Source organism: Neoarius graeffei, chromosome 18 (assembly GCF_027579695.1).
Source record: "Neoarius graeffei isolate fNeoGra1 chromosome 18, fNeoGra1.pri, whole genome shotgun sequence".
NCBI classification, from domain to species: Eukaryota; Metazoa; Chordata; class Actinopteri; order Siluriformes; family Ariidae; genus Neoarius; species Neoarius graeffei.
Genome location: NC_083586.1, coordinates 59,881,541 through 59,939,813, shown reverse-complemented (window position 1 = coordinate 59,939,813; position 58,273 = coordinate 59,881,541). Strand labels below are relative to the sequence as shown.

At 41.7% G+C, this 58,273-nt stretch overlaps 1 protein-coding gene across 2 annotated transcripts; it reads right to left on the bottom strand.

Moving 5' to 3' along the window:
• Window positions 1–20,235: 20,235 nt before the first annotated feature.
• On the bottom strand, window positions 20,236–57,092 carry jag1a (jagged canonical Notch ligand 1a). Of its 2 annotated transcripts, none has more exons than XM_060899093.1 (26): window positions 56,509–57,092; window positions 55,107–55,415; window positions 48,644–48,701; window positions 45,465–45,722; window positions 44,899–44,959; window positions 42,911–43,041; window positions 42,681–42,800; window positions 40,502–40,615; window positions 39,453–39,566; window positions 39,178–39,291; window positions 38,075–38,121; window positions 35,558–35,731; window positions 32,344–32,494; window positions 30,910–31,074; window positions 30,573–30,686; window positions 30,083–30,196; window positions 29,377–29,490; window positions 29,145–29,261; window positions 28,641–28,668; window positions 28,210–28,295; window positions 27,278–27,391; window positions 27,071–27,180; window positions 25,114–25,332; window positions 24,158–24,289; window positions 23,501–23,654; window positions 20,236–23,277 (listed from the first exon to the last, which is right to left on the bottom strand). In XM_060899093.1, exons 1-26 carry the CDS (start codon window positions 56,578–56,580, stop codon window positions 22,811–22,813), a joined length of 3,657 nt encoding a protein of 1,218 aa, XP_060755076.1. In that variant the 5' UTR covers window positions 56,581–57,092; the 3' UTR covers window positions 20,236–22,810. The 2 variants fall into 2 exon arrangements, with proteins under 2 accessions (XP_060755076.1, XP_060755077.1); XM_060899094.1 differs by having other exon boundaries at window positions 23,501–23,651.
• Window positions 57,093–58,273: the final 1,181 nt, after the last annotated feature.

The window sequence follows — 58,273 nt, the reverse complement described above, 5'->3', positions numbered from 1 at the left end:
TGACCTGGCGACTTGTCCAGGGTGTACCCCGCCTTTCGCCCGTAGTCAGCTGGGATAGGCTCCAGCTTGCCTGCGACCCTGTAAAAGGATAAAGTGGCTAGAGATAATGAGATGAGATAAGATGAGAGATATAACCACTAAAGTGATGAAAATAGAGAGGACTATTTTTTGTCAGCGAGGCCGCCATAACTTCATCATGCGTGATGTCATTTTCCGCGAGCACAGCAGAGGTGTACAAGTGCATGCTGTACTAGACTACAGTATAATATTATGGTCTGGCGTGACTTCTCGGTCAATTTGTTTGGATTTCTCTACAAAATTTATGGCAATACAGGATTAGAAAAGGAATCAGTATAAAGTAGTGGATAGTTTATTGCCTGTTTATTTAAAAAACAATATTGACCTGCTTATCTTCTATGCGTTTGATGCGTGACACGGTATGCTGTCTTGCTGCCGGTGTTTTGTGGTGAAACAAAGTCAGGATTGCATCTAGCTTCAGTGGTCGTTTCTGCCTCGTGTCTCGCTTCTTCCCAGTAATTTTTTCACACAAATCCACCACAAATCCTCAATCTTGTGTAAAATGCTCACTGGACAATTTGCTGCTTTTTCCAGGAGTAAAGTTTTCTCGCTTTACTTGATGAAGCCACTCGGACAAACGTCTCGGATCCAGGACAGAACGAAGAAGACGTGTGGAATCCTATGTCACGCAGCGCCACACTCGTTTTCGTCTCCTAATACATCCACACAATGTATCTGGCTAATCCAGTATGGCCACGCCCAAGGAAATGGCCCAATGGACCGATGTTACAACTTTAACATGTTTTTTTAAGCTAAAATCCACTTATTTTTTTCGTCTAGAACATCTTGTATTAATGTATAATGATGACATTTCACCCCGTAATTTCAACATTTCCTGGTTAATTGCTTTAAAGTTAATGTTAGCTTGCTAGTCGGCCATCTTAGCTAAGATATTGTAGTTGTAGCTGGATAAGGAAGGAATGCTCCACATGCACAGATATAGTGTTTACAGTATTGTGCAAAAGTCTTAGGCACATGTAAAGAAATGCCATTGACCAAAAATGGCTGAAAAAATAATGAAATTAAATGTTTCAGCGTTAAAAAACAAACAAACAAACAAACAAACAAACAAACAAACTAATCAGTAAGCCATAATAGAGGAAACAAAGTCAATATTTGGTGTGAGACGACCCTTTGCTTTAAAAAAAAATCTATCATATATATATACACACACGCTACCGTTGAAAATTTTAGGGTCAGTTAGAAATATCCTCATTTTTGAGAGAAAACAATTGTTTTGTCCATTAAAATAACATCAAATTGATCAAAAATGCTGTCCAGACATTGTTAATGTTGTAAATGACTATAAATGGTAGCTGGAAATGTCTGTTAATGAATGGAATATCTGCATAAACGTAGAGACGCTCATTATCAGCAACAATTAGTCTGGCGTTCCAATGGAATGCTGTGTTCACTAACGCAAGTCCCATCCATCCATCCATCCATCCATCCATCCATTATCTGTAACCACTTATCCTGTACAGGGTCGCAGGCGACCTGGAGCCTATCCCAGCTGACTATGGGTGAGAGGCGGGGTACACCCTGGACAAGTCGCCAAATCATCACAGGGCTGACACATAGACACAAACAACCATTCACATTCACACCTACGGTCAATTTAGAGCCACCAATTATCCTAACCTGCATGTCTTTGGACTGTGAGGGAAACTGGAGCACCCGGAGGAAACCCACACAGACTCCACACAGAAAGGCCCCCGTCAGCTACTGGGCTCGAACCCAGAACATTCTTGCTGTGAGGCAACAGTGCTAACCACTACACTGCCTTGCCACCTAATGCAAATCTGTCACTTTAAAAGGTTAATCGATCATTAGAGAACTCTTCTGCAATTATTTTAGTACAGACGAAAACAGTTGCACTGATTACAGAAGCAATAAAACTGGGCTTCTTCAGACGAGTTGAGTATCTGGTGTATCAGCAAATGTGGGTTCGACGACTGACTCAAAATGGCCAGAAACAAAGAACTTTCTCATAAAACTCGTCAGTCTATTCTTGTTCTGAGAAATGAAGGCTATTCCATGCGAGAAATTGCCAAGAAACTGAATATCTCCTCCAATGCTTTGTACTACTCCCTTCACAGAGCAGCACAAACTGGCTCTAACTGCAATAGAAAGAGGAGTGGAAGGCCCCGATGCACAACTGTACAAGAGGATAAATTCTTTAGTGTGTGTACTTTGAGAAACAAACGCCTCACAGGTCCTCAACTGGCAGCTTCATTAAATGGGACCCGCAAAAGACCAGTCTCAACATCTACAGTGAAGAGGTGACTCCAGGAAGCCGGGCTTCTTGGGAGAGTTGCAAAGAAAAAGCCCTATCTGAGAATGGCCAATAAAAAGAAAAGATTGAGATGAGCAAAACAACACAGACACTGGACACAGGAAGATGGAAAAAAAAGTGTTACAGACAGACAAATCCAAGCTTGAGGTGTTCGAATCACAAAGAAGAACATTTGTGAGACGCAGACCAAATGAAAAGATGCTGCAGGAGTGCTTGATGCCATCTGTCAAGCATGGGGGAGGCAATATGATGGTCTGGGGCTGCTTTGGTGGTGGTAAAGTGGGAGATTTGGCGATCACTCCATTTTGCAACACCATGTCATACCCTGTGGGCAGTGCTTGATAGGAGCCAATTTTGTCCTACAACAGGTCAAAGTCAAAGTCCTTCCCACGCCTTACAGTACCTGGTATTCCTAGGCAGTCTCCCACTCAAGTACTAACCAGGCCCAACCTGTATGTGGCGCATCGGGCGGCGCTGATCTCTGTTTCCATAGCCCTCGGCCTCTCGCCTATTACATAGCTAGGGTTACAGTGGGGGGCTAGTCCTCTGGTAACCACAAGAGTTTAACTCCCCATGCACATCTGTATTGCAGCATGCCTTGCCAGATGGCAATAGGTACCATTTTTTGATGGTCTTTGGTATGACCCGACCGTGAGTAGAACTCACGATCTCCCGATCGAGAGGCAGACACGCTACCACTAGGCCACTAGTCGGTGTCCTACAACAGGACAGTGACCCAAAGCACACCTCCAAACTATGCAAGGACTGTTTAGAAAAGAAGCAGACAGCTGGCATTCTGTCTATAATGGAGTAGCCAGAACAGTCACCAGATCTCAGCCCTACTGGGCTGTTATGGGAGCAGCTTTACCGAATAGTATGTAAGAAGTTCCCATCAAGCCAATCCAACTTGTGGGAGGTGCTCCAGGAAGCATGGGGTGAAATTTCATCAGATTACCCCAACAAATTGATATCTAGAATGCCCAAGGTCTGCCAAGCTGTAACTGCTGCAAGTGGAGGATTCTTTGACAAAAGTAAAATAAAAAAAATATATATATATTATTTCAAATAAAAATCATTGGCAAAGTTAGAAATAATGACTATTTCTTATTCATTTTGAAATACTTTCTATTCAAACTCATTTCATGTTTTTTTTCCCCCATGGAAAACAAGGAAATTTCTAACTGACCATAAACTTTTGAACAATAGTGTATATATATTAGTCTCAGGTCCAATGAGTGCAGTTTGATAAGAAAATGAGCTGTAGGTTTTACTGAGCATCTTGCAGAACCAGCCACAGTTCTTCTGGACATTTTCTGTCACACTCGCTTCTTCATTTTGCCCCAAAACCCAGCAGCCTTCATTATGTTTTCTTTTTTAATCTGAAAAGTGGGCTCTTCTTTTGTAATATGCTGCTCAGACATATTACAAACTTTTTTTTCTGTAACATTTAATTTTGTGCTGGGAAAAAACACCAAACATTTGGAAGTCTCATCTCATCTCATTATCTCTAGGCTGCTTTATCCTTCTACATGGTCACAGGCAAGCTGGATCCTATCCCAGCTGACTACGTGTGAAAGGCGGGGTACACCCTGGACAAGTCGCCAGGTCATCACAGGGCTGACACATAGACACAGACAACCATTCACACCTACGGTCAATTTAGAGTCACCAGTTAACCTAACCTGCATGTCTTTGGACTGTGGGGGAAACCAGAGCACCCGGAGGAAACCCACGCGGACACGGGGAGAACATGCAAACTCCGCACAGAAAGGCCCTCGCCGGCCACGGGGCTCGAACCCGGACTTTCTTGCCGTGAGGCGACAGTGCTAACCACTACACCACCGTGCCGCCCATTTGGAAGCCATAAAATAGAAATCTATAAGAAAGTTTGTATGGAAAAAAAATATATCTATAGGGTGCCTAAGACTTTTGCACAGTACTGTATGTGAGTTTATGCGTTTTTAGCTAACTGCTAAACTTTGAGAGTTAGCTATAATGAATTCGGTAGCGGTTTCCCAAACATTGGCTCGTTAAGTAGCTAACTAACAAGCAAAGTATATTCTGTAAGGCAAACATGTGGGAAAGCTATATATTTGTAGATAATATGGATTTATGTGGGGCGGCACGGTGGTGTGGTGGTTAGCGCTGTCGCCTCACAGCAAGAAGGTCCGGGTTCGAGCCCCGTGGCCGGTGAGGGCCTTTCTGTGCGGAGTTTGCATGTTCTCCCCGTGTCCGCGTGGGTTTCCTCCGGGTGCTCCGGTTTCCCCCACAGTCCAAAGACATGCAGGTTAGGTTAACTGGTGACTCTAAATTGACCGTAGGTGTGAATGTGAGTGTGAATGGTTGTCTGTGTCTATGTGTCAGCCCTGTGATGACCTGGTGACTTGTCCAGGGTGTACCCCGCCTTTCGCCCGTAGTCAGCTGGGATAGGCTCCAGCTTGCCTGCGACCCTGTAGAACAGGATAAAGCGGCTAGAGATAATGAGATGAGATGAGATGAGATGGATTTATGTGTTGCAGATAGATGAATATTCGGTTATCGTTTCTGAACATTAGCTACATAACATGCTAGAATATAGTGTCAAAGCTCAGATTAGCATGTTAGTGACCTGGTTTAGCTATCATGCTGTAGTTAGCTGGCTAAACAGACAACAAATGACAAGCACACGGACAATGTAGCTAGGTGAGTTTTTGTGTTTTTAGCTAACTGCTAAACTTGGAGAGTTAGCTATAATGAATTCGGTGGCGGTTTTCCAAACATTGGCTAGTTAAGTAGCTAGCTAACAAGTGTCTTAGCACGGCATATTCTGTACAGCAGGGGTGTGGAAAAGCTATATACACTGCAACCTCGATATAACGAACTCTTTTACTTTTACGTTAATTATAACGAATTATTTGGACGTCCCCTAAGGAGTTCGTTATAGCAGGGTTGCAGTGTACGTATATCTCTAACATGGATTTGATTCAGATGTGTTGTAGATAGAGGAACATTCGCTATATTACTAGCTAGAATATAGAGTGCCAAAGCTAATGTTAGCTAACTGTTTTAGCTATCATACTATAGTTAACTGGCTAAACAGACAACAAGCATGTGCTATTGTAGCGAGGTGGCTTTATGCGTTTCTAGCTAACTGATAAACTCGACAAATGACATGACGAATAACAGGTTTGGTTGTGTTTTCTGAACATTAGCTAAGTGACAGATAAGAGATTCTGTAAAGCAAGGGTGTAGAAAAGCCGGAAACGCTCACCGGCCACTTTATTAGGAACGCCCATACATCCACCTGCGGTTTGATGCAGTTATCTAACCAAGAGCTTCAGTTAATGTTCAAACATGAGAACGGGAAAAATTGTGATCTCATAGTGAAGTGTGACTTTCATTTCACTGTGGGATGGGTGTTGGTTTGAGCCAGATGGAGCATGAAGGTTTGAGTATTTCAGAAACCGCTCCTGACCTCCTCCTGGGGTTTTCACACACAACAAATAATCTCTAGAGTTTACACAGCACGGCACGGTGGTGTAGTGGTTAGCACGGTCGCCTCACAGCAAGAAGGTTCTGGGTTTGAGGCCAGCGGCCGGCGGGGGCCTTTCTGTGTGGAGCTTGCATGTTCTCCCCGTGTCTGCGTGGGTTTCCTCTGGGTGCTCTGGTTTTCCCCCACAGTTCAAAGACATGCGGTTAGGTTAATATGGGACTGCCTTGGGCTGAGGTGCCCTTGAGCGAGGCACCGAACTCCCAACTGCTCCCTGGGCGCTGTTAGCATGGCTGCCCACTGCTCTGGGAATGTGTGTGCATGTGTGTGTTCACTGCTTCAGATGGGTTAAATGCAGAGAGGAATTTCATAAGTGTGTGATGAATAAAGTTGTGCTTTCTTTCTTTCTTACACAGAATGGTGCTAAAAACAAAAAAACATTGAGTTGAGTGAGTGAGTGACAGTTCTGTGGGTGGAAACAAACGCCTTGTTGATGAGAGTTCAGAGGAAAATGGACAGATTCGTGGTTCGAGATTTTTTTTTTTTTTTGCCAGGAAGGTTATAGTAATTCATAGCAACTCTTTACAACCATGGTGAGCAGAAAAGCATCTCAGCAGAAAAGAAACAGCAGAAGACCACATTGTGTTCCACTCCTGCAGCCAAGAACAAGTTCCTATCAAAGTGGCCGGTGAGTGTGTATCTGTGTAGATCTGTAATATGGATTTCTGTGTTATATGTAGAGGGGCCACCAAACAGAACTCAGCTGCAGGTCTGGGATAAGCACATTTCCCCTCACGGTTTGACGAGCTCCGTGCAGCGCAGGTGAAAACACAGCGATTTGATTTTTCACTCTGCATGGAAGTGAACTTCTGGGCCACGACAGCCTTTGACGGCGAACAAAAGGATATTTTTCCTCTCTTCTTATTGTTGCTCCGTCTCTCCCTGTTTTTCCCCTCCTTCCATTCTCTCTCTCTCTGAATTGTGTTTTTAATGGCTCCTCTTAAAGGTTCTCAGTTTTCAGAGTGATTAAAAGTGGCGCGCTACGAAGGCGGTGTGTGTTCCTGCTCTCTGATCTCATCCCGCTCTCACAGCGCTCAATGGAGGGATACAGTACTGTTGTGGTTACCAGTTTATGTGGTTTTGTGTGTGTGTGTGTGTGTGTGTAGGGGGATTCTTACTGAGCCTGTGCTTGTGTGTTCTGTCTTGGCTTACGCAGCCAAGTTAAAGTGTGTGTGTGTGTATCAGGTTTAGATATTGCACCGACACACTGATGCAAAGTGTGGGAAAGTGGGTCTCGGTCATCTGTAATTAGAGCGTAATGTTTGCGGCGCTGGCCGAAGTTGTGAGAACGGCCATTGTTTTTTTTTTTTTGGTATTTTTTATTTTTATTTTTTTAATTTACAACCTTTTCTGTCTTTCTCTCTTTTCCCATCCGTCTCTCTCACTGTCTTTCTCTCTCGTTCCCTCATTCTGGATAAGTCCCAGCCTAAAGGAAAATTGACATCATTCCTTTATGTAAGGGCACTTTGCAGTACCCTCACCCCCCCACCCTTACACACACACACACACACACACAGCCTGAGTCATGGTGCAGTTTTAACTTTGAAAAACACAGAGAACACCCTCCTCTCCTTTGACAGGGCGCGGCCAGAGAAACAATTCTACAGGAATGAGCCTCAAGAGGTCTTGGTGTGTGTGTGTGTGTGTGTGTGTGTGTGTGTGTGTGTGGGAGAGAGAGTTAGCTAGATCATATACGGGCTTCTATATGCAATTTGTAAACCTGTTTAATTTTTAAACCTTTGCAACCTTTCCTCACCTGTGTCCAGCTCACAAGCATTCAGGTGTTGTTGTGTTTACTGGAACCACACAAGGTCACACCTGAGGGACTCGTGACTTGTGCGGCCCTCAGGTTTAAATGCTTACGCGCAAATATGTGAGAGATAATTTGTAACACTGCCCATGTCTCAAAAACAACCAGGAAAAGTTTCACACACATTGTTTGTATCAATATTTATGGGGACCAGATGACTAACTGACTTGCGAAGTCCTCAAATTTAATTATGCTTGTTGCTCAGGGTTAATTTATAATGTCGCCCCATTTGTAAAACTGTAAAACCTTTCCTGGCCTAATTTGGGCACATGTGACAAACTTAACTTGTGAGGTCTTCAAGTTCACATTTTGTTCATATCTGTGAGGACTAATTTGTAAAAATTGCCTTATTTGTAAAACCCTTGAGCTCAAATCAGGCCAGTATGAGTTTCCCACACATTCTTGGAACCACATGATGATCTGACTTCTTTTAAGATAACTGTCCTCATATACACAAATATGTGAGGGCTACTTTGCAAAATTGCCCAATTTCTAAAACTTAAACCAAATTGAACTCACACACATTCTTGTATTATTGTGTTTATGAGGACCGGACTACAAAATGACTTATGAGGACTTTGGATTTATACACTACCGTTCAAAAGTTTGGGGTCACTTTGAAATTTCCTTATTTTTGAAAGAAAAGCACTGTTCTTTTCAACGAAGATCACTTTAAACTAATCAGAAATCCACTCTATACATTGCTAATGTGGTAAATGACTATTCTAGCTGCAAACGTCTGGTTTTTGGTGCAATATCTCCATAGGTGTATAGAGGCCCATTTCCAGCAACTCTCACTCCAGTGTTCTAATGGTACAACGTGTTTGCTCATTGCCTCAGAAGGCTAATGGATGATTAGAAAACCCTTGTACAATCATGTTAGCACAGCTGAAAACAGTTTAGCTCTTTAGAGAAGCTATAAAACTGACTTTCCTTTGAGCAGATTGAGTTTCTGGAGCATCACATTTGTGGGGTCGATTAAATGCTCAAAATGGCCAGAAAAATGGCTCGACTATATTTTCTATTCATTTTACAACTTATGGTGGTAAATAAAAGTGTGACTTTTCATGGAAAACACAAAATTGTCTGGGTGACCCCAAACTTTTGAACGGTAGTGTATGTAATATGGCCTTATATGCAGTTAACTATATAAACATACTCAATATTAAACAGATATATATCCTTACAAAGATGTGATTTATGGGGACCATGTGACTTGTGGACTCCTTCTTTCTGCATGTCATATGTGGGCTTTAATTTATAAAATTCACTGGACCAGGAAATGTTTCATTCATCGAAACAATTCATTGTTGTACTGTTGCGTTGAATGCATCACAAATCGATGTGATGTGAAGTCCTCAGAGTTCACATTATGCTCATATGGGAAATTTTGCAAAATTATCCAGGTTTTAAAACTTTGAAATCCTTTCCAGCTTGATTTTTTGCTCACACACATTCTTGTATTATTGTGTTTATCGGGACAACACGACAAACTGCCTTATAAGGACCTTATTTATACATACATATATACAGTATAAGAAACCTACTTTGTAAACTTCCCCAATTTATAAATGCCTGAACTCATACGAAGAAAGATACATCACACCTATTTTTGTATTACTGTGTTTATGGGGACTACACCAAATTGAACTGTGAAGTCCTCAGATTCATTTGCTAAACGTGTGTGCACACAAATGTACGTTTTAGTACCTCATTTTACTTTATTCGAGAGAAAACGTGAACTCTTGAACTGGCATCATTCAGACACACATTGAATGGTTCCGTGTGGGCCAAAACCAAAATGAGCTAACTACAGTCTCCCCTATTCCCTTATGAGGACCGGGAATTTTGTCGCCACAATGTCTTTTATTGCCATGAGGTTGGTATGTGAACAGGATGCTGCCCTCATAAGATGATGAATACAAATCCATACACACTCAACACAGTCCCATGCACTGAATACTGATCCTGTGCATCTAAAACGAAGCATACTTATACCACGCACGCACACACACCTATGAAAAATATCTCTTTACATGAGGGTTTTCATAACATTTCACGGCCCTGACTGTAGCTCTGCTCAGGGTCGTGTCTAGTTTCCGTGACAAATTCGTTAATGTAATGGAGCCATTAATGTCCGAGAGGGAGGTACCCTCACACACACACACACACACACACACACACCATTTCACTGCAGGTCTGGTGCATTAAATATCATTGGTATCAAATTTTATATGATTTTTCCTTAAAAACTTCATGCGAACAGAATCTGATCTCAGCTTGCGTAATATTTTGAGCCACAAGGACGTAGATTTGAATTTTTTTTTTCAAAATTCGATATCAGTTTAGTATGCACAGCATTAAAACCAAGTTCAATTTGTAGTTAAATAACCAGATGTTTTATCTTTGATCATTTCTGTTGTTTACGTCTGACGATTTGCATCATCGTCGTCTAGGCACATGATTGACATAATACATGTCTGTGTCACACCTTTTTGTTTTTGTTGCAAGATGAACGGAGTCACACAGACAGTTCTTTCTTTGATTCTTTCTCCATCACCAAAACGTAATGAACTGAATCTACAATGTTTTGCATCACGAAAAATTTGAATTCTATGATAAATCTCATTATCTTAAGCTAGAATTCCATTTGTTTGAGTTCAACTTACAGAATTTCTAACATGAAAAAAAAATCTGATTTACAAACTTAAAAACCAAATTGTAGTACAAGAAAGATCAACTCATATCAGGTTAAAGCAGATACGCAGAACCTTTATTTTTAAATAAATTTCTGAGTGGATAGTATCTCCATCCTTGACTCTTGTATGCTGCATAAATGGGAATAAAAAATATATATTTTTGAGAGTTTAAATTGACTGCAAAGTTGGCATTGGAGCCGCCCCGCTGAGCCAGCCAGCCCTGAGTGCATGACGTCACAGCGGGAACCGGTTTTAAGGCCGAGGCCTTTGACAGCTATAGACCAAAGTCATATCAATAAAAATTTATGGTGAAAGTAAGAAATACCGTTACCGACTTGCTCAACTAAGACTGATTTGACTTCATTGATTGTGGATTGACTCTCATTAAAACAGGATAGGTGTTATAACTTATCCTACATGCATGCATTTTCACTGATAAAACATAAAAGGCTAATTAAATAATCAGAGACAATCACATCCATTCATCCATTATCTGTAGCTGCTTATCCTGTTCTACAGGGTCGCAGGCAAGCTGGAGCCTATCCCAGCTGACTACGGGTGAAAGGCGGGGTACACCCTGGACAAGTCGCCAGGTCATCACAGGGCTGACACATAGACACAGACAACCATTCACACTCACATTCACACCTACGGTCAATTTAGAGCCACCAGTTAACCTAACCTGCATGTCTTTGGACTGTGGGGGAAACCGGAGCACCCGGAGGAAACCCACGCGGACAACATGCAAACTCCGCACAGAAAGGCCCTCACCGGCCCCGGGGCTCGAACCCAGGACCTTCTTGCTGTGAGGCGACAGCGCTAACCACTACACCACCGTGCTGTGCTGCCCAAGTTACATGTATTAATCTAAATGCAGGTAAACAATGAGTGTTGTTGTTTTTGTTGTTTTGTATCCAAATGAGAGTCGCATCTTACCTGTCTGTGTTCTCACTTCTTGAAGGCCAACCTTGTGCCCGATTGTTTTGAAACAATCTGACTTTCAGTTGTTCGTTCAGTTCTCCGTTCATTCGCTTCTTCCACGTAAGGGCGAGATATTGCTGCTGAGGTGAGCATATCCAGTGGAGAAATCAGACGGCTGCTCCACTCATTCTCCATTTTCTCCATACTGAGTACTCCACCATTACTGCTTGGCTCAGGCAATTACTAAAACCCGGGACTGGATGTCACTGGTTTTAGCAACAACCGCGGGGAGGTCACTGCCCGAGCGACAATATGTCCCGTCCTGTTCTGTCCCAGGTTTTAGGAACAACCCTCAGCTCACACTCCGGGAGAACTGGTGCAACTGAACTTACTTTCCTTTTTTTTTTAAATTCCTTTTCTTGTAGTTTTCTTTTCCTTTAACTGTTGGTACTGCACCCTCTTTCAATACAGGCTTATAGCCAACACTCCTCAACAGATCAGAGGTCTCGTACGAATCTTCAGTAAAATGTGCAGAGCAGAGGAGAGACCACTTCATAGGCGCCCAATGTGCCCGTGAACTTCTTGCCAAAACACATCCAAATCTTTGCAGTTTGAACATTCTTGGGCCATGAATGCAACGTAAATCCACCTTCTGTCATGTTGCTGCACCGGCCAGCAACACATCTGGTTGGCATGGCGATAAATTAGCTCAAAATGGAGGATCGGAGTTGCAGTCAGCTCTGTGTTTTAGTATAGCGGAAATGGCGATGAGACCGATAGACTTCCTGCTGTGACGTTACAGATTTCAAGGTCATTCACTCAGACCGCTACCTATATGAATAATTTTAATCGTAAAAATTACTATATTAGATTTATTATTAACACTTAAAATTATTCCTGTGCCATTCTTGAGGTCTCAAGGCATTTACAAACAAAATGTGAGGCCATGGCTCTGTGTATCTCCTTTAAATATTCTAAGGCTACTGTCACACTACAGCTCATGATGGGTTTCCGAAAACTTGGCGATTAAAAATTGGTAGCATCGCTAGGAATCGTGCAGTGCATTACAAATGTTCTCCAAGCTTCGCAAGTTGTTTTTTGCTGTGTCTCCGTCTCATAAGTGGTGAAAAATTCGTGAACAATTTCAGTGCATGCGTTGAAATTTGTTGCTGATATTTTAATCAGCAAACTAAGTGGCGAATACTCGCAGATGGGTTTGGGAATACTTCCCAAAGCTCGAGGAGGCATCACCAACAAAACGCCTCATTTTCATCAATAATCATCGTAAAGCATTGTGAGCTGGAGTGTAACCGTAGCCTTAGTGAACGTTAAATGGGTTCACGACATTGTATTTGGCATTGAAGCAACATAAATACAAACACAAAGTACTACGTTTAACTGAGTGAATATTTCCCACTTGTTATACCTCATACAAAACTAGTGACTCTATAAATTTATTTTTCATCTCGCTAATCACCGTTTTAGTACGCGCCCCAAAAACGGAACCAGAAACGTGTTTTTTTCAACAAACTATCAAAAAAAAAGTCTTGTATGCACTTTACGCAAAAATACTCAACATGCACACAGTACTGTGCAAAAGTCTTAGCCAAGCTGTTTTTTTTCATACAAACTTTGTTATAGATTTCTATTTTATGACTTTTACATTTTTAAGTAAAAAAATTAGAGCTCCAAACATTCGTTTTCCAGCTCAAAATTAATGGCTTTTTTCGTGGTATAGCAGATATATTCCATTCAGCTAGCATGATAGTGAACGAGTCGAAGACGAGTCGCTGAATGGAATATATCTGATAGACCATGAAAAAAAGACACAGTATTATTATTATTATTATTTATACATACACATTCCTTTGGGGTGTTGAGTGCGTCTTTCTCTTTCAAAATTGTCTCAAAATCTTCCGTATTTAATGAAGAAAACCTGACGGCCATGTTTGTTTATAAATTGTCACAGTCAGTCGCTCACCAGCGTAGAAGTTTTACGTCTCCGACGTGTGACATGTTGTCTTGACAACCATGCAATATCGTAAACCATAATTATTCAATGCTCATTCTCCATTGGGTAGAGTGACATAATACATGTAGGATAAGCGATATGCTAACAATATTGCATGCTATCAAACCAAATGAATGAAACCTGCTAGAAGGGAATAGAGCACATGTTTTTATTCCATCGAAAAAGTGTCCTGTGTGATTAATATTCCATAAGAGAGCGCTTTTCAGATTAAAAAAGAAAACATAATGAAGGCTACTGGGTTTTGGGGCAAAATGAAGACGCAAGTGTGACAGTCAAAGTGTCCAGAAGAACTGTGGCTGGTTCTGGAAGATGCTCAGTAAAACCTACTGATCATTTCCGCATAAAACTGCACTCACTGGACCTGAGACTACTATTTTTTTTTTTTTAAAGCAAAGGGTCGTCTCACACCAAATATTGACTTTGTTTCATTTATTATGGCTTACTGATTACTGTTTATAGTATTTTTTCATGTTGAAAGATTTCATTTCATTATTCTTTAAGCCGTTTTTGGTCCACAGCACTGTACTTCTTTACATGTGCCTAAGACTTTTACACAGTGCTGTATATCAGTATAAAATTTCCCAGTTATCAGTGTGACAGTTATGTCATGCTTACTGGGGAATATCGCATTTCTTTCGCTTTGTTATTGTTTAATATGAAACAAAGCCAAGTTTTTTTTTCTTCCTTCCAGAATAAACTAAATAGCAGAGCACGTCCCGTGTTTGACTGGATCTGTACCGAGAATGTGCTCATTACACACTGATGTGGTTCTTGAGGGAAAATGGGAGCTAGAAGACGTCCTTTGTGTGACAACTCGGGAAACGCATTTAGGAAATCCGTCTCACGGCCTCGAGTCCGAAACGTTCCCACGACATCAGCGAGACAGCGACGAAATCTTCCATAACCGCTCTCACATGCTCACTAAACTGAGCCAAGCGCACACACAGAGAGAGAGAGAGAGAGAGAGAGAGAGAAAGAGAGAGGGGCCTGTTACATTGGGGAATTGGTCAACAACCTGACCCACGGAAGCCATTACAGATCTGAATTAAGTCATACGCTAACACTGGGCCTCCTCAGGGGCACTGAAAAGGGGGAGCACGCAACGATTCAGGGGCAGCGCCTTCAGGGAGAGACCATGGGGGGGCTGTGGGGGGCGGGGAGTGAGTGGGTGGGGGGTTTGGGGGTGGGGTTTGGTTTAGTTGGTTTCTGGCAGCAGGAGGTGAAGCAATCATTCGTGACGTGAAGTGAGCAGAGCAACAAAAGTTGAGCAAAGTTTAACTTTATGCAAACGAGCCTTTTTGCCAATGACCAATAGACTCGAGGGACAGCGATGTGTGACGCTCCACCTTCCCCTCGCCCCTGTTCGGAAACAGTATCTGCGCTTCCAGATATTCTTTCCTCAAGTGTTTGATTTCACCCAAAAACAAACAGAACAATGTCGGTGTTTTTTTTTTTTTAAATGGTCAAAACACACTGTGTGGCCAAAAGTATGTGGACACCTGACGATCACACCTGCATGTGGTTCTTCCCGTAAACTGTCACTACAAAGTTTGAAGCACACAATTGTGTAAATTACATTACATTAATGGCACTTGTTCTTATCCAGAGTGACATACAGTATACCCAGAGCAGCCTGGGGAGCAGTTGGGGGTTAGGTACCTTGCTCAAGGGCACTTCAGCCTTTCCTGCTGGTCCAGGGACTCTAACCAGCAACCTTTTGGTCCCAAAGCTGCTTCTCTAACTATTAGGCCATGGCTTCCTGCATGTATCACGTCTTTGTGGCATTATAGTTTCCTTTCACTGGAACAAAGAGGTCCAAACTTGTTCCAGCATGAAGATGCCCCTTGTAAATACATGGTGGAGTGAAAGATCACAGAACCCTGACTGAACTCATCTCTGGGATGAACTCAAACTGGAGCCTGTTTTTTTTTTTCTCTTCTGAACATCAGTACCTGATCTCAGTAATGCTAGTGTATAATGTACCTGAATGGGCGTGACCATAGACACCTGCATCACTTGATGCCTTCTGATAACATACTTTCAACTTTGTCTTGTAAGAATTGGCCAGTGGCAAGTTTTACATTACATTACAGGCATTTAGCAGACACTGTTATCCAGAGTGTACAACGTACCCCGCTCAGCTCTTGCTCAAGGGCACGCCAACCATACCTGCTGGTCCAGGGAATCAAACCAACGACCTTTTGGTCTCAAAGCTGCTTCTCTAACCATTAGGCCATATACACACACAAGTATCTTGCTTTTATCATTACATTACCCTTTCTGCTGTTTAAAGGGACTGGCTCATTTTTCAGAATCCTCTTCGCCATGTAGCAAGTCGCAATTTTTGATCCTTGCGATATTCCAAAAACAATCCACAACCATCCAACGACATAAATCCTAAGTTTATGGATCTTAAATTGATAAAATGTCAAGTTTTACATGACAAAGCATCTATATTTTACATTCTTTCAACTGATCTATTCTGATTTCATATGGTTATTCTGCTGGAATGGACCGGAAACAGGTTTGGACCTCTCAGGGGTGTTGGTGAAGGAAAGAAAATATTAGATATGTTTTGTTCAAAGTTTCCATACGACACATAGATGAAGAAAAAGTTCAAGACGGGTTTCGAAGGATCACCAACGGTGCATTTGCAGAGATTGTGCTGCAGTGAGAGATAAAAGAATTGCAGTCATGCGACTTCAAAGCAAAACCAACAAACTGGATTCTGGGACATGGGAGTCGGCCTCTAAGTTTTAAACACCCACATACTGTTTAGTATAAATACACAGGTGATTATAGAAAATTGTGTGCGGATTGGCTGAGAGATTCGGACTATTTCTCAATAATCACCTCGAGCGACTTGGCAAAATGGCGGCCGATCGCTTCATCACCATAAGTGAGAAAGAATTACACATTATACAACCCCGATTCCAAAAAAGTTGGGACAAAGTACAAATTGTAAATAAAAACAATGCAATAATTTACATCTCAAAAACTGATATTGTATTCACAATAGAGCATAGACAACATATCAAATGTCGAAAGTGAGACATTTTGAAATTTCATGCCAAATATTGGCTCATTTGAAATTTTATGACAGCAACACATCTCAAAAAAGTTGGGACAGGGGCAATAAGAGGCTGGAAAAGTTAAAAGGTACAAAAAAGGAATAGCTGGAGGACCAAATTGCAACTCATTAGGTCAATTGGCAATAGGTCATTAACATGACTGGGTATAAAAAGAGCATCTTGGAGTGGCAGCGGCTCTCAGAAGTAAAGATGGGAAGAGGATCACCAATCCCCCTAATTCTGCTCCGACAAATAGTGGAGCAATATCAGAAAGGAGTTCGACAGTGTAAAATTGCAAAGAGTTTGAACATATCATCATCTACAGTGCATAATATCGTCAAAAGATTCAGAGAATCTGGAAGAATCTTTGTGCGTAAGGGTCAAGGCCGGAAAACCATACTGGGTGCCTGTGATCTTCGGGCCCTTAGACGGCACTGCATCACATACAGGCATGCTTCTGTATTGGAAATCACAAAATGGGCTCAGGAATATTTCCAGAGAACATTATCTGTGAACACAATTCACCGTGCCATCCACCGTTGCCAGCTAAAACTCTATAGTTCAAAGAAGAAGCCATATCTAAACATGATCCAGAAGCGCAGACGTCTTCTCTGGGCCAAGGCTCATTTAAAATGGACTGTGGCAAAGTGGAAAACTGTTCTGTGGTCAGACGAATCAAAATTTGAAGTTCTTTATGGAAATCAGGGACGCCGTGTCATTCGGACTAAAGAGGAGAAGGACGACCCAAGTTATCAGCAGCACTCAGTTCAGAAGCCTGCATCTCTGATGGTATGGGGTTGCATTAGTGCATGTGGCATGGGCAGCTTACACATCTGGAAAGACACCATCAATGCTGAAAGGTATATCCAGGTTCTAGAGCAACATATGCTCCCATCCACACAACGTCTCTTTCAGGGAAGACCTTGCATTTTCCAACATGACAATGCCAAACCACATATTGCATCAATTACAGCATCATGGCTGCGTAGAAGAAGGGTCCGGGTACTGAACTGGCCAGCCTGCAGTCCAGATCTTTCACCCATAGAAAACATTTGGCGCATCATAAAACGGAAGATACGACAAAAAAGACCTAAGACAGTTGATCAACTAGAATCCTATATTAGACAAGAATGGGTTAACATTCCTATCCCTAAACCTGAGCAACTTGTCTCCTCACTCCCCAGACGTTTACAGACTGTTGTAAAGAGAAAAGGGGATGTCTCACAGTGGGAAACATGGCCTTGTCCCAACTTTTTTGAGATGTGTTGTCATGAAATTTAAAATCACCTAATTTTTCTCTTTAAATGATACATTTTCTCAGTTTAAACATTTGATATGTCATCTATGTTCTATTCTGAATAAAATATGGAATTTTGAAACTTCCACATCATTGCATTCCGTTTTTATTTACAATTTGTATTTTGTCCCAACTTTTTTGGAATCGGGGTTGTAAAAGAAAAGTACTTTTAGGAACAACATTAAAATGCTACAAAGTTTGGTCTAAAACTATTCAAAGGGAAGGTGGAAATGTGGTTTATTTTAATTTCATAACAAAAGTATTTTATATGACTGAGCAGATAAGTGACAAGTCTGTGCCATGCCGTTATTACATTTACATGAAGATTTTGAAGTTTGAAATAATTTTTTTTAACTAAATCACCTGTGTATTTATACTAAAATACAATAATCAGGCTCCGTGAATAACAACTAAGAGGAATTCTTGGTGAATAACTTAAATATCATCACGTGATATTGCTACGTTATCATCACCTGTTAACATTTTCAAGTTGCTGACTTGTTTATTCTGGTAAAAGTGTGTGTCAAATGAATAAATAAATGCATGTTTAATGCTAGGCTGCCTTTCAGATTTTCCAATTGTAGGTCATAAAAAGAATTTATGACACCCAATTATTTTTGTTTAGTGACCGAAAGCTACTGAATTTGAGTCACAGACTTCCAATTTTATTAGGTTTTTTGTTTAAATAGAACAATTAATGAATTTATCTCCACGTGGCCCTAAATTCTCTGCCATTTTTCCCTGCTTCACCATGAACCAATACAAGATACTACGTCATGCATCACATCACACCACACCACACCACACATGGTGGGCTTTCCCCATTCGTGCAAGGCATTGTGGGATACAAATTTGAAACAGGAGAGAAAAAAGGAGGACGCGAGTGTGCGAATGAAACGTGAAAGACCGACTACAGTAATGGAAAGAAAGCAAGAAGAAAAAGACGTTATGTTATATACGAAGGAAAGGAAACGCAGGACCAAACTAATAAGTATCGGCGCTCAGCGAGCACCTCGGTGTGACCAGCTGTTCGTTTAGCAACAGAATGATGGAACTGTCAGTGCACGCTCAAAGGGAAACCTGTAGATGGCAGTAATGTGACACTGTGGACGCCAGCTGCCGTAAAACCCAAAAGAAGGTAAACCTGCTCATGCGCACACGGACTTCCTCTGTCTGCTTGACTGCGCGAAGCGAGCGATTTCATGCACATTATTTGCTTTAATCCCCTCAAATTAAATAATTTCCCAGCCACAGAATGGCCTGATATTTTGTGAGATATTACAGAAATAAAACATCTATCACAATGACCACATTTCAGACGGAACTAAATTTCACCGATTTTATCAAACTGAAAAGCCGTCTAGCTTTAATTTACAACTCTTGGATAAAAGTTTGTTAGCTGAAATGTTGATTATATCCCGTTTCACTTTAAAAACACATTATTGTAGAAGATCACAGATCCAATAATGACTATAGATCGGTTAATTCATGTTAGTGTTGTAGTGAAGACCACCTCAACCGAGACCAGAGTGCATCAAAGACCAAAAGACTTTTAGGGGTTGAGATCAAGTAAAGACTAAAGCGGGGGGGGGCACGGTGGTGTAGTGGTTAGCACTGTCGCCTCACAGCAAGAAGGTCCTGGGTTCGAGCCCCGGGGCCGGCGAGGGCCTTTCTGTGTGGAGTTTGCATGTTCTCCCCGTGTCCGCGTGGGTTTCCTCCGGGTGCTCCGGTTTCCCCCACAGTCCAAAGACATGCAGGTTAGGTTAACTGGTGACTCTAAATTGACCGTAGGTGTGAATGTGAGTGTGAATGGTTGTCTGTGTCTATGTGTCAGCCCTGTGATGACCTGGCGACTTGTCCAGGGTGTACCCTGCCTTTCACCCGTAGTCAGCTGGGATAGGCTCCAGCTTGCCTGCGACCCTGTAGAAGGATAAAGCGGCTAGAGATAATGAGATGAGATGAGACTAAAGCAGGGCGAGACCGAGTCAAGACCAGAACCAGACCAGTGTATGTGAAGGTGGTGTGGCGGAGGGGTGACTGCTGTTAACAGGAAGAAAAATTTCAAATTAGCAATGAGTCACGTTACTGGTCACATTTAAAGCAGGAAGTTTTACATCCAGTCACAATGTTAACAAATAAAATCACAATACACAGGAGATTTGGTGAAATCGACACAGTTGTGGTTGTGACAAGTCTCAAAATAAAATTAAAAAACAAACAAAACAAAAATGAAATTAAAAAAAAAAAAAAAAAGTCCTCTATATCTGAGACTGAGACAAGGCCGAGTAAAAACGCAGTCGATTTCGAGACGAGACCTTAAAAAAGTGGTCTTGAGACCGATCTCGAGTCCTACAACACTAACTCGTGCTTCCTCACGAATGTTTTGACCTTTAACCTTTTATTCGTAAAGCTTCATGATTTTAACATTTGCACTTAGTTTTACAAGTCAATATGATTAATCTCAAAATAAAAAAAAAAAAAAACTACACAACACACACCGGGTTCTTACAAAGAATTTAATAAATATTACTTTCAAATGACACAGAAAAGACAAAAGACAAGACTTTTTGCAAAAAAAAAAAAGTTCAAGTTTAACACTAAAGTAAAACTGAAACTTGTCTCGTTTTTTTGTTCAGAGTCCTACAAACAAACAAAAACAAACAAAAAAAAACTTGTACGATGTCCTGGCCAGCATCACTCAGAGGAAAGAGTTCACTTTGACGGTCCTGCCCTTTTTTCGGTCCTAAAATTAAAAAAACAACACTTTACAAAAAACAAAAATTTTTCAAAATCATAGTTTTGACTTTTCCAAGTGAAAAAGTGAAGCTCTTTAGGAAAACGTTACGCTCTCCTCCTCGTTTCCTCAGTCGTTTGGGGAAAACACAAACAAAACTAAAAAATCCGCTGGCTGCGAGCTTTAATTTCACCTCACTACAGAAATACTGCTACGGGAAATGTTGGGTTACATGAACACGGTGACAGAACATTCTAGATTTATGACAGAATACAGAAATACACGGCTGCAGAAAGGTCTATTTCACTCAGGTTTGTCTTTGTCGTAAGACGCGTTAAGTCACGTTTCTTTCTTTATCACCATTTTGGAACGTTCCAGAAATAAATCCTGACCAAACCGCCGCACCATAAAATGTGTTTTTTCTTTTTTCTTAAACAAAACTTTGTACAGCGCATTTCAGTTCAGTTTATACAGTTAGAATAAAAAATAAAACTATTCTTTCAAGAACACTTTTGGCATATATATATATAATTTTTTTTTTTGTGTGTGTGTGTGTGTGTGTGTGTGTCTGTGTGTGTGAGAAATGTTTTCTGTCAAAAATAAGGAAGTAGAAAGCTTACAAAGCTGTCGAACCTTCGAATCTAAATGAAGCACATAAATAAAAAAAAAAAACAGGAATGATAGGCTCTCGAATATTAAGTTAATAAATCAAATATACACAATGATTAATTAAAAAAATATGTACATACAAAAGAAAAAAATCTACACAATGACGTCATAGTAAAATCGACAATTAAATTCTTCATATTGCAAGGGACTGAATTTTGACCTGCCGCCTGCAAAGCAAAAAATGACAATAAATAATAATAAAAATAATAATAAAAAAACCAGTAATAGTAATAATAGTGATGAAGTTTTGGTTGTTGTGGTGTGGTGTCACAGGGACCTTTGCACTAAATGTTTAAAGTGAGCTTCACTCCGGGGTGGGCGATACGATAAGATGATTTATCACGATACGCTTTAGATATAGGAGCATCATCGGCGTTTTTATATCCTGTGAAATCCTGTCTTTTTCTTCTTTCGGTTGTTTAATTTGCCTCGTCAGACATCTTTAAGTATCACAACATTGTTCAATTTTATTATTTGCTAACTCGCCCACCCCTAGCGTCAGAGCCAGGGTGTTAATTCGTAATCTAAACAACGTTAAAAGGACAACCCGGCATTTTCAACCTCATTTCTGTTGACTGTAAATTCGATACGTTTCCCTGCAACGAGACGACAAAAGAAATCCGGTTTCCTCCAAAACTCGCACATCATGGATGTCTAAAGGGCAGCTGTTACGCTCATGAAACAATATCAGCCATTACGTCTAAGACAAGACGACAGATTTAAAGCTCAGATTATAAACAAAACACTTTCGATTAAAGAAATAAAGCTTTTTTTTTTTTAAAACAAAATAAAGTCTACAAATGGAATTTCGACGCCTGGCCTTAGACTTCCTTTATATGTTCTCGCCTGGAGGTTCTCGGTAGGTACACGTGTTGGGATTCTCATCTGTACTCCCTCTCTCTCTCTCTCTCTCTCACACACACACACACGATTGATTGAGATAATGTTGAAAAACTTCAGAGCATCCCTTTACTCTCCGCTATTACCAGAGAAACCGCAAAGCTGGCCCGAGATCAGCTTTACTTTGATCAGCACGTCCGCTCTGATACGCAGGGTTTTTATTGCTCTGAGGAATCGGGTCTAAACCCTCCGTCTCACCTCTGTGAAATGATCAAGTGGGTGGGGGAATTAAAACAAAACGCTGACGTATGCTTGCTGAGTGCAAATCCATATGCCTGTGAAATTCTGCTGCACACAAAGGAATTTGAATTGATCCACGATGCCAAAAGGGGGAAAAGAAGGGAGAGGGGAAGGAAAAAACAAAACAAACCAATCAATCATCGCTTGTTCATAATTCATCACTACATAAAGTACCCAAGACGGCGGCGTTTTGGTTTATTTGTTTATTTATTTATTATTTGAACCGTTGGGGGGGGGACTGGAAAGTCAGCCAACCCACAACAACCTTGATCTGACCCAATTCGTCAGCGTGTCTATGCCGTAAATTTTTTGCTGTGCGGACTTTTCCCTCGTTTTCTTCTCCTCCGTCGCCATTTTGACACAAAACGGTCCAATTTTCCCGTAACAGAGACGAGTCTCCCGCTCGAAGGTGAGCCGGAAAATTTTCTGTGCCGTCTCTATTGTTTTTCCGTCCGTCCTTCACGTCTGGGTGTGCAGCCGTAACGGTCGTCACGGTGACTTGTTGCCTAGCCCACCGCCGTTTCCTCGCAGCCGCTATACGATATACTCCATTCTGTGCAAGCTGTTCTGCGACTCCAAGTCTCTGTTGTCGCGTTTGTTAGTCCAGTGAGCTCGCTTTTCGTGCAGCCCGCTCGGCCGCTCGTCGCACTCCACCGGCGAGTACACTGGTCGCCGGGGAAACCGCGTTTTGTGGAGACGTTTTTCCGAGTCCGGGTCGTCCTCGGGCGCCGCCGTCTCCTGAGGCGGGAGCTTCTGTGGTCCGATCTTGGCGCTAACGGCGTTTTTCTCGATGCGGTTTTTGATCTGGTGCAGGTTCTCGCGCGCGTTGTTGGCCGCGTTGTTGTCCTCAGCGGTCGGCACGGCTGACGGCGCCGAGGTGTACCCAGTCGCTGTGGCGCTTGCGTTTTGCTTACGTCGTCGGATACACCACAATGCTGTCCACACCAATGCCAACGCCCAGATCACTGTTGCTACGGAAACCAGGACTGGCACCAGGTAATCTAGTAACAGTGAAAAGGAAAATGTTCAGAACATGCTTTGTGAAATGAAACTAATTTGTAACTTCTGAAGGTTTTCAATTATAACAAACAGTTCAACATATTTTACGATAATTGTATCTTTCATTAAAGAAGTTCTTTAAATATTATTGTAGAGTAAAAAAAAAAAAAAATCCACTAGTCTCTATACAGTAATTGATAGAAGTTTTTAAGCCGTGATGCTCACCGTTCGCGCTGTTGGTGTCCCTGTGCTGGACGCGGACCTCCGCGATGGCGGTGAGGATGGTACCGTTAGCGCTACGTTTTTTCACCATGTCAATAATCCTCTCCGTGATCCCTTTAACTGGAGCATGGCTGCTCCCGCCGTCATCAGAAACCTGCTGGAGGAGAACACATCATGCATTTTGCTGATTTTCCCAAAAAATTAAAAAAAAAAAAAAAAAGGGGGGGGGGGGGGCAGCAACTCAATAACTCAAGTAGACACGCGCTTGGCTTTGGCTTCCTTTGGTCATTAGTTTAAGTTTTATACCATTGGTATTTGATTTGTATGTAAAACAAACAAAAGCCTACAGTGATTGATCTCGGGCTTCGGTCTCGGTTTGGTTTCTCCCGTCATAAATAACTGTGTAGTTTGTTTACCAAAGAAAACAAAACTGTAACAAGTTAATGAGCTGCTGTGCAGCCAAAGAACATTATTTATGCAGCATAAAGGAATGACAGAGCGACTCATTCTCATCATCGTCGGCACACATAATAGCATGGGATTAGTTATAACATGCAATCGAGCGATTAAAGGATAAATATGCTATTAACTAAAGCAGCACGGGCTTCAGAGAGAGAGAGAGAGAGAGAGAGAGAGAGAGAGAAGATTCTGGATACGTACAATAGCTACGTGGATATCACTGCTGGCCGTGGTGGAAGGTTCACACGTGATGGAGATGGAGAACTCCGAGGAGAGATTCTTCACCACGTAGAGACTGCGCAGCTCTCTACACACCTGCTCCACAGTCACGCCCTGACAGGAACATCATGTCAAACACAAGCAACGTGACTCAATCTCATCAGAATTATCAGCAGATGAGAATCTCAGCTAGTATTATAGAGTTGTTGCATCATAAAACACACAGGCCAATCACGTTTCAGTATGCAAATGAGCTCATGCAACATTACATTAGATTATATCAATGGCATTTAGCAGAGGCTCTTATCCAGAGCGACGTACAACACACCTAGAGCAACCTGGGGAGGGCACTCAAGGGCACTTCAGCCATTCCTGCTGGTCCAAGGGAATCAAACCAGCGACCTTTTGGTCCTAAAGCTGCTTCTCTAACCATTAGGCTATGGCTTCCCCAAAAGACTTACCACTGAAAAAGGGGCGGGCTTTTAGGAATGGCATAACTTCCCATTTGATCGCTTTTTTTTTTTTGGAGGAGGGTAAAAGTATTGGTACCCCAGTGCACCTTTATGGCTTAGATTTAAGAGTCAAGTTTTTCACCCAAGAAAAAAAAAAAAAAAAAGGGGCGTGGAAGAAGGGAAGTGAAAGGAAAAAAGGGGGGGGGGCTAAACGGTGGCATGGCGGCTACTTTGAAGAATCTAAAATATGTTTTTTTTTTTTTTTTAAACCACTTTGTTCATCACATAATTCCACATGGTCAAAATACACAAAAACCTATGAATGACTAGGGGTATACAAACTTTTGACTGGAATGGTGTACACACTACAAATCACTGATACGGTTTGTTTAATTTGCACTTAAAAAAAAAAAAAAAAGTTTTACACCTATTCATATTCAGAAACACATCACGTCAATTCTCCAGATACGTTTCTCTCGCTCTCACCGGTGACATGATGTCCTTCGTGAACATGAATGTGACGTTGGCGCAGTTGCTCTCTGAGTGGCACTGGATGGGTGTCTCTTCACTGGACCAGCACTCGCCCTGCGTGGGGCACGGCCGTACGAAGCAGTGATCGTCACGCATCGGGACACACGACTGACGCGCTGGACAATCTCCTCGCCCAGTTCCAACCAGATGACACTGCCTCGGACCGCACAACAACTATGGGGGAAGGGGGGGGGGGGGGGGGGGGGGAGACAGAGATTCTGGATTAGCACCAAACAAGGAGAGGTGGTTATTTATACAACTCTATATACACTACACTGGGCACCATTTTGGAGGTTCTAACGCTCTAACGAAACTGGATGAAAGTCTCTCGTTTTGGACAGAACATGGAGGACCATTTTGGACACGGTGATTCCTCAAGTCTGGTTTCTGAGAAATTTCTTTTTGGCGCCACGTACATATATATTTATACATGTATTGTATAGCACGATCTGATAATTCAGCTCAACCTAATAAAGGAGATTTATTGCCTTTGTTCAAGTCTGTCATTTCCAAATGAGGCGTACTCAAAGTTTGCCAAAAGCTAAAAGCTTGATCAATCAATCAGACCCACGCTGCGGTTGTGTTGCACACCAACTAGCCTTGCACTTGGGAGCCATTTACTGAACACACATAAATCCCTGCCTCATTTTTTTTTTTTGCCTGATGCGGCAGTGATTCACACAGAGAACTGACTGACGTCAGACGAGAGCGAGGAGCCTGTTCCACAGTCGTGGTTTTATTCATCTGGGTGATGTTTGAGGTTAAAGTTTACAGTCAATGGAGGATTTTATCCAGAGCTAAACTGCATGTCTGTAAAACAGATGAGTTTTTATTATATTTTTATTTTTACTGCATTTGCATGCTGGATAATTTACCCAACACTTCGGACTTTACACTTTTTTTTTTTAAATATACCAGTCACGATGAGAACGGTCGCATGTTCGGTTCACACACCACACATTAATATTTAAACCTTCACTTGGTGCCCTTTGCTCTCAGACGCTGATAAAACGTCTCCTGGATATCGTTTCACGTTAACGTTAGATAAGCAGATTTGCTTAATATACAGGATGTGGACTCACTTTACTTTGATCTCATCTAACAAATGAAAGAGAAGGAGAGTCAACAGTGACTGGTCATTATAATATAAAACACACAGTCTCACAGCTGGAGCGTTAATCGTTAACCACAGTGAGCTACGCGCTAATTCGGTCATCATTAGCATGGACTGAACCATCACTTTTACAGGAAAGATTCGGGAAATATGGACAAAATATGGGAAAAAATATTTTATATATATATATATATATATATATATATATATATATATATATATATATATAAAAAGTCAGATTTATCAGACACGCCGTCATTTTATGGAAAATATTTGCAGAAAGGCAGATCATAGACTTTCCCCTGATACCACAGTAGTGTTCGGTTCGTATATACGCAGGAGATTTTCTTAATTTTAACATAAGAACGTATTGCTTTGTGTGGCGTTTTGTTTTAAGAAAAAAAAAACCCATTGTGACAGAAAAAAAAAAAGCTGTAAATAAACAGCACTTCCAAATTTTTCATTTTGTTTGCAATTAATTCATTCCAAAAATGAGCAAGATTTATTTATGTTTTCCAGTAAATATCTAGAGAGAAAAAAGGTTAAAAAATAAAAAATAAAGCTAATAAATTTATTAATTTTATTATTGACTGCATGTGGTGATAATTCAACTTTTTCTGTTCTTTAAAGATGAATAAATTAAAATTAATAAATTAAAATCTGAGGGATTTAATCAATTTAACTTAATTTTTTTTTTATTTGTTTGGGGCAGCCAAATTAAAAAGAATCAACCATCATGCACTGAACAGATCTCGCCTGCTGGCCTGCTCGTGGCTGCTTCTTTAACGCATCTCGTACCTTTGTGCAGGTGACTCGGCTGTTGTGACAGTAGCAGGTGTTACAGTCCTTGTCCCATCTCGCCCCGTCCGCTACGATCCGGCCGCCGTCCATGCAGGGAGGTCTGTTTACTGAAACAGACACGAGTCATGTGACCACTGCGATTCAAAAGGAAAGTGGAATAACGGGCTGATGAACAGGACCAGCAGTGAGCCGGTGTGCGTTTACCTTCCTCACACCTTGCTCCGGTTCTCCCAGGTGGACACAAGCATTGGTAGCTGTTAATCTCGTCCACACACGTCGCGCCAACCGCACAGGGAGACGACTGACACTCGTTAATGTCTGCCAGAAAGATCATGTCATTAGTCCTTTGATTATTACCAGTACTTAACATAAGCTACTTTATAACTAACTATCATGTTATTCAATCATTAATAGATTACGATGTGTAATTATTATGATCAGGTGTTAAACAGAAAACATTTACATTACGCACCATAACTTGGTTATTTGCAATAGTGGGAAGGAAAAAACTTCCTTTCTGTTACCTAGTCACTAGCGTTTCACTTTGTACAATAGTTTGAGTTCCACGACTTATTTGATAAAACAATTGTACTGTATTTGCTAAAAACTTGTTTATGAAATCAGCTAGCCTGAATTATCTTCAAAATCATTCAAGACTTCAAGAGACAAGACTTGCTACAATAAGAATAAAAAGCAGCCACGGCAACATAGCGATAACGCAAGCGAAAAACATCCTCCTCGAAAATGCTAACAACGATAGACAGAGATCACTAACTGAAATTAGCTTCAAAACAAGGAAACGTCCAGAGATACTGCTAGCTATAAATACCTGAAAAAGTTGTTCACTGCAACCTACAATTAAATTATTCTAGAAGAATTAGCCATGTTAAATGAATTTGAGTAGAATTTTCTTAACTATTAAAAATGCGAACGTGACTCCTGATTGAACGGTAATAAGCGAAACTGAACTACATGCATGTTTTGAGCGAGTCTGTTTTTTTTTTTTTGGCTCCTAATGGCACAGTTTGCGTGTCAGAGACAGAATTAATTAATGAATAAATAAATTGTGTATTGGTGTTGGAAATCTGAGCACATTTCCTGTTTTTTGAATCGCGAACGCAAGCTAGGTCACTCACTGATGCGACAGTCGGGTCCAGCAAAGCCTGCGGCACACTCGCACCGGTACCAGTTATCCCCGTCTACACATGTCCCACTGTTGTAGCTAGAGAGAGAGAGAGAGAGAGAGAGAGAGAGAGAGAGAGAGAGAGAGAGAGATCAGGTTCAGGGGGTCAGAGGTCAACATTCACTCACAGATACGATCTTCGTCTCACGCACACTAACAAACGGTGAGGGGAATCTCGATACTTCCTGAACGTCCTCAGGGTTTGTTCAGGACCGTGTGAGCACCACGTGAAACATGTAGAGAAGAAGCATGATGGGGAGAGAGAGAGAGAGAGAGAGAGAGAGAGAGAGAGAGAGAGAGAGAGAGAGAGAGAGAGGGGGGGGGGGGATATGGGAATGTATTTAGCTGGAGGATGGATGTGTGTGTGTGTGTGTAATGGCTTACCATGGGTGTGGGTTGCAGTCATTTGAGTCTGTAACAGAAGACAGAAAAAAAAAAAAATTAATAAAAAAAGTGATTTGATTCCCCCCCCCCAAAAAAAAGCAATGAAAGCTCATTTGATATTGAACCGTTTTAAGTTTGTGCAACATCAAAGGAAATCATGTCACTGAGGCAACAGGGAAATTCAAATAAATATGAACTCTCATGTTGTTACAATATCTATTTTCATAAAGCTTATCAAAACAGGTTTAGTATAAAAGCAAAACATAAAATTACCATATTTTCCAGACTATAAAGTGCCAATACTTATGGAGAAAACCAACAGGTCATTTTTATTATCGCTATAATTTGCCTACTGTGGTGTATGTACGGTAGCTGTGCTTCTCTAGGAGTTACAGTTAATGTTAACACAAATTCTCACGCTCCTTGCACTCTAGTGTGAAGACATTGTACACACAATCCCTCGCTTATTTCAAACAGGAAAGAGGACAGGAAGTGATGTCATACTCTGGTTGCAGGTGAGCCCCTCCCAGCCTTCCTTGCACACGCAGGTGAAGTGGTCGCCGCTGACGACGCAGGTAGCGCCGTTCTCGCATGGGTTGGGAAGGCAGCTGCTATTTTTCGCTACACACACACACACGTTTATTTTTATTTCATGGTCACACCATATTCAAAACAAACAAACAAATAAAACACATTGCTAGAAAAAGGAAAAAAAAAAAAAAAAAAGTTACTGTACCGATATTACAGCTCGTCCCCTCCCAGCCAGAGGCACATATGCATTTGAAGGAGTCTCCTTCATCGTAGCACGTACCACCATTGTTACATGTCGTCTCGTCACACTGGCTCTCACCTGGCAAGCCGAAAAGGGGGGAAAAAAAAAAAAGAAAAATTAAGCTACGTGTTCTACTAATCACAGAGTGTGATGTTTCTCAATACGTGTTTGTGAACCACAAATATCAAAAGCTCATAACTCATACGGATCCGTATGCGACGTTCGATAAGGCGATCTGAAATTACAATTGTAACTCACTCATTAATTACCCCCTCCCCCACTCCTGATCACAAACTGCTAACATTACACATTCCTGGAGCTCGCTGATCGAGGGCTGAGACGCATTTGTTTTGTTGATGTTGGTCAGCTGCCAAACTACACATACTAGCAATGTTAAAAATTCTTGCCACACCACAAGCCAGGTTCTCACATCATCTCTAGGTGTGTTTAATTCATTCGTTAATTATTACCCCTCATTAGTGAAATTTCAGCTCTCAAAACACTTTGTAATGCCCTGGTACTCATGAGCTTAGGAAGTAAATCATGTAGAGAGACAGGGGGACAACCCAGAAAAAAAAAAAAAACCCAGACACTAAAATTAATTTAAAATTCTCATGATCGAGGACACAGCCAATATTGTGTATTTAAAAAAAAAAATTGCGGGGCTTACGTGAGTGACAGGTCTTGCCCTTCCAGCCGTTTTTGCACTCGCAGTAGAAGTCGTTGACCAGGTCGCGACACACACCACGATCATGGCACGGGTTTGTGCTGCAGTCATCGATATCTTAAAAAAAAAAAAAAACCCACAAAAGACAGTGAAAAAAATATATATAAACATTTATACATCTACTGGTTTGCATACGAGTGTCATCTTTCTATAATTGTGGCCAATTACAATTTAACAATACAATTTTGGGAAAAAAAGGTTTCATGTTGTACATCTGAAAGCATTAAAACCTCTTTGGTGTAAGGACGATGATAAATTGCCTTTACTGTACAGCACTACACCTTTCCAGAGTCAGTGTTGCATTAATGGTGTTAAATTCCTTTCAAGAGCACATATGAATGAAAGCAAAAAATGATCTGAAAGAACATGTTCGAACAGATTTTTATTAGTTTATCATTTTTATAAAAGAGGAGATGCAAGGACATGTGCTTACTAGTTTCGCAGTCGGGTCCCTCCCAGCCGTCAGCGCAGATACACTGGTACACGTTTACTTTATCGATACATGTTCCTCCGTTACGGCACGGGCTGCTCTCACAGTCATTAATATCTAAGAGAAAAAGGGAGAGAGAGAGAATTATTAAACAAGAACAGGGCATGGGGTGCCAATACTTTCACCCTCACCGAAGAAAGAAATCTGGAGTGTACAAATCTGCAAATTAGAAACTCAATCCTTTTCTCTAGTAAACCAGTACTGCACAGGGTTCATTTGTATACTATAACATGATCGGCTTTTGTCTTTGATGACTTAACATTGATCATCTCCCACTTACTCTCGTGACAGTAGGTTCCAGTGAAACCCTCGCGACACTCGCAGCTGAAATGGCCACCGGCGAGGCTACGACACCGACCGTGTGGACCGCACACATTGGACGAGATGTAGCGCACATTGCCCGGGGTGCTGTTCGAAACCACGGCAACCGTGCAGCTGTCAATCACTGTAGAAGAGAACCATTGTGGCAGGATTAACATGGTCAGATCGCTCTCTGGCAATAAATCAGGGGAAAATTCCTACACAAGCCTCTCCCTGCTTTATATAGCATTTTAAAAAAAAATCTATTATCTCGCTTGTGTTCTTTCTTTCAAACCCTTGGAGCATGTATAACCCTGTATGAGAACACACCCAAAGATACTGACAGTTCTGGTAACGGTTTAGATAGCAATGTGCTAAGACTTAGCATAGCCGCCACCTAGTCTGCTCATGCACCCCCACCCCTGTAAAGTAGCTAAGCTCAAACGTGTAACACAAAACTCTTAAACGTTCCCAAGGTGGAATGGCCCTGGGGAAGCAATGGAGACATGTTAAAAATGGCCTACGCCATGCACTGCTACAATGGAATGGAGTCAACCTGAAGATAGCCTCGGCCTCAGTGTGGCGTCATCGTTAAAACCTCAGAACGTCCCTGAACGACATGTTTCAGATACGCGAGACGTGCGATATGACAATAATCAGGGATATCCTGGGATATTTTAAGGCTGTGGAAATGTCAGTGCTACACTTATCACCACTGAGATGAATGCGAAGATGTGGGGAATGTGAGACTAAAGATTGTTGAGGTTAATTGAAATGAAAAGTACCGTGTGGTGAAAAGTAGTGTTGTGAATCGGATTTAAGAAATAAAGCAAGCAAATAATTCCAACTAAAACTAAAAATATAGGTAGCTTCTGAAAGTAAATTAAATAAAATGTGGAAAGAGATAGAAATTAATTAAATTCCAGTTTTGGAAAAGTACATCTTGTTTCTAAAATCACATGCTTATAATAATAATAATAATAATAATAATAATAATAATAAATAAATTTGGGTTCTTTAGCTCATTTATTTTATGAGCCGTTATAAACTAAGGAGCATGTCAGATTTTATCAGATTTCTGTTACACAATCTATAGAAGCATCAACCATGACATATAACAAAAGACGTTTTGCAATGATGTTACACAACTTGCAACATGTATTCATGTCTTCCTTCGTCAAGATCAGACACAAAAATACCTCACGAATGCCTAAATAACTATCTAGAACTAGATCTCGGATTAAAAAAAAAAAAAAAAAAAAGTTTTTAAGCACCAGACTAAAAATGTAAACTAAAGCGAGAACTGAAAAGTTACAACCATAAGAACACTAGAGCTGTATGTAAACTATTTTGACACGAACAAATGGAATGCACACACGCCTACCCACACACACACAGGTGAATGAATCGGTACCTTCGCAGGGCGTGGTGCGACAGTGGTCTTTGAGATGGGAGCAGTTCTTGCCCTCATAATCCTCAGGACATTTACAGAAATAATCTGTCGCCAGGTTAAAACACGGCGCGCCGTTCTGACATGGATTTCCTTCGCAGTAGTCAATATCCAACTGGGGGGGGGGACACAGAACACACGATAACTCAGTTTTCATCATAAACCTGATTCTATAATAGACTAGCATCATTTTAGACCCGTGTGATAAAGACTAACATGATCATTAATGAAAATCAGGAACAAACATCCATGCTAACAATTTACCTCAATTTTTTTTTAAAAAAAAGATTAAACACCAAGATAAAGAAACCGAGCCAGGCTAACTAATTAGATAAGAAGCACCAGAAACCCAACAGAGCTAAAATATTACCTCAGGATAATCTAACATTTTGCCACATAATACCTCAGATGATGCTGAATCATAGCTAGGCTAATACTACAGAACAAACAGAAATATATCTAGACTAACATGTTACCTAGGAATAATCCAGAGTACTTCAGAATAAACAGGAACATACGGTATCGAGGCTAAAAAAAAAAAAAAAAAAGTGACCTATTCATTCGAGAGAAGCATGGCTAAGCTAACAAGTTTCCTAAGAATTAGCAAAATAACATACCAATACAAATGTTCTTCCTCAGAATCAGCAGTGGAAACATAACTAACATTTACCCCGGAATAAGCAACAAACTGCCAAGCTAACAAGTTTGTACAGAACATGCTAAAGAAACACAGCAAATGGCATACTGATAATGTTTTACCTCAGAACACTGCACAAAACAGATAAGGCCAACAAGTTGAGAAACCTATCCAAAATTACCTCACAAAAAGGGTAACGTCTTACCTCATACCTCAGTATAAACAGCAGTCAGACAAACAAGTTACCTCAGAATAGCCTAGAGAAATATAACGAGGATACAAAAGTTACTTAGGAATAAACAGGAACATATCAAGGCTTAAAAAAAAAAAAAAGTGACCTTCATTTGAGAGAAGGACAGCTAGGCTAACAAGCTACTTAAGAATTAGCAACATAAACAAGCTAACCTACCAATACCTCAGGATTTTACCTCAGGATTAGCAACGGAAACATAACTGACTAACATTTGCCACAGAATAAGCAACAAACACTGCCAAGCTAACACATTTGTGCAGAATGCGTTCAAGAAACACAGCAAATGAAATACCGCCAATGTTTTACCTCAAAAACAGACAAAAGGCTAAGTTGAGAAGCACAGCCAAATTACCTCACAAAAAGGGTAACATCTTACCTCATACCTCAGTATAAACAACAAACAGTCAGATAAACAAGTTACCTCAGAATAGTCTACAGAAACATAACTAGGATAAATTATTTCAGAATAAAAACAATAGGAACATATCAAGGCTAAAAAAAAAAAAAAAAAGTGACCTTCATTTGAGAGAAGCACAGCTAGGCTAACAAGCTACTTAAGAATTAGCAACATAAACAAGCTAACCTACCAATACCTCAGGATTTTACCTCAGGATTAGCAACGGAAACATAACTGACTAACATTTGCCACAGAATAAGCAACAAACACTGCCAAGCTAACACATTTGTGCAGAATGCGTTCAAGAAACACAGCAAATGAAATACCGCCAATGTTTTACCTCAAAAACAGACAAAAGGCTAAGTTGAGAAGCACAGCCAAATTACCTCACAAAAAGGGTAACATCTTACCTCATACCTCAGTATAAACAACAAACAGTCAGATAAACAAGTTACCTCAGAATAGTCTACAGAAACATAACTAGGATAAATTATTTCAGAATAAAAACAATAGGAACATATCAAGGCTAAAAAAAAAAAAAAAAGTGACCTTCATTTGAGAGAAGCACAGCTAGGCTAACAAGCTACTTAAGAATTAGCAACATAAACAAGCTAACCTACCAATACCTCAGGATTTTACCTCAGGATTAGCAACGGAAACATAACTAACATTTGCCACAGAATAAGCAACAAACACTGCCAAGCTAACACATTTGTGCAGAATACGTTCAAGAAACACAGCAAATGAAATACTGCCAATGTTTTACCTCAAAAACAGACAAAAGGCTAAGTTGAGAAGCACAGCCAAATTACCTCACAAAAAGGGTAACATCTTACCTCATACCTCAGTATAAACAACAAACAGTCAGATAAACAAGTTACCTCAGAATAGTCTACAGAAACATAACTAGGATAAGAAATTATTTCAGAATAAAAACAATAGGAACATATCAAGGCTAAAAAAAGTGACCTATTCTTCATTCTAGAGAAGCATAGCTAGGCGAACAAGCTATCCAACAATTAGCAACAAGGACATACCAATACAAATGTTTTGCTTCAAAATTAGCAACGGAAACATAACTGACTAACATTTACCACAGAATAAGTGACGAACACTGCCAAGCTAACAAGTTTGCGCAGAATATGCTAAAGAAAAACAGCCAATGAAATACTGCGCGAAACAGATAGAAGGCTAACAAGTTGAGAAGCATATCCAAATTACCTCACAAAAGCGCTAACATCTTGTACGGAGGTATGCAACAAACAAACAAGTTACCTCAGAATAAGAAAGAGATGCAACAAAACTAAGGAGTTAGAGCGAGAGAAACCTAGCCAGGGTAATGAGTTACCTCAAGAGAAACAGCAAAACCTAAGGTTTTAACGCACAATAAGCTAGAGAAACATAGCCAGGTTAATGAATTACCCCAAGTGAAAGAGCTAAACTAAGTTAGCAAACAAAAGGATACAGAAACGTAGGCAAGTTAATATATTGTGTGAAGATGTCAATGTATTTCCACAGAATGAAGAGCTAATGTATTATCCAGTCAATATGGCTAAACTAGCATACGTCTAAAAAGAAAACAAACAGCAGTTAATGTTATGCAGTGACATGAACAGACTTGACCGTGTTTTGGTGGAGGATTATGGTTATGGGTGTGGCAGGGAGACAATAACAGCTCCCAGCTGTAGAGAAATGATGTTTGTGGTTGCAGCGAGCCAGAGGGAGCTATATAAGCTAATCAGATTGTCACAAAAGAGATTAGGTTGTGGTAAGAAAGTGAACATTATGAATTTGCAAGGAGATTTAAGTGACATGGGCAAGTTCAAAACACGCATCTGACCAGAGGAATGCCGTGAGAGAGCTGGGCGTGTGCTCCCACAGTTTCACTCACCTGGCACAGGTTTCCAGAGAAACCAGGCAGGCACAGGCACTGGAAGCCGTTAACGTCATCGCGACACTGGCCCTTGTTCAGACAGGGCTGACTGGCACACTCGTCAATATCTTTCTCACAGTGATCATCTGTGAATCCCGGTGCGCACAAACACTTGTACCCGTTCACCAGGTCCTGAAAAAGAGACAGAGGGTCTCATTAGCATATCATCTGCACAAGGTAGTTACACCTAGCATAATTACTGATAAACATCATGTCTACATTTATCAGTTTGATCTTAAAACGCACCCTGAAGCCATTATCACCATCTGCTAACAAACATGCTTTTTTTTTTTTTTTTGCAACATGACTAGGCAAATGGGCGGCACGGTGGTGTAGTGGTTAGCGCTATCGCCTCACAGCAAGAAGGTCCTGGGTTCGAGCCCTGGGGCCGGCGAGGGCCTTTCTGTGTGGAGTTTGCATGTTCTCCCCGTGTCCGCATGGGTTTCCTCCGGGTGCTCCGGTTTCCCCCACAGTCCAAAGACATGCAGGTTAGGTTAACTGGTGACTCTAAATTGACCGTAGGTGTGAATGTGAGTGTGAATGGTTGTCTATGTGTCAGCCCTGTGATGACCTGGCGACTTGTCCAGGGTGTACCCCGCCTTTCGCCCGTAGTCAGCTGGGATAGGCTCCAGCTTGCCTGCGACCCTGTAGAAGGATAAAGCGGCTAGAGAGATAATGAGACTAGGCAAATCTGTCATCTTAAAAAGCTAGCGTACCTAGCTTAGCATGAGGTAGCACAACCAAATTTAATATGACGTGGTGAATGAGTTTGCACAAAAACTGCAGAAAGCCATTGTCCCCAAATGGAGTTAGAAGTAGTTTTTACTTAGCATTTAAAAAATTAAAAGCATAGCACTGTTAACACAAATCCGCGTGTTTGTTTTTGCTAATTTTTAAGATTAGCGCTGGTTCACTGGCAACTACACTCCAAAAACCTTTGCAGCTTGCCTTCTTGTCTTTTGCTAAAGCTTTCTCAGCACCTGCTAGCATGAACATGCCATTTTTCACAAAATTAACCAACATGACTACGAGATAGACATGTAACGATATATCGTGCAATGATAAATCGCGCTACAAATTTTTGACCATACAATTTGTTTTGATGAAATAAAACGTGAATCGCGATCATCAGGCTGCACAAGTTCTTAGTTTTTCTGAGCTGCAATTGTATTGATTAGACAGCATAGGGTGCAATAATGTAAAATAGCAGGAATGCACTTGACTTCACCGCAGGTGGAAGTAACACAGCTGTAATGCCACAAAAAAAAAAAAAAACACACACAAAAAAAACAGATCTAAAATGCAAAAGTGCTGTTGTGTGATTGTGTACAAATAGATTTAACAAGAAATTGGAGCGCTCTTTCTACAGACTGCTGAAAGATAAAGAAAAGAGAAGCAAATAGAGGAAGTACAAATGTTCATAAAAAAGTTTACTAAGAAAAGACCAATTTGTTATTAGCTTTTGTTTGTAATAAAAGGAATATTTTAGTTAATAGGCTATTACTATTATTTTACTCAAACCTTTACAAACAAGTAAATTGTTGGTTATTAAGAAAACAGTTTTTTTTAATTTAACAAACTGAATATTTAAGTTGATAAAAGGTAGGAAAATAAACATTAAATTTTTCTGGTAATAAAATTCATTTAATTTAAAAAAAAAAAAAATTGTGGGAAAATTGAAATCATGAACCCAGTATCGTGAATTGTTACGTGCCAACTAGATGACATGACTAGCCTAATGCGTTACCTTAGCATAAGAAATGAGATGAATAAGTTAGCACAGGATAAGCTAGTAAAATATAGCAGAAACTGTCGAAGGAACGGAGGTGGGGAAAGACTTTAAGGGAAATAAAGGATAGAGATTTTTAATTAGTGCGTTAAATCCAAAAGCTGTTACACTACACCTAGCATAACATAACTCAATTAGCAGCAATCATCGTGCTTGCTTTTGTTAATTTTGCAGATTAGCATTGGTTTGTTGTTAAACGCGCGCTTTTTGGTTCGGCTTATCTTTGCTCTAGCCGAAGCGTTTGTGGAAGAAAAGGGTCAGTGAGGTAAAAGACGGAGAAAAGAAAGAATGAGCAAGGGAGAGAGGGAGGTGTGGGCACAAGGGGAGGAGGAGAGACGGAAGAATAAAGGCGCTCTCTCTCTCTCTTCTCCCTCTCTCTCTGGCAGGAGACAGGAATGTTTATGGAAATCTGATCTACTGTGTTCATCCAGCCTTCCTCCCACCCGCACTCTTTCCCTCTCTCACTCCTCTTTTTTTTTCTTCCCAGATGGCTTTCTTTCCCTCCTGTCCTTTCTCCAAAAAATGACTCAGCAGCCACTATTTTTGAAAAGAGATGTGGAGAGGTGATTGGGGGGGGGGGGGGGGGGGGCGCAGAACCCCTGCCAAAAACTTGACGAAAGACCCTCAAAACATTGACAAACCATGTTGGTGGGTACAAAATGACACTCACTCATACACACACCTACCTTACAAGACCCTCCATTCAGACACTGCCCTTGGCAGTCGTTAACATCTGCAAATAAAAAAAAAACAAAACAATTAATCAAAACAGTCCATTTCAGCGGTGACTCAAAGCCAACAGCCGCAGGCTCTTACTGCTATCGGAGCGTCTCTTGATAAGCCACGCTGTCAGATTTCCAGAGCTTTTCCTTTGATAAGGATCGGGAGGAAACCGTGTGAGAGGGAAAGCGGGCGAGTTGCAGTACTGGCAACGCTGTTTGACTTGGACGCTAATCGTCAACAGCTCACTAATGGGCACTGATAAGCCATCGCAAAATGTCATTTATCAGAGGAACTAATGCCTGCACTTGATCTGGATAATAACATAACACACTTCCAACCTTAATATTTTAATTGGTCTGAAATTTTAGACGAGCACAGACCCGATCATCTCGATGTCGTCATGTGATCATCAGATCGTTACAGTTTTCCCACTGGCCTAATTACAGCTCTAATTACAAAGCCTACAGTTTTACACGCCACGCACGCCTGTTAGCGAGCTAGCCTGTTAGCGTTCCAGTATAATCCAGGCAAGAAGGAAGGAAAGAAGCTATGCATAGTGAAAAGGAGAAAGAATAAGAAAAACAAAGAAAAACACAAAAAGAAAAAAAGACAGATTAAAAAGTGTTATTTAAAAAGGAAGAAGCAAGGGAAAAGAAGGAAAAGTAAAGATGTTATAAAAGTAAAAAGGCAAGATAAAGTTAAAGAAAAAACAAAAAAATAAGAATAAAAAACAAAAATATTAAGCAGGATGAAAGTCAATAAAAAGATGAAGACAAAAGATAACAAAAAATAAAGCAGGACAGAAAAAAAAAGAAGGAATGAAAGGTGGGAAGACAAAGCAAAGTCAGTAAAAGAGAGGAAAAGATGGTGAGAGAGAGAGAGAGAGAGAGAGCATGAGAGCGTGCGAGAATCAGAGATAATTAAGTGACCACAGACCTCGGCTTTTAACGATAACAGCTTGCTATTTCTAAAAAAAACAAATTGTGTCATGGTTTTAGACGAGTGGCGACGGTGGTGAAGCTGAAGCGTAACAGAGGTGACGTGTCGCTCGTCCTCGGTTACTTACTGACATCACAGTTCTGTCCTGTCCAACCGGGGAGACACTCGCAGAAGTATCCACCAATCAGGTTTCGGCACACATGGGCGTTTACACATGGGTTCTCAGCACACTCATCAGCATCTAGAGAGAGCGAGAGAGACACTAGTACTCTCTGTGTGTGTGTGTGTGTGTGTGTGTGCGCAGAGAGACAGATAGACACACAGAGATAGGCCAAGAGGGACAGACAGGACAGAGATGAGAAAGACAGACAGAGATACACAGACAGACAGAGAGAGACAGACCGATGAGACAGGTTTTGCCGATCCACTGCGCAGGACAGATGCACTTGAAGCCATTGACGAGGTCCACACACGTCCCTCCGTGGTTACACAGGTTAGGCTTGCAGTCGTCTTTGTCTGTAAAAGAGGACACGGGGTTTTATACACACACGCGCACAGTGTATATCTCCCACATATACACTCGCACAGCGAGCACAAGCTCTGCTCCATCTGCAGACGAGCCGCAAGCCTGTGCTTGCTTAGGATCTGTCACTGATCCGTGTCTGGATTACGTCCCGTCTCAGGACTGTTCCAGTTCTCCCTCAACTCCCTTGTCACACTCACTTTTCTTTTTCTCTCAGGGTGACAGAGTCCACTGTCCAATACAGGTGTCTGTCTCTCGTTCTGAGATGACACAGATCTCACCTCACAGTAAGGAACGCAGCTTTAAAAGGTGCAGTCTGCAATTTTGAAAGTTGTTCATTTCGGTCGTTCTTATTTAATTTAATACTCTAATGTACGAGGAGAACATTTTGTAGCAAAATTTGACGAAAGCATTCGCACTTTTATCCATAGACGTCTAACGTCAGGAGAACGGAAAAAAGAAACTAAAAAAAGTAAAAGGATTTTAAAGGCGAGTCATTCTTACAATGTGACTTGTACACAAGTAGAATAGTAGGATTTTTTTTAAAAAGAAAAAAAAAGCAAGAGAAAGAGAATTAAACAAATTTAAGGCAAAAAAAAGGAGGATTTTCTGTGAGAGGAAGAGAAAAAATACTGAAAAGGGAAAAAACAAAAAAAAACATTTGTTTGCACATTGTGGACATGGTATCGCCATCAAATGCATTATGGTTTTTTTGACAATTCTGTTATAATAAAACTATCATAATTAATTTTAATAGACTCATTTTTTGCTAATCCTTGAAGTACATTTGTTATTTTTTTTCTCTCATCTATTACAAGGCCATGGAATGACTTCATATCACATTCTTATGGTGTTTTAAACCCCTTTTTCATAGTGTGTGAGCTGGACATCTTGTTTGCCTCCCCAACACATACATCCCGGAACTCACTGATGGCGCAGGTCGGACCGGTCCACCCTGGAGCACACTGACATTCAAAGCCCTGACTGCTCTCCATACAGCGTCCCCCGTTCAGACACGGCTCTGACAGACAGGCGTTATCCGCTAGAGAGAGAGAGAGAGAGAGAGAGAGAGAGATGGTGTTTAACAGTTCAGATGTTCTGGAGCAGAGGGAGAGGTCCTGACTCTGGGTTTTCCCCTTTCAATCGCTCCCTCCCTTCCTCTCACCCTCGGTCTTCTCCGTCTCTCCCTCCCTATTTTCTCTCTCTTTATCTGATGCAGTTAGCGGACTGGAAAGCCCCTTTGGCCTTTCTCACACCGACACAGACAGACAGAGCGCGAGACAGTGAAAGAGAGAGAAAGAGAGACTGATGGAAAGTGATAAAAGAAAACAAGGTCATAAAAAGTAGTATTCAAGTCTACAAGACAAAAAAAAAAAAAAAAAAAAAGTCATTAAAAAAAGAAAACAAGGGAAAGAAAATAACTTGTTAGAAAAGAATGATGGGAAATAAAGATGCAAAATAAATAACTGGGGAAAACAAGAAAAAAAAAAAAAAAGGAAAATAAATCTTTGAGAAGTAAAAGGACCGAGAAGGATAACGAATTAAAGTCAAGAAAAAAAAAGAAAAGGAAAGAAAAGACAAGCTGTTATTGCCTACATGGATCATCTAATGTTGTGGATCAGGAAACGGCATGTACGCACACACGGAATAAAGGCAGAAGGGGCCCCCCACATATTAGGGGCCTCTGCCCATATCAATTAATGCAAACTACATTCTTTGGCTTGGAGACTGTGTGTGTGTGTGTGTGTGTGTGTGTGTGTGTGTGTGTAGCATGGCTGGGCCCCCCGTGTTCTCCTGTCCTCCTCCATGTTTCCTCTCTCTCACTCAGTCACTCACTGGAGGTCTGATGCTGGTGGTAAAACACAAATGACAGAGAAAAGGCGGGAGAAAACGAGTCAGAGGTTAAAAAAAGAAGAAAAAAACGAACAAAAAGAAGAAAAAAAAATAAAGAAGCCCTCGTTCTCCTACAAAATTAAGGAGGAGTCGTCGGTCCTTCCTGTGTTTTCTCTCTTTTCAAGCAGGGTCTTCTTCCAGCTGACCCTAAACACCCTGCGCTGCCAGAGCCCATTAATCAGCATCACCCACACTACATTACCCACAATGACCCGGGGCCTGTGGGGAACTACATTACCCACAAAAGAACCACACCACACTGCCCTTAATGAGCCTCCAGGTTCCTAACAATAACTAACAGCGAGTTCATTCTCCAAAACACAGACCAACCGTGAGAGAGAGACATAAAACAGACTACATGCCTTGTAAGCCAGGACGGCACTGTTGCTAGGCAACTGAGCATGCAAGCTAGCTAAAATGGCTGAGGTAAATTTTTGATCTAGCTGTCCTATAGGTGTGTATACGGACAATATAAAGGCAAAGTGACTACAAATACGAGACAAAATTATCGGGAACGTCAACATTTACCTCAGATATGTTGTCATATTACTAAGAAAAGACTCTGTTTGGATAAAATTACACTGCAAATTAGCATCAACCGCTAAACAAACTTCATCAAATAAGATCTCCATCTGAAATGTTTTTCTTTTTCTTCTCACAAAACACAAAAGAATAAAACTGTCCTGTTCATTTTCTGAGGTAATTTAGCTTTTATTTCCAAATTTAAAGGACATCACTGCAATACTCCGCGAAGGAAATCACAATTCTGTTCACCGGACTCTTAAAATTTCGTCAAACATGCAGAACAAGCTTAACGAACTGAGCTAAACACTTTGCTAACAGATCATATTTGTGATTTCACAACTACGCTAACCATGGTATGGCTTTCTGCTAAGGCTAACTTAACTATTAGCTAGCTAGGCATGTTGCGCATTATTCAGTCCAGTCACGTTCAGTACCAGAAAAATGGTGCAACAGAGAAGGAAGGCAATTTGACCTTCGATGTTCCCTCAGAAAAGCTGACTCACCAAGCTAGCAAACGATAAGTGAATAAACAAGGTCACGCACTAAGGAGACGTTATGACGTATATTGATCTAGCACCTTTGTTTGTTTGTTTAAATGCTGCTCAGTGACGAGTTCCTTTAAAAGATGCAGCAAAAAGTTTTGGCACCCATACCCAAGTCCCCATAATGGACTGGTGTGTGCGTCTTACCTCTCTCACAGTTCTGGCCAGAGTATCCCTCAGGACAGGCACAGTGATACTTGTCTGGTCCGGTGTTACTGCACGTGCCTCCGTTCTGACACGGCTGACGTGTGCCACACGTATTTAGGTCTAAACCAAAAACACACACACACACTTATTCTACACCTCATTTCACTGATCCGGTGACGTCAGATACAAATTGAACAATATTTTGCATGTTTTCATGGAAACTGGACTACCTTTGTCACAGAGTTGTCCTCCCCAGTTGGTGTCACAGAGACACTGCCAGGGTTCCTCACAGGTGCCATGTACGCAGCCAGGGTGTGGGTTACACTGATCGCAGTACTCCCCCTGCCACCCATACAAACACCTATGCGCACACAGAGAATGAGAGTGGTTACTGAAACCCAAAACCCGTCCTTACGATGGTCAAACAAGATAATTAACTGTACCTTTGTGGAAATTTGTACACCAAGAATAACTTAACGAGGCCAATTATTTAGCTAGCTATCACAACCATTTAACAATTTCTACAAGATAAAAGTCTAGTGATTGTGGAAATGAGACTGACCCATCAGGAATGTCAACATTTCCCTCAGACATCAGAGTATTGCTAAGAAAATACTCCGTACAACTGCAGCACGAACTGCTCGCAACGTTTCATATTGAAGACGTCAACATTCAACGCTTTTTCTCAGCTAGGCATTTTAACATAAAATTATTTTCCTGCCTGCCAAGTAAAATGTACGTAAAATGTACTTTGTTTGTACACGAAGCAAAAAAAAATAATAATAATAATAATAATAAGCACAAGCCTGCTTTATTATTTAACAATTTGGCCAAGTATACCATCCATCTTCAAACGTTTGCGTTATCAATATGGTAAAACCAACAGAAATTGATTAGCGGTTAATGCTAAGTAAGCAATTTTTATTTTTTATTTATAAGCTTCGCCACAAAGGCAGGGCAACCCCACAGAGCATAGCTCCACTACGGGAACCCAATCCAAAAAAAAAAAAAAAAAAAAATAGTAATTGACAACAATAATAGAAAATTTACAACAAAAGTTTAAAAAAAAAAAAAAAAAAAAAAGGTTCAACAAAGCAATAGTAATACTAATAATTAACAAAAACGTAATAATTAACAAAGGCGATCACTAATTTGACGACACGTGTGACACTTAATGCATATAGACTTAAAGGACTGAGGGACATTTACATTATAAAATTATTCAGTAATATTCATATAGTACTCGTATAGTTCCTTCTAGAACTGGCTTAGTTTGGTTATAGTTCTGATATGTGCAATTCTAAGTGTCCCGAGTCTTTTTCTAGTGATTTACGAACACATCTGAGGAAAATGTTGCTATTCCAAATAATTCTGTCTTACTTCCAGTCACTGTGCTTTCAATTTGCATAAAACAGGTATATGATAGCTAGGGGCGGCACGGTGGTGTAGTGGTTAGCGCTGTCGCCTCACAGCAAACAGGTCCGGGTTCGAGCCCTGTGGTCGACGAGGGCCTTTCTATACGGAGTTTGCATGTTCTCCCCGTGTCCGCGTGGGTTTCCTCCGGGTGCTCCGGTTTCCCCCACAGTCCAAAGACATGCAGGTTAGGTTAACTGGTGACTCTAAATTGACCGTAGGTGTGAATGTGAGTGTGAATGGTTGTCTGTGTCTATGTGTCAGCCCTGTGATGACCTGGCGACTTGTCCAGGGGTGTACCCCGCCTTTCGCCCGTAGTCAGCTGGGATAGGCTCCAGCTTGCCTGCGACCCTGTAGAAGGATAAAGCGGCTACAGATAATGAGATGAGATATGATAGCTAGGGAAATCATTAGCCTCAGGCATCAACTAGTTTCCATATTATGTGGTGTGCATATTTCCTCAGTTGCCTAGCAACTGTGTTTTCATGTTTTTAAACCACACGGAGAGTGCATTATGTTTTCCCAAGCCTCTAATTTGCTGGGTTCTGTGCATGAATGGTATACTCTCTCATTCATAAATCAGTTTAAATTAAAAAAAAAAAAAAAAAAAAAAAAAAAAAAAAAAAGTGTTCACTAAATTAATGAATAAATTGCAAACCGTCGTGTATTATGACAGTGTCATAATATTATTTGTCCATCTATCCATGTTTCCGTTAGTGCTCCTTCTTGAAATGGAGGCAAAATGTTGATACACAAAGCAGTGGGATTTGTTTGGTTTGGAAATATCCAGAAGTTTTTTATTTACCTGCATTCTCCGGGCGCCTTACAGGATCCATGTTTTGTGCTACAGCCTTGCTTACAGATTGCTGAGAGAGACAGAGATAGAAAGAGAAAGAAAGAGACAGAGATAGAGTGTTAGGGTCACTGCTGTCTGTCTGGCCTGTTATCACAGTCATTTATTCTCTCTGCTATCAGCTTAGCCAGTGAGTCATCCAGCGCTCGCTGTTGTGTGCAACAAGCCATGATATCATTTCCCCCTCGGGGCAGGAAAAAAGGATGAATGAATGAATGAACGAATGAAGAAAGAAAGAAGCGAAATCTCCCACCACAGCGTTAATCCCTGCTGATCCACATCCAGATGCTACAAATGTGAGGTGGGGTTGGGGGGTAGTAAAGCTGCAAATCCACCATCAATAGCGCTAAACTAACTACGGTATGGCATCACATCACACCACTGATTAACAGCCTGACTCTGCACTAAATGCAAAATAAGTTACATCTTATGATATTCTGAGAATATTGCAGGTATAATTGTTGCTTCTGATCATACCAAAAGTTGAAATCAAGCACAAACGTGGCTAACTTTCTCACCAGTGCTGCACTCAGGGCTAGCCCAGCCCTCCAGGCACGTCTTGTTGCCGTTGTGGTCACAGTTATAGTGACCGAAGAAGTCGTCTCGTGGCCGGCAGAATTTGTTGCAGCCGAAGCCGTAATAGTGATCGTCGCAGGTGACGCGGATCTGATACTCAAACTGGGCCACGGCACCGTTGTGTTTCAGCGTCTGCCACTGTCGGCTCGGGTTGATCATCCCCGACTGCATGGCTCTCTCGATCACCTGACCACTGCCACCTGAGAGACAGGAAAGCATGTAGGAATTAGTCAAATACTGTAAATGCTGTAGTGAAGGAGGAGGTGTGGCCTCTGGTCTTTCCATCCATCCCAGTGGGGGGGGGGGGGGGGGGGGGGGAAAGAGAAGTGTGGCTTCCTATTGCTCAAAGCTAACACTTCAAATGTTGGTACAACAAACAGTAGAGTTACATGAAGTATAATGGCACTGCGCCATCTAATATAGTCATTGATCAGACCATAGTTTCTACCCCCTTCGCCAGTGTAGCCAATCCAATCATCCAATCCTGGTCCAGTTCCCAACAATGCCATAGTAGCCAATCAAATTGGAATTCCAATCCAATGTGTCATCATAACCAACCAACCAACCAGAGCACTGCTTTCTGGAAATGATGTACATTTTGTTGATTGGACTTGAGGTTACAAGGAGGTTCACGCATTTATTTTGTGATAATGATCATTGCGGTCGCCTTTTCTTTCCCCAAGACACCTGTATCCTTCACACACACACACGCGCACACACACACACTATAGAGAGGACAAAGTGCATGAGTAAGTGAATAAGTGAAGGAGAGAGAGTAGAATGACCAGTGAGAGTATGAGGTTATGGTGTGTGTTTTGGCCTGTATGTGATGGCAGCTGCACTTTAATTGCATTTCTCTACACCGTGACGAGGAAAATATTCAACATGGCGGCCACATCATACGACCCAAATGGTTACATGTACAAACTTTTCCTAAAAGCTGGTCAAGAGGCAGAGTGTGACTTTAATCCCTCCGTCACCTGTGTGTGTGTGGCAGAAGGATGACCCGTAGCAATTTTTTCCAGAGCAATCTGGAATCCCGCATCAGTGTGAGGCATTCGCTCAGTATTCGCTCAGTAGAGTGAGAAGTGTGTGTGTGGCTCATGTGGTGTGTGAAGTACGTTTGGAGAGAGGTGATGGACGGACGGTTGGAGCTGAACTGATCGGTGAAACGCGACCTCACATCCCTCATATACACTTGGATACAGTAAAGGAGCTCTCAGCTGCATGTCAAATGCAATGCATGTGTGCACGCGCGCGCACACACCCCACTACAAGTTACAAATAAACTCTACACATCATTAAAAATGCCACAATCTACAAATATGTACGAATGTAAAAATTCAGAAACCCTGCCATTTTTTCCTGTCATTACAAATATTGCTAACCTTAGCAAGTCAAGTAGCTAACTGCTGATAAATTAGCTTGTATTTGTCACCACCAATGGATATGAGTGGGATTTGAGTACGTGTTCACAGAGGTTTATGTAAGAATTATCCAAGCTTATCAAAACATAACGTTACCATAACCATCATCTGTTGGTCATTAGCTTGTAATCAAAACATTCAAATTTTACATGCATGGTTCTGTCGGTAAACAAAAACTTCTCATCTCATCTCATTATCTCTAGCCGCTTTATCCTTCTACAGGGTCGCAGGCAAGCTGGAGCCTATCCCAACTGACTACGGGCGAAAGGCGGGGTACACCCTGGACAAGTCGCCAGGTCATCACAGGGCTGACACATAGACACAGACAACCATTCACACTCACATTCACACCTACAGTCAATTTAGAGTCACCAGTTAACCTAACCTGCATGTCTTTGGACTGTGGGGGAAACCGGAGCACCCGGAGGAAACCCACGCGGACACGGGGAGAACATGCAAACTCCACACAGAAAGGCCCTCGCCGACCCCGGGGCTCGAACCCAGGACCTTCTTGCTGTGAGGCGACAGCGCTAACCACTACACCACCGTGCCGCCTAAACAAAAACTTAATTTAGCAAAATTAAACATGCTTAGCACACAGGTTCGGTTGCTAAAACTTTCTGGTTGCCATGTTATCATCATCAAATAGTTTGCATATCGGACACGGATAGGTCACAGGTGTTGATCCTGTATTGCATGAACACTAACCGAGCTTGTGTGTAGTCCCGCCCCCTGACTTTCACGCAGTTGTACTGAGAAAGTCTCTAATTTAACTGAAAGTTACAAAAGTTAATCATTTAACTTAGAGTCAGGGTGATCACAGGAATTCTCAAGATCTGTTTAGTGTGAAATGAGAGCATGTGTGAGTCAGAGAGAGAGAGAGAGAGCGAGCACATGCGAAAGGGAACGCGAGTGATGGAGTGTGTGCTTTAATGAGGACGACTAGACATTAGGCGAACGCTAAAGGCCACTTGATGTGCTGATGTGAAGAGCGAGTCAATATTTGTCCTGCCCCCCCACCACACACACACGTGCGTGCGCGCGCACACACACTCGCACGGCTCTTGGCAGGTCCGAGTAGCTTCCTGATATTTGGATGGACTTCAAACTCACTTTAGTTTCTGAACAGAGCCCATGCACTCTGACGCAACTGCAAAGTCTGCGACCGGGAGTCGATACCGCAGAGAATCATGGGTACTGTATTGTTTTTCACCTTTATAAACAAACAAACAAACACACACACCCCTCACCGAGAGGAAACACAGACAGAGAAAAGTATTAATGAGCATCATGTTCTCAGTTAAGAAGACACCCAGCACAGGTCTCCCCCCCCTGTAAAGTAAAAGAAGTTGTCAAAGTGTTTTACACAATGTGTAGAAAATGAGCATCCGGTTATTAAACTGCTGCTCGCACCTGTTCTTAGTCATCAGCCTTTCAAAACATTTTTATGGAAGAATTGAACAAAATACACATACACACAATACAAACACAAATGCATGCTACCCATCATCGCTTTTCTTTCCCGTTTTCCTGTCCATGCCCGCCTCAGCATTTCAATCATGTTTTTCCATTCCCACAGTGTTTACTCAGCGATTATGTGTGTGAGAAAGAACGAGCGAGCAAGCGAGAGCGAGCGCGCGAGAGAGAGCGCTATCTGGAGAGAGAAAAGAATAAATAAAAGAAGAAACACTTACTGCCAGTGCTCGAGTCATTGTTGAAGTCCAAGGCTTCCACGATCAGTGTGTACGACCTCTGTGACAGAGAGAGAAAGAGAGACAGGTTAAATCCAGGCGTACTCTTTCTTGAAACACAAATCAAGGATAAAAAGCATTACATTTTACAGGTTTATACCGTTTCTTTAAAAGGTCATCAACCATCCTGGAATAAACATGCATTCTCACCACTCGAAGGGACTAACTTCCATCGTTTACATGGCTACACACACACAAACAATATAAACAAACTGAATACAAATTAAGACAAACTTCATCTTTGGTGGTTTATTCCTCAACATCTTCCTTTTTGATCACTGGATAAAAGCATTCCAGAGATTTAAAAAAAAAAACAAAAAAAAACAGAACTCCAGGAGAAAAGACAGATTCCAGAGGCAAAGGTCAAGATTCCTGGAGCCCCGAGGAATTATTCTTCTCTCTCTCTCTCTCACACACACACACACACACACACACACACACACGATTCCCTATGCAGATGAGGGATTCCGGAAACAAAGAACAGATTCCTTTGGGACAGAGATGAGATTAGTGAGGCAAACAATGGCTTTCTGGAGCAGAAGAGAAGAGTTCCTGGAGCACATGGAAAAACACTGGGGGGGGGGGGGGGGGGGGGGGGGGGGGAGGAAAAAAAATTCCGGAATTACAGAAAGATTCCGTATGCATCAAAGAACGGTTTATGAAGCATTAGACCGGAAGCGTGACCAAGACATGACAAGCATCAATTTTATGAGGCAAAGCACAAGAATCCTGCGGCAAAGGACAAGATTCCGGGCCAGCAGGAAACTTCCGGAAGCAAAGACGAGATTCTATCTAAAAAGCACCAAGCAATAATACTAGAGGAAGACACAAAATTCCAGAGGCAAAGGAAAATGATTCCCGAAGCATAAGATTCTGGAAGTAGAGCATCAACAAGACTCTGGAAGCATCAAGGAATCTACGAGAAAGAATCCCGGGACAGCGGAAGAACAAAGAATACTGAAAGCACCCGAAAGTGATTCCAGAGGCAGTGTAAGGGTACCTAAGGCAAGGACAATATTCCGGATTCAAATGAAGGATTTGGGAAATGAAGCAGAAGACTGGATTCCCAGAAGTGAAAGGAGGATTTGGGAAGAGAAAGAATTCCAGAAGCAAATTCCCGAGGGAATGGAAAGGTTCCAGAAGCAAAGTCATAACGAGGAAGCAAAAAAAAAAAAGTGTGCAAAAACAAATAAATAAGTCTCATAAAATGTTTTTGGCACAAATATGAACTTTATATAAACAGATCTGATCTGGGAGCAGCTGCTTCGTGTGTGTGTGTGTGAGAGAGACAGAGAGAGAGAAAGTCAAACAACGGCTAGTAACATGCACTCAGGTTCCCAAGCCAATCAATTTCAGCTTCTTGCAAACACACCCCCACCCCCCCGGCCGGAGAAACCCCTGGGGGCGATAGTGAACTCGCCTGTTCCTGCTTTTCTCTCTCTCTCCCTCGCTCTCTCTGATTATAGCTGGCAGTTAAAACAACTTCAGTCTGAGGATCGAAGTGTGTGTGTGATGGGGGAGGGGCGAGCAAAGGGTTCCTTAGTAGCGGCTTGCTTTTGAAGGCCTTTGTCACTCTTAATGCCACTGTCTCTCTCACCAATATCAGATAACAAGTCACACAGCCGAGTGTGTGTGTTGTGTGACTCTGAAAGAATGCGAGCGTATTGTGCTGAAGGGCCAGAGGGCCAGTGTGTGTGGGTTAGGAGGAGTGGATAGAGTGTACGATTGTGCGCGCGTGTGAGATAGAGGGTAAGTGTAGCCCCTCTCTCCTCTCTTCACACACACTCTCCAGCTCTCACACATTCTCCCTCAGCGTAGCACAGCTCAATGAAATACTGCAGGAGATCATCTTCACCGCCTCGCCAACCAGAGCCCTCCATGCATCCACACACACACACACACACACACACACACACACACACACACACACTCAGCATGGTACAGCCTAACACAAGGCTCATGTTGGACAATCCCAGTCAGGCTAATGGGCTCCGGCTGCAGCAGGAGGGAATAAAGCCCGGTACACACACAGCCCCGCCCCTCACAAAGCCTCACCCCCAGACTCTAGGCAAGCTACGGTTTCGTGGCCCCACCTGACATGTTAACGTAAAACAAAACAGGATACGACTCCAAAAGCAAAACATCTACCAAGCGAAAGAGGACGAGTTCAGACAAATATTCAAATGAAAGGAATCTCTCAACATGGGTGGGACAAAATAATAATAAATCATAATAATAAATACGTTGTGCTGCTGTTACAACGACAAGAACGATGATGCGTCAGTAGCCCGACTGATGAGGTCATTGAAAGTGAGAGTTATTTGCTAATAGGAGCGCAGGAGTTTTTTTTTTTGAGGCAAGTTTACCATTAACCTGTAGCATTACCTGCAAAGCTCACTCAGGTAAAAGAAAGAGAAAAAAAAAAAGGAAATCCGGTGACATCCCTGATCAAATTTATATACACATGTGGAAACTGAAGAGAGAAAATGAGAAGTGAATAAAAGAAAAGAGAAGTGAAGGGATGAGAGGAGACATGCATTCTGCACTGTTTCTGTTCCTCAGTGATCACGCACTGAGTGAGCTTTGCTAAATGAAGCTCTCACACGCAATGCTTTCTCCCTTTTTCACTGTGTCTGAGCCACAGTGAGTGAAAGAGAACAAAAACAAAATAGAAGTAGGCAAACACACACACAGTGTGCATCCATCTAGTTCACAGGGTCCAGTGAAAATCTCTCTCTCTCTCATACACACACGTTATAGCCTCTTCAGCACAATGTCCTCCTGAGCTTCCTGTCGCCTCTTCATGGCCCACCGCACTGTGTGTGTGACCCACCAGGCTTTATTCACCCTAATCCACCCGGCCCTACGCCCAGCGCTATTGTTTACCGCTAATACATACAGCCGCCGGTGGTCGGGAATGGGATACTCACTCACGCACACACACTTTACAGACTCTAATTGAGGACAAAATGGAGACAGACACAGAAACACACACACTGGACAGTACGCATCAGCCATTTACAAAGATCGAAGACAAAGAACAGAAAACACCGTAGAGCCATTCGGATCGGGGGGGGGCAAAAAAAAAAAAAAAAGATTCACATCCACTAACACAGGAATGGTCCAAGTTAAAGAGAGGGAGATGCACACAGACAAGCTCATAAAATGGGGGGGGGGGGGGGGGGGGGATGTCTGGACATCGTCCACACACCGACATCTACATTACACGTTTTCCGTCTGCATGGGACACGATGCTCGAGAGATTCCGTTTTCACATAATTCAGGCATAAAAACAGACTTTATGTACACACACAGTTGCATAACCTTCCATTAAAACCACGGAATCACACAGAGCAAAATTAAACACATGAAATTACAGGATGGAACACATACATAGGAATTTCATGGAATTGGTTGGAATTCTGATACATTCCCTATAAATGCCAGGGAATGTCAGGGAATTGTGGCATGTCATTGGATTAAAAAAAACAAACAAAAAAAACCCCAAAACAACCAACTAACCAACAAACAAACAAAAAAAACAACACAGTTGCACAAAACGGTTGTATACTTCATTTAAAAAAAACCCCCAAAAACCGATACACACAAAATGGATGGCAATTCTATAAATCAGAATTTCATGGAATTGCCTGGAATTGTGGTACAATCCACACATGGAATGGCATGGAACTGTGGCATGTTCCAGATAAACACAATTGCTTGGAATTTCCGTCCATAAGAATTTCGTAGACTTGTGATACATTCCATATAAACGGAGAATTTCATGAAACTGTGGCATATATTCCATTTAAAAAAAAAAGAAAAAAACCCCCACAAAAAACAAATAAAACCCACACCATAACTGAATAGAACTCTGGTAAGTTCCAAATTAAATTACAAGTCCATGGCATTCCATACACATAGGATAGGAATTGCCTGGAATTGTGGTACAACCCATACATGGAACGGCATGGAACTGTGGCATGTTCCATATTTAAAAACAAAAACCCCATTTGCTTGGAATTTTGGTCCACTGGAATTTCATGGATTTACAATACATTCCATATAAGCTGAGAACTTCATGAAACTATGGCATGTTGCATTAAAAAAAAAAAAGAAAACCGTGAACAGAACTCTGTCAAGTTCCAGATTAAACTACATGTCCATGGAATTCCTGGAATTGTGGTACAATCCATACATGGAATGATATGGAACTGAGCCATGTTCCATATAAACATACGCCTGGAATTTCGGTCCATCGGAATTTCATGGATTTGCGATACATTCCATATAAATTGAGAATTTCATGAAACTATGGCATGTTGCATTAAAAAAACCCAAACAAAAAACCCCACAAATAACTGAACAGAGCTCTGGTAAGTTCCAGGTTAATCTACAAGTCCATGGAATTCCATACACATAGAAATTTCATGGAATTGCCTGGAACTGTGGCATGTTCCATATAAACACAACTGTTCGGAATATCAGTCCATCAGAATTTCATGGAATTGCAATACATTCCATATAAACAGAATTTCATGAAACTGTGGCATATTCCATTAAAAAAAAACTGAATAGAACTCTGGTAAGTTCCAAATTAATCTACAATTCCATACAAATGGGAATTTCATGGAATTGCAGTACATTCCATATAAACTGAGTGCAGAACTCCACTCCACTTAACAGTGGTATGTTCCATACATGAAAGCACATGGATAGAACTGTGGGATTTTCCATATTAACACACTTGCGTGGAATTTCAGTACACCCCATGCAAAAATGGAATTTCATGGAATTGCGTTATATTCCATATGAAATACAGGACAGCACTGACTTGCTGTGAACTGCATATGGAATTTGTGACAATTCAGTAATCCAAAACTTCACATAATTGCCTGGAATTGCAGGACATTCCCTATAACACACAATTCCACTGAACTGCAGTGCATTCCATAGACATAACTGCATGGATTTTCAGCAGGAGTCATACGAATTCAGAATTTAATGCAAGAAGTTGGAGATAAGTGCAGAACTGCAGCACATCTCCATAAGTAATAAGTAATATCTTGTCCAGAAGCCTCAATTTTAATCCAAAACGTTCCGTCTTTTTTGCCAATCTTTGAGCTACACATGTTTAAAAACTCAACCATGATAATGAAGTTGAGTTAACTCTCGACCATTCAGGCACTAGCAGGGGGATTAGAACACCACCCCGAGTCCTGTTCATAAATGCTCTCGGAGGTGAGGCATTTCCTGGCTACAACACATCCAAACTGAGTAACCGGGAACTCCCTGAGCTAACAACTCCAATGGCATGCCGTCCAAAACCATCGTCAACCGACACAGCGGCTGCATTTCCCGAGCAGCATCCAGAAATGAAATAATAAAACAAAACTGGTGTACTGTTGGAGAGCGGTTTCCTCGCAACCACCATAAACACGCACACCAGCCTTCCAGACACACACACTGATGCTTTGGGCACTGCTGATGATGCAAAAAACAGTACAACATGGGGACTGAAAACACACACACACACACACACCCCGCTGTGCTCCCTTCTAAACCCGGCTCTTTGTTGGGTTCATTGTGCCGAGGGTCAGACCGGCACTGCCTGGCGCTGCAATTGCTAGGTAGAGATTGAAGGAAAAAGAAAGCATGCAAGATGACAATGTCTAATTATTCTCCATTCAGGATGAATTTTTGGAGCTGGTCTGGACCATTGGGCGGGCGGAAAAGGGGGGCAGGGAAAGGTTTTGAAGGATGGCTGCCATGGTAACAAGGCCTAATTGGTCCCCTCAGACTTGACTTGGTCTGACCTGGTATTGACAGCAAAGCCCTTCGGGGTCACGAAAGTAAAACACGACACTACGAACAATTGGCGCATTCAGGATCTTAAGACGTGAGGAAAAGTGATCAAAATGAAGACAAACAATGACCAAAAACATTAGCATTGGAGATGTTTAAACAAGTAGGAGTATTCACCTAGCTTGGGACCGAAACAAAACACACCACTAAACGCATCACTGCTCTAACTGTTTGATGATCATTGGGGTTACTGGAAATCAAATCAATGCACCTTCTTCTGGTTGCCATTGTGTGTGAAACAGTGGTGGAAGTTGGTGATAAACTGATGTGTTCTTTACACGAGGCACCATTGTTTAAGTCTTTGATCTAACTAACGGTCCTGATAGTAAATCTACTGTCCATAGAGGCCCCTCCCTCTTCCACTTCCTCTTCTCTTGGTGCCAACACATTCCCGATCTTGGATATCGAATCGATTGGAAACCACGAGGAAGCAAACCGAAAATCAGCGCAAAGGAACGTGAGCACTCTAGGAAACATCAACTGTTTACTTGGACATGTTTACACACACACACACACACACACACACTGAGGTAAAACTCACCGGCCAAGCAAAGCTGAAAGACAGCACGATGCGAGCCTTGTCGTTCTCTGCCAAGGTCTTGGGCAACACAACGTTCCCACCAATCACTGGAGTAGATCCACTGCCAAAACTGCATGGTCCACCGGGGGTCACCCTGGACTGGTACTCCTTAAGGCACAGGCGGAAATACGTGTCGCACTCGTCCCGCGTGCATCTGTTGTTGTCCGCTGCGTTTCGCGTGCCGTCGCAGCACGAGCCGCTCTGCAGCTCCCCGTTGATGTTCCTGACTGACAGCACACGCAACTCAAAGTGGCCCGATGCTTCACACAGCTGGGAACGGGAACAAGAACAGAGATTGTTAAAGACGGAGGAGGAAAAAAAAGAAAGTGAGAGAGACAGACAAACCCTTGAGTTAAATATCGAATTAGTGGTTGATTTTACGACATTTATAGCATGTAAGACAATGGGCACATCCAAAACAGCATGGTAACAGACCCTATATTTGTCATTCATACTCAAAATAAAAATGCTATAAAAGAGGGATCTGAAACAATGCAGGAAGGAAAAAAATTATATTATATATATATACACCCAAAACCAAAACTTCTTCCTCCAGAGTGGACTATGTTAACTATTCTTCTTCTAAAGATCATTCATCCACCATAAAAAACAAAACACATGACATTAAGAAAGCCATTTTGTGGTGCAGTCTTTAAAAAAACATGAAGGATTCTTACTGAACATTTCTTCCTTTCTCTCTCTTTTTTTCCCCATGCATGTTTCAGGAATCTCTCCAGCCAGGTTCCTGGAGGCACTTTTAAGGGATTCTACTTTTCCTTTTTTTTTTCTTCTCTCCCCCAGACAACCGGAGTTATTTTTTCCCTGTTAGGTTTTCCCCCCTTTAAAACACCTCCCATGATGTTTTGAGAGTGTGGGCAACAAAAATGAAAAAGGTATCAAGAAAAAAAAAAAAAAAGTTTAAGAGCCATAGAATGGAATGAAAAGTTTCTCAGGGAAGTGAAGGCTCTACTAGAGAACAGCTCTGAAGGTTGGGAGGGAAATGGTTCAAGGATCTCAGCACCAAGGTTTCTGGAGATGATCCAAAGAACCAGTTCAAAAAAAGGAAGAAAAAAAAAAGTTTGTTTGTTTGTATGGTAGGTGCATGCTGTTTTGACAGGATGTTCAATATTGGAGTCGTTGAAAGTAGAGTTCATGGCGTACTTTTGGAAACTTCTTACAACTTCTGGTAGAAAGGAAAGGAAAGGAAAGGAAAGGAAAGGAAAGGTGCGCAATGAGAAACGCGCTGCTAAAATGACGGTGAGGACGCAGTTTAGAAACAGAAGTGAGCTTGGGAAGTGTGTGCATGCAGATTGCATGGGGAAAGAAGTGCATTAGGGTTTCCTTCACACACACAGGACTTTACCTTCATGCAGAAGCAGTGAATCAGGAGATGAACGCAGGCGGCGGCGGTGAAAGTGGAGCTCCGTCTCCGCATGGTGCCGCCTCTCCTGTCCGGTCCGGTCCTCTCCTCTCCGGTCCTTTCGTTTGCTTGGTTCCGTTCAAACTTCAGCCGAAACTCACTGAAAGCTCGCGCACACGCACTTCCTCCGTTCCGGTGTGCACATGCACGGGCGCACAAGCACGACGCGCGCGATCCCTGGGAACGGTACGGTAATAAATTCCTTTGCGTAAAAGCCCAAAGTCACCAACGCCGCGCGCACCTTCTCGAGGTCGGATTATTAGTATGATTATTATTATTATGATAATGATTATTATTATTATTATCCACAACTTTCTTCTTTTCTTTCTTCCAATTATTATTATTATTATTATTCTTTATGTCCCTCCAATCCTTATCCCTTTTTGCTCCTTTTCTCTCTTTGAAGTTTTCCCCGTTGTCCCGTCAGGCGCCACGATGCCTTGCTCCTACTTGGACCGCTGAGCGAAAAAAAACCCTCTCCGGTTTGTGGGAAAGCGAGCTTTCTATCTATCTATCTATACCGCGCGTTCACGGAGAGGAGGCGGAGCCCGAGAGGGACCCTTTTTAATATTCAAAACCTAGGGCGGGGCTATGAAAGTGCGCTCGCCCACTGGGTTCGGTTCATATCAGTCAGGTGTAGCTACAAACCGCTTTCTTATATTATATTATATTATATTATATTATATTATATTATATTATATTATATTATATTATATTATATTATATTATATTATATTATGCATGAAGGTTAGCATAAAAATAAAGCATAAAAGGAGTCCTGTTCTAAACAGAACGAAGTTTTATAGCCTGTTTTCTCTGGTCTGAACGTTTAAAACCCTGTCACGTGATGCACTTGTCTCTCAGTCAGGTGTGGATGTGGTTTCTTCAGATTCCCCTCCGAGCACACAGCTGGGTTTATCGTGTGAACGTTTTTGTCCCTGATGTCAAAAATCAGTGGTTAAAGCCCAAACTGAGTCACTGATTCATGAGAGAAACTTTAAAGCAGTGAAAGGCCTCGTGGTTATCATATTTCTCGCCCTGTTTGCTTGTTAAAGGTCCCATGGCATGGAATTTTCACTTTCTGAGGTTTTTTTAACGTTAAAATGAGTTCCTCTGACCTTCTTAAGTCACCCCAGTGGCTAGAAATTTCATAATGTGTAAACCAAACTATGCCCAACATTTGAGAATGGCGCGTTGATAAGCTCTTCCCTTTACTACGTCAGCAAGGGAGATGATCCCCACGCCCCCCCCTCTGGATTCCCACCCACTGTATGGATTGCCCCGCCCAGTTGTAGTGAGGAGACCATAGAGGACACAACAACATGGCATCACCTAAGCGAGCAAAACATGGAAATTGCGCTGTACATGGATGTGACAACACAGAAAGGAGTCTGTTTTTACTGCCGACGGGAGAGCCCCTGAAGACGCAGTGGCTTAATTTTATTTACTTCAATAATACGCCGTCGAGTCTACCTAAGACGGTGTATGTTTGTCGGAAGCATTTTCCTGAGGAATGTTTCCACAACTTGGGACAGTACAGGGCAGGTTTTGCACATCAACTGTCACTGAAGCCTGGGTCCGTACCAAGCATCCCTGCCGCATCAGCAACAAACACCGAACAAGTAAGTGTATAACTGGTCGTTTTGCCGTGTTTTAAAATCGGTGCGTTAGCCTAGCAATGGCTACATTAGCTGTGCAGCTAACCGCT

Coding starts and splice junctions, on each gene's coding strand:
- jag1a (XM_060899093.1), bottom strand. CDS start 56,580: ATGCGGAGACGGAGCTCCACTTTCACCGCCGCCGCCTGCGTTCATCTC. Junction 39,292..39,452: donor CGGCAAAACCTGTCTCATCG/GTCTGTCTCTCT, acceptor CGCTCTCTCTAG/ATGCTGATGAGTGTGCTGAG. Junction 24,290..25,113: donor CGAAGGACATCATGTCACCG/GTGAGAGCGAGA, acceptor TGTTCCTGTCAG/GGCGTGACTGTGGAGCAGGT.